Source organism: Thamnophis elegans, chromosome 2 (assembly GCF_009769535.1).
Source record: "Thamnophis elegans isolate rThaEle1 chromosome 2, rThaEle1.pri, whole genome shotgun sequence".
Taxonomy (NCBI): Eukaryota; Metazoa; Chordata; class Lepidosauria; order Squamata; family Colubridae; genus Thamnophis; species Thamnophis elegans.
In genome coordinates this window covers 58,285,444-58,357,532 of record NC_045542.1, presented here as the reverse complement: position 1 = coordinate 58,357,532, position 72,089 = coordinate 58,285,444, and the positions used below count along the sequence as shown (strand labels likewise).

At 40.5% G+C, this 72,089-nt stretch overlaps 1 protein-coding gene across 2 annotated transcripts; it reads right to left on the bottom strand.

Moving 5' to 3' along the window:
* Positions 1–20,826: 20,826 nt before the first annotated feature.
* On the bottom strand, positions 20,827–53,238 carry LOC116504209 (urotensin-2 receptor-like). Of its 2 annotated transcripts, none has more exons than XM_032211093.1 (2): positions 53,137–53,238; positions 20,827–22,988 (listed from the first exon to the last, which is right to left on the bottom strand). In XM_032211093.1, the coding sequence occupies exon 2, from the start codon at positions 22,828–22,830 to the stop codon at positions 21,703–21,705; it is 1,128 nt and encodes a 375-aa protein (XP_032066984.1). In that variant the 5' UTR covers positions 22,831–22,988; positions 53,137–53,238; the 3' UTR covers positions 20,827–21,702. The 2 variants fall into 2 exon arrangements, with proteins under 2 accessions (XP_032066984.1, XP_032066983.1); XM_032211092.1 differs by lacking the exon at positions 53,137–53,238 and adding an exon at positions 25,332–25,530.
* Positions 53,239–72,089: the final 18,851 nt, after the last annotated feature.

Here is a 72,089-nt window from a genome sequence, read left to right as displayed (position 1 = left end):
AAAATATTGACAGCAACTCCGGCACATAGATTTTGGAGGACATTGCTCTTGATTGACAACCAGTTGGTGTAGTGGTTAAAGGCACGAGACTAAAAATCAGGAGACCCCTGAGTTCTGTCTGTGCCATAGGCACGAAGCCAGTGAATAAATGACAATAGGCCAGTACAACAGTCAGTGTTGCAGTTCAGTTGCCAAGATTTTTTTAAAATTCCCATTAATGTATTCTTTATAAAATTGCAGCAAGAAACACAGTTCTAAGAAAATATCAGCTAAACATTCCTGCTATGAAAAAAATAATAATCACCATGACTTGGCTTTATTATGTATCTCCAGAATTCATATCTGTATATAAACTATACTGTCATTTGACATTAATTAATGGGAAGAAGCGCTATAAAAGATGGAGGGCGGGGAAGCATTTCTACCCTACCATTAATCTTTCTCTGATATGCTTTAGAAAACCCCTTTTGCCCCTTCAAAGTAACTTCAGAGGCAGAGCGAGAACAGGAAACTAGTTCTGTGCAGCCTCCTATTTATTTTATTTCTGTTTTGACTCGGGCTGCTGACCTTTAATTTCACAACTGAATAGGCTGGTGAAGTTTGAGCAGACTTATCTTCAGCACATTACAAGAGAACTTTAACTGTAATCTACAAACTACTGTTCTCCAAAGCTCTATGAACCAGACCGATGTGGACCACTTATCAATAAAGGAATAATACCCCGATTAAAGTCACCATAAGGAAGGGATTTGATTTTTGGTACACGTTCTAAAAGATTATAAATGTTTCAGTTTTTAGGATGAAAAGGGCAAGAGAAAGCCAGTTGATGGTAAGGAAAAAACCACCACATCTACACTTGCTTTATCCAATCTTCAACAGAAGAAAATATATGTAGCTCAAGGTTGGCCTGTGGAGTCCTTGGTACTCTCCAAGAATGGTTGTTCATTTGGAGATATTTCAGTAATCACTATGAACCTTCTGACATGTAAACAACACTTGGAAGCAGGTCAACCTGATTTTTTTCTGTGTTGGAAAAATAACTCTTTATGTTAGTTTTCAAGCCAGGAAAGAAGATCCCAGGGACACTTGTGAAGAATCAGGTTTTTCCTTATTAAAAGAGCTGAACTGCAGCAAATAAGAAGAGTTTGGGTGGTGGCCATGCAGAACTACTGCCAAATTCACCCCTTTGTATTTTACTTTGTATCTCTTTATCATGTTTAGGAATGCATTTGTCTTCTTTCTAGCTGACTACTTTGCTTCTTTATCTTCGGTAAAGGTAAAGGTTCACGTTGCACATATGTGCTAGTCGTTCTGGACTCTAGGGGGCAGTGTTCATCTCTGTTTCAAAGTCAAAGAGCCAGCACTGTCCACCGACAGTGGTCATGTGGCCAGCATGACTAAATGCCGAAGGCGCACAGAATGCTGTTACCTTCCCACCAAAGATGGTTCCTATTTTTCTACTTGCATTTTCACATGCTTTCGAATGGCTAGGTTGGCAGAAGCCGGGACAAGTAACGGGAGCTCACTCTATTTTGCAGCGCTAGGGATTCGAACCGCCGAACTGCCAACCTTTCTGATCGACAAGCTCAGTGTCTTAGACACTGAGCCACTGTGTCCCTTTCTTTATCTTATATCTGCTCAAAGCTCTTCCTCATCCAAATGGTGTTTCTACTCCTTCCATTCTGAAATGGTGTCGGTTTTTAAAAAGTATTCTAACATCTGAAAAGAAACTGCATGATTGCATGTATTTTACACTGCTTGTTGTTGTGGCAGGCACATGCCATTTTAAGCAGGAGAACAACTATAATCTTGAAGAATAGAAGACACGTTAAATATTGGGCTCCGAACTAGATAAGACCAAAGTTGCATGATTAAGGGAGAACCTTGGAGTTATCGGAGCTTACAACTTCAGATTTAAACTGTCTGTGGGCTTATTTACGGTAAGCTCACTCTAATGTACAAAGTCTCAGTAAGCTAATGATAAGAGTGGCAGTGCTTCAGAACAAAAAGTATAGTATATTCACCTATTTTAAAATAAAAACCAGATGAACTTCTGTTTATTGAAGTTTCTAGGTCTATTAAAGTGGGGGGAATTAGGCTATCATAATTCAGCTTCTGCAGATTTCTGCCTGATTGTAATAGATTTATGTCATCATAACTTCCTTATAAATTATAAACAGAAAATTGTTTAGTAAAAAGCCCCATCCTTTTTACATGCATCACAATGAGGCTTCAATCACATGAGATGGGTCTGCAATCAAATGGTTGTGGGTACCATCTTGGCCTTTATGATTCCCCTGAAGACATTCTTGGGAGTAAACTATTTGCAATCAATATCCCAATTCAAAGATAAATGGCTTGAACAAATGGATTTGATGCTGTTTCAGATGAGGCCCATATTAAAGTTTGCTGTTTTAATGTAAAGAGAGATTTATATAGCACATAATTACAAACACTATGTTCAGTAATATAGAGCAGCATGTTGCATAAGTCGTGTATAATGGTTGAGTTTATAACTATGGTTTGGCCTTTATTACATTGTGTTTTGGGTTAATAGCAGAGGTGGTATTAAGCAGTTTGGAGAACCGGTAGAGGAAATATTGAATAGTTCAGAGAACCGGTAAATACCACCTAGCTGGCCTTGCCCCCATTTATTATCTTCTTCCCGAGTCCCAGCTGATTGGGAAGAAATGAGGATTTTGCAGTAACCTTCCCCTGCAGTGGGGAGGAAATGGAGATTTTACAGTATCCTTCCCCTGCCACACCCACCAAGCAAAGCCATGCTCACAGAACTGGTAGTAATTTTTTTTTTAGTATATTTTATTTTCATTTTCATTTTCATACGCTCACATGTATACACCATACAATATTAAACAATAATTGCATCAATTCCTCTTGTCGACAATGCCCCAGAAAATAAAAGCCCAATATACCTCTTCCATTCTCCATACACCTCTTTCTTCCACCAGCCTCCAACTTTCTATCTTCCCTCCATCATAACCCCTCTACCCTACTTCCCCTCGCCCTCTACCACTCCTCTCTCCAGATCCACTCCCCCCCTTCATTTTCGCCTTCCCCCCCACCCTCTCTCCCATCCCTCTCTACCCATCTTTCTTCTTTCCTATTCCTCCTCCCCTCGGTGTATTTCCACTATATGTTAATGTATTTGGCTTATCCTATTTTTAAAGAAAAATTAGAGAAAAACAGTATACATGTGAAGTCACATTGCATTGAGATCTAACACATCGTGTCTAGCCTAATATATATCCCTCCCTCCCTCCACCCGACCCCCCGACCCCCCTCCTCCTTCCCCCCCCAACTTCCCAGAACCCGTACACGGTATAGATTTTTAACAAACACAGTTTAAAATCTATTGAGAAAAAAGAAATAAAGAAATTAATAACATCTCTACATTGATCTTAGCTTCTTCTTGCTAAGCTAACTTTAAACAATTTAAATCATTCCTGATCTTAAGCATAGGCTAATTGGAATTTCTTGGTCCCGTATTTATTTTGTATATAGTCAATCCATTTTTTCCAGTCTCGTTTATATCTCTCATTTGAGTGATCTTTAAGATATGCCGATATTTTAGCCATCTCGGCTAAATTTGTAACTTTCAATGTCCATTCTTGAGTTGTAGGCAGGTCTTCCTTCTTCCAGTATTGCGCCACCAACAGTCTTGCTGCCGTTATTAAGTGCAGGATCAAGTTAGTCTCTACCGCTGTAAAGTCAGTACTTATACCTAGCAAAAATAACTGAGGGGTAAACTTTATCCTTCTTTTAAAGATATTTTGCATAATCCACCATATTTTTATCCAGAATGCCTTAACCTTTTGGCAAGTCCACCATATATGGAAATAGGTAGCATCGAGAGAACCACATCTCCAACATTTGGGTTGTAAATTCGGATACATAGAAGCCAGCTTTTTAGGATCTAAATGCCATCTATAGAACATCTTGTAAAAATTTTCTCTCAGGTTTTGAGCTTGTGTAAATTTCACATTTCTTACCCAAATTTTTTCTCATGTAACCAACATTATTGGTTCTTCAATATTTTGAGCCCACTTTACCGTACAATCTTTAACTAACTCTGTTTCCGAATCTATCTGTATTAATACATTATATATCCTCTTTATATGCATTAAACTTTGATCTCTTATTTGTTTAAATAAGTTGTCCTCAATTTGGACAAAACCAATTTTTTGATCTATTTTCCACCTGGCCTGTAATTGCCCATACTGGAACCATGTTTGAACTGCCTTCTCCTCTTTTAATATCTCTAAGGATTTTAGTTGTAGAACCCCCCTTTCCAAAGTGAGAAGTTGTCTGTAGGTGGTTCTATCCTGTTTTTGTGCTATATTTATATTTTCAATTGCATGTCTAGGAATTGCCCACATAGGTATCTTATCATTTAATTTACGTTGATATTTTTTCCAAACCCGCAGTAAAGCATTTCTTAAAATATGACTTTTAAAGTTTTTGTCCAGTTTTTTGTTAAGCATGCCAACCATATACCAGATCATAACCTTCAAGGTTCAGTATCCTATCATTAGTTAAATTGATCCAATCACTAATTACGGACAACACCACTGCATCATAATATAGTTTTAAATTAGTTTCAAGCCTCCCCTCTCGCGTCTATCTTGCATTATTTTCAGCTTTACTCTCGGCTTCTTTCCTGCCCATACAAATTTATTGATACCCTTCTGCCATTCTAAAAGATTCACATCTTTTTTAAGTATAGGTAACATTTGGAAAAGAAATAAAATTTTTGGTAAGATATTCATTTTCATTGCTGCGATTCTTCCCAGCAAAGATAATCTCTATCTGTATACTATGCCAGAGTGGTTCATAATTATACTTGTATAATTTCCCATTTGAGATTGCAATATTAACTCCAAGATATTTAACCTTTTTGACTACCTCACATCCTAACATTCCTCCTAACTCCTCCTTTTGTTTAGTATTCATATTTATGGCTAATATTTTCGTTTTCCCTAAGTTTATTTTAAAACCAGACACTTGACCATATTGATTAATCGTATTCATTAAAACCATACTGGATTCCTGCGGTTGTTCCAATATTATAACCGCAAAAGCCTGCACTCTGTATTCTTGCTGCCTAACCTTAATTCCTTTTAGGCCCTCCAAGCCCCGTATTTTATTCAATAATACCTCCAAAGTTATAATAAACAATAGTGGGGACAAAGGACAGCCCTGTCTTGTACCCTTTTCAATTTGAAAGGATTCTGTTAAACTTCCATTGACTATAATTTGAGCTGTTTGCTGTTGATATATTGCTTTGATTGCTTGTAAAAAACTGTCTCCTATCTGCATTTTTTGCAATATCTTCAGCAAAAATTGCCAATTAACTCGATCAAAGGCTTTCTCAGCATCCAGAAATATGAACGCAGCAGGGATTTGATTGTTCTTTCCCAAGTATTCTAATGCATTAATAATTAATCTAACATTACTTTTCATCTGTCTCCCTTGTATAAAACCTGTTTGATCAGCATGTATCAATTTTTGGATAACCAGCATTAACCTATTTGCTAGTATTTTAGTAAAAATTTTGTAATCTACATTAAGTAATGAAATAGGTCTGTAGTTTTTTGGTTGAGTAGTATCTTGATCTTCTTTGAGTATCAAAGATATAAAGGCTGTCTTCCATGAAGGAGGTACCTTACCTTCCATTTGAATCTTATTAAATAATTCTCTAAGAGGTTCTACCATTTCCAACTGTAAGTTTTTATAGTAAGCCGCTGTCAAGCCATCTGTGCCTGGTGCCTTCCCTGACTTTAACTGTTTAATTACCTGTAAAATTTCCCCCAAGGTTATTGGTTGATTCAATTTTTGCCTGTGTTCTTCTTTAACTAAGGGTATTTTTTCTTTTCCGGCAGTAAAAGTTTTTGAATCCCATCACTGATTAATATATTCCACTGATTATTTTGTTTTTGTTTTTGATCCTACATAGAATCAAGTTGCAGCTAACAAGTTGGGAAGCTATATTAAGCAAGCAAACAAAACAAATGTATCTCCGTTGTGCACACAGCTTAGCTTTCATAAACATTTCCCCCTTTCTCTTCTTTACTCCATGATGCCAATTCTTGGTTTGTATAACTAGGATTTGTGGGTTTCTTGGTCCGATGTACTTCAACTGTATGATGGGAGCAAAGATGCAGCCATCCTATATATGAAAAAATATACTTTTTGATCTTCTGTTATCACTTGGGAGATAAAGTTTCATGTTATTAAGTGAAATCTGTGATCTTTCTGTGCTTTAACAAAGCCAATAGCTTTTTCCAATTAAAAATGGGGAAAGCATAAAGATCTACCTAAATCAGTCCTAAGAGCACTGATGAAGTTTAGGGCTTGTCTAATCTAAAATCATATAAATGTTCAAGTGTATGTATTGAAGAAGGACTGTGAATTCAGGAAGAAAGGTCTTGCTAACACCTGGTCATCTCTGGTGAAGCCCTATTCCTGCATTCATTACCTTCCTTTGAAATAAGGAATAACATTCGTGTAATTCAACTTGAGGCTTGAACTTATTTTTCTTTCATTTAAAGGAGAGTGCTTATAAATATCTTTTCTGCTCCTGAGAGTGGTGCCAAAGATAATTACATGCAGCTCTGAGCATAGCATTCTCAGAGCGGAGTTCACTTATCATCTTTCTCAAATCATTACAACACATGAGATTCTTCAAAGGAATAAAATTCCCAAGAGAAGAAGAAAGCAACAACAACACACTACTCGTCTTGGATACCCTCATCAGCAGGGAAGCTAAGGGCAAACTAGAAATGCAAGTTTATTGAAAAACAACTCATATTAACTAAGTGCTCCATTACCAAAGTAACAGTCCAACCTCCCACAAGAGGAGCTGTGTAAAAAAATTATTCAGACAAGTACAAACACACTACAGCAACCCAAATCAACAGAAAAAGGAACAGATCACCTAAACAACAGCTTCCAACAAAATGCATATCCCACACAACTTTATTAAAAAATTCAACCTACTACAGCCCAACCAACCCAAGCAATACAAAAGATAACACTACTATACATCTTAAAACAACCAGTACCATATCACAACCTCAGGGAGTAACTGCAGTACACAAATTAACTTACCGTATATACTCGAGTATAGGCCGACCCGAATATAAGCCGAGGCACCTAATTTTACCACAAAAAACTGGAAAAGTTATTGACTCGAGTATAAGCCTAGGGTGGGAAATGCAGCAGCTACCGGTAAATTTCAAAAATAAAAATAGATACCAATAATGTTTTTGAATATTTATTTCAAAGAAAAACAGTAAACTAGCGGTGTATTCAATGAAATACTTCACTCACCTCATGATGCTGATGTCCCGCTGTGATGATGATGTCCCGTGCAGCCGCGGGAGCGATGTCCCGCCTCCTATGACACACGGCACAGTGATTCCTATCATTGGATCACTGTACCAGAGGAGGTGGGACATCGCTATGTGGCTGCTTGCCATAACAAGGAGGAGGTGGGACATCGTTGCAGAGCGGCAGGAGGGGGAGGAAGGGGAATCGTAAGACAGCCCTGCATTACATTAGAACGTGAGGAGGGGGGATGGTGCGGTGCGCGCTGTGCGGCAAACTGACACAGAGGGAGGGGAAACTCACAGGGGCACTGGGCCATTCACGAGTGTCACCCAGCGGCATGGCCCCGCCCCTTTTTCTCCTCCATTTCAGGCAAATTTTTCACTGACTCGAGTATAAGCCGAGGCGGCTTTTTTCAGCCCAAAAAGTGGGCTGAAAAACTAGGCTTATACTCGAGTATATACAGTATGTATTGATTTGACCTTGACTGCATTGTGGTTTTGGTCAATTTATTTATTGGTTATTTTGATCCTACATAAAGCAAATGCCCATTGCCTAAGGAAAAGAGTAGAAGCATTTTTAAGTCCACATCAAAATATTCAGAAGTAGACTGATGAGTATGAGTAGGAGGTAGAACAAAATTGTTGTAAAGTCTATGCAAGTGTTTCACCCTGTTATTGAAGAATGAATTTACTTATACTGATGACATTTTATTATTCTCCAGTGAATGAGATAATGAAAGATGCTAGCAGCTCAGTGAAATATTTTGTAAAAATACAGTCCATATTAATTAATTATGGTAAAATGAGTTCTTTTAGACACAAAGGAGATATTTAAAATACTGAGCAAGAAAAAAGCATATGAATGTTTGTAGGCCTTATTTTCTACCCTCGGGAATTGAAATAATCATCTGAATACTACTAAATCATAGATTAACAACCTAATCATTACAGGTTCTGAAGATCTTACATAGCAAAAAGATCATGTGTCCTCATTTAAAAAGGCTTGCAACAATCTAATTTTGGATTGGATTTTTTTGAACTTTTCATACCTCCCCGTGCTGCAGATTCTCAAGAGTACATTACTAAAGATTTTCTCTTTGATGATTGTTGGGTTTTTTTTTCTAGAGGAATATAAAAGCTCTAAAATTCAGAAAATAGTCTACTTCTCTCAGACAAAATCAGAAACTTCAGCTTAGACTGAAATATAATCACACTTCACATTAGCCACTGAGAAAATAACTATACCTGCACAATATAGTCTTAATTCATTCTGGACTGGATATTGTGGAATCCTTGGTACTTTCTGTGTTTGTTTGTTTACTTGTGGACATTTTCATTACCCAACTAGGTAACATAATCAGAGCTTTGAGTAAACCACCATACTCTCTAAGTGTATGGGCTCAACAGTTCAACTTGGAGCTACAAATATTTTATTTTATTAGAAATGGATATTGTTGGGTTTGGGTTTGCCATTTTTGAAACAAAACTGATTTAGTATGAGCTAATTTGAAGTTTTCTTTAGGAGAAAAATTCTATAATGGGAAAACATTGAATGTCCTCCTCCTCTTCCATGGCAAGGATAATAGACCTTTTAGAGGACATTATATCTGCCTCATTTCAACTAGATGCCTCCAACAGTTTCACTAGAATAGATTTTGAAATATTGAACATGAAATTCTTGAGGCAAGGAGAGCAGAAAGGAGGAAATGAAAGAAAGAAACAAGGTTTGAAAGAAAAAACAAGAAAGTCAAGTTGACTCCTGAAAAACCACCTTTGGGACAACTATGGCCTGGATGACTGAGAATCGCTACAGACGTTTAGCTATGCAATTTGAGATGAGCACTCTTCAAATGGTGTGGGAGTCTGAACAGATTTATATATATGTATGTTCTGACCCCCACCTTGTTCGTTCGGAAACAACAGCCAGACAGAACTTGAAAGGAAATATTTTTATCAGTCCTGGCTCAGGCTGGCTGCGAGCCCAAAATAAACATAGATAAATTCTCTGGCAAAATGTTAAACTGCAAATGCAAAAACAAACTCTTACAGCAAACCACTTCTCCAAGTTGGTTTCTTTGAATCATGAACACAAACGGGGAACCTTGACTAGAACAGGAACAGAAAGGAATAGAACGAACGTAACAAATGTTTACTTCTGCAACTAGGGCGTGGCACCATCAGTCTTTTATCCGCAGGAGGAGATCCTTAACGAGCCACAGTTGCTTGTTATCCTCTCCTGTGAGCATCCTGAAACCACTCACAGGAGGTTTCTGTGACAGAGTCTGATAGCAGCTCCAAAGGCTCCTACCGAGCCACAACACTATCCCTCACCGCAGGGCCCTTCCCCCGGGTCTGACGGTCCGGATGTGGTCAGGATGGGTTGTCCATAAGATAGGTCCGCAATCATCTCCTGTGTTTCCTCCTTTGTTCCTTACGTTGAGCAACCCTCAACATGTGTGCCTCCTTATATAATTCCTAAATACCTTCAGGAACATTCCCCTTGATCCAATGCTCCCCCGGTATCCGGTGGCCACCATGTCTCTTCCCACCCTGCCTGGCCACAACACCATGTCCTGGGTCCTCCACCTCCTCCAAGGCTGACCCACCAGCCCCCATACCATCGGATTCTGGCGGCAGCTCTAGCAGCTCCTGCCTGGCCACAACACCCTGTCCAGGGTCTTCCACCTCCTCCAAGGCCAACTCATAAGACCCCTCACTGTCAGAGTCTGGTGGCAGCTCCAACGACTCCTGCTGGCCCACAACCCTATCCCCCACCGCAGGGCCCGTCCCCTGGTTCCGATGCTTGGGATGCAGCCCAGAAGGGTGGGTGACAGCCTCCATGGAACACAGTCCAAGACACTGGTGCCCCACCGGGATCCTAGAAACGAAGTCCTGTGCTGCAGGGACCGGGGTCGGCAAGGGCTGTAATCTTGGAGAAGCCCTCCTCGCAGACCTGGCCCATTGGCACTGGACACACGACTCCATGCACTTCCGCACGTCATTTCTTAAGCGGGGCCACCAAAACGTACAGGATACCAAGCGCAATGTCCAGAAAACCCCCCAATGCTTGCTGCAGAAGCGCCATGAACCTGAGAGAGCACCTGCCAATGGATGTACCCTGCAGGAACATAGAGCCAGCCCCGATACTTCAAAAAATCCCCCTCCAAAGTCCATGGGGAAGCCGGCCCTACTTCCGCCTTTCATCGCTCCACCCATTCATCACCCCGCTGCACATCCCGTATCAGAGACTGTATGCTCACGGGATAATAAACTGCAGCACAGGATGCGACAGGTAGAACAGTCCGAGGTTGAAGCGAGTCCGCAGGGTCAGAGTTCTCCGATTTCCTAGGCAGGGCATCTGCCCTGGGATTCCACACCCCACAAATGCATGCTACATTGTGCGAGTGGGGTATCAGAGCCGCACAAATGTGCCGGTTGTCTGACATGATAGTTCATTGATGAGGGATGGCCGCAGTCCACGCAACCCTTCTATTCTTCTTGGGGCAACTCCCCACCAGGTGTCCAGGATCCCCACAGTAGAAACACAACCCCTCAGTACGTCGTCTGTCCATCTCTGTACATGACACTTGAGGTCTCCATGGGCTCCTCCCATTCCACTGCAGTCTCTTGATGAACCGGCATGCTAGTGATCTCCTGGAATGCACGGCGAGGCCTCTGCCTCTGCAGCCGGGCGTCTATCCAGAGGCACAAGTGGACCAATGCGTCGAACGTCGGTGGCCTGTCCACGCTCACCAGTTCATCTTGCAAGGCATCAGACAACCCGTCTTGGAAAGTGTCCATCAGAGCTGGTTCATTCCACACTGAATCCTGGCTGAATTCACTTACATAGTCTTGCAATGAACCACTCCCCTGCTGCAATGACTTAAGACTTCTGATTGTTGTTTACCCCTTAATAGGATCCTAAACATACTCTTAAAGTATTGACAAAAACCCTGGAAGTCATCCAACAATGGGTTTGGCTGGGTTAACAAGGGGGTAACCCAACAGGCAGCTGTGCCTGAGAGCAAACTAATAATAAATCCCACCTTTGTCTGGTCAGTGGGAAAATCCTCCGCTCTCAAACTCAGGAACAGCTGGCATTGTCCCAGAAACGCTGCAAACATGGCTTGATTTCCAGCAAACTTATCCGGCATAGCCACTGGGCACTTCCTCCTTGGCTGGGGGAGGGGGTGTTACAGATCTCTGCAGCTGAGAAATTTGATCAGCCAATACTGCTATTTGCTGGATCAGCCTGGTAAAGCTGCTCCATAATTTTATGAATGGAGGTTTGTCTGGGCAGAAGTCAAACTGTTCTGACCCTCACCTTTTTCGTTCAGAAACGACAGCCAGACAGAACTTGAAAGGAAATATTTTTATCAGTCCCGGCTCGGGCTGGCTGCAAGTGCAAAATAAACATAGATAAATTCTCTGGCAAAACGTTAAACTGCAAATGCAAAAACAAACTCTTACAGCAAACCACTTCTCCAAGTTGGTTTCTTTGAATCATGAACACAAAGGGGGAACCTTGACTAGAACAGGAACAGAAAGGAATAGAACAAACAGAACGAACGTTGACTTCTGCAACTAGGGCATGGCACCATCAGTCTTTTATCCGCAGGAGGAGATCCTTAACGAGCCACAGCTGCTTGTTATCCTCTCCTGTGAGCATCCTGAAACCACTCACAGGACAGAGTCTGATAGCAGCTCCAAAGGCACCTACCGAGCCACAACATACATACATACATACATACATACATACATACATACATACATACATACAACATGAATAAACGTGACGATACCTCCCGCCTACCAGACATCTGGAAACCAGACCTAGTCAACAAACGAACCCTACCCACCACCCAGGCTGTTACAACACGAAACAACAACAGACACACAGCCAGCACCAATCTATCAATCATGATACAACCACACAACCAATCATTCCACTTACTGAAACAAAGCCAGCACTCCACACCCCCCCACCAAGATTTATAGAAAGATGGCAGCTCCGACCACACTTTAAGCCCAAAACCCAGCCTGAAGATGGCGAGGTCTTGTGTATGTGTGTGCATGCATATATATATATATATATATATATATATATATATATATATATATATATATATATATATATATATATATATATATATATATATATATATATATATATATATATATGTATGTTATATTTATGCTGATAAATAAATAAAGGGAGACTAGTATAGATCTATTTCAAGCTATTTAGCTCTCATCAGCTAGCCACACCCTTACTGGGAATCGAAAGCTTGAAATAGATCTATACTAGTCTCCCTTTATTTATTTATCAGCATAAATATAACAAATATAACAATATATATATATATATATTAGATTTTTTTTTACAACCCCTGGTAAGCCCCAATTATGGGAGGAAGCTAACTGCTTCCATCATCTGTCCTTCGGCTTGTCACAAGAGTCCATCACGACAGAAATCCAATATTTTTACTGTTGCCTTTGTTATATTTGTGTTTTTGTTTTTTTTATTTGTGCTGATAAATAAATAAAGGGAGACTAGTATAGATCTATTTCAAACTATTTAGCTCTCATCAGCTAGCCATACCCTTACTGGGATTTGAACCTGGGCTATATTGCACACTAGGCATACTAGGCAGAGATCTTAGCCATTAGGCCACAGGCTCTTATCCGTTTATCAGCGAAGCCAGGGTGGAAGGTATCTATTAGATTTTTTTTTACAACCCCTGGTAAGCCCCAATTATGGGAGGAAGCTAACTGCTTCCATCATCTGTCCTTCGGCTCGTCACAAGAGTCCATCACGACAGAAATCCAATATTTTTACTGTTGCCTTTGTTATATTTGTGTTTTTTTATTTGTGCTGATAAATGAATAAAGGGAGACTAGTATAGATCTATTTCAAGCTATTTAGCTCTCATCAGCTAGCCATACCCTTACTGGGATTTGAACCTGGGCTATATTGCACACTAGGCATACTAGGCAGAGATCTTAGCCATTAGGCCACAGGCTCTTATCCGTTTATCAGCGAAGCCAGGGTGAAAGGTATCTATTAGATTTTTTTTTATAAAACCCCTGGTAAGCCCCAATTCCATCATCTGTCCTTCGGCTCGTCACAAGAGTCCATCACGACAGAAATCCAATATTTTTACTGTTGCCTTTGTTATATTTGTGTTTTTTTAATTTGTGCTGATAAATAAATAAAGGGAGACTAGTATAGATCTATTTCAAGCTATTTAGCTCTCATCAGCTAGCCATACCCTTACTGGGATTTGAACCTGGGCTATATTGCACACTAGGCATACTGGGCAGAGATCTTAGCCATTAGGCCACAGGCTCTTATCCGTTTATCAGCGAAGCCAGGGTGAAAGGTATCTATTAGATTTTTTTTTACAACCCCTGGTAAGCCCCAATTATGGGAGGAAGCTAACTGCTTCCATCATCTGTCCTTCGGCTCGTCACAAGAGTCCATCACGACAGAAATCCAATATTTTTACTGCTGCCTTTGTTATATTTGTGTTTTTGTTTTTTTTATTTGTGCTGATAAATAAATAAAGGGAGACTAGTATAGATCTATTTCAAGCTATTTAGCTCTCATCAGCTAGCCATACCCTTACTGGGATTTGAACCTGGGCTATATTGCACACTAGGCATACTAGGCAGAGATCTTAGCCATTAGGCCACAGGCTCTTATCCGTTTATCAGCGAAGCCAGGGTGGAAGGTATCTATTAGATTTTTTTTTACAACCCCTGGTAAGCCCCAATTATGGGAGGAAGCTAACTGCTTCCATCATCTGTCCTTCGGCTCGTCACAAGAGTCCATCACGACAGAAATCCAATATTTTTACTGTTGCCTTTGTTATATTTGTGTTTTTTTATTTGTGCTGATAAATAAATAAAGGGAGACTAGTATAGATCTATTTCAAGCTATTTAGCTCTCATCAGCTAGCCATACCCTTACTGGGATTTGAACCTGGGCTATATTGCACACTAGGCATACTAGGCAGAGATCTTAGCCATTAGGCCACAGGCTCTTATCCGTTTATCAGCGAAGCCAGGGTGAAAGGTATCTATTAGATTTTTTTTTTTATAAAACCCCTGGTAAGCCCCAATTATGGGAGGAAGCTAACTGCTTCCATCATCTGTCCTTCGGCTCGTCACAAGAGTCCATCATGACAGAAATCCAATATCACGACAGAAATCCAATAAAAAAAATCTAATAGATACATTTCACCCTGGCTTCGCTGATAAACGGATAAGAGCCTGTGGCCTAATAGCTAAGATCTCTGCCTAGTATGCCTAGTGTGCAATATAGCCCAGGTTCAAATCCCAGTAAGGGTATGGCTAGCTGATGAGAGCTAAATAGCTTGAAATAGATCTATACTAGTCTCCCTTTATTTATTTATCAGCACAAATAAAAAAAAACAAAAACACAAATATAACAAAGGCAACAGTAAAAATATTGGATTTCTGTCGTGATGGACTCTTGTGACGAGCCGAAGGACAGATGATGGAAGCAGTTAGCTTCCTCCCATAATTGGGGCTTACCAGGGGTTGTAAAAAAAAAATCTAATAGATACCTTTCACCCTGGCTTCACTGATAAACGGATAAGAGCCTGTGGCCTAATGGCTAAGATCTCTGCCTAGTATGCCTAGTGTGCAATATAGCCCAGGTTCAAATCCCAGTAAGGGTATGGCTAGCTGATGAGAGCTAAATAGTTTGAAATAGATCTATACTAGTCTCCCTTTATTTATTTATCAGCACAAATAAACACACACACACACACACACACACACACACACATATTTCAAGTGAATATAAGGATCTTGTTTTAGAGATGGGGAAAGACAAAAGACATCTTTTTTTTCTAATTGGCTTTGCATACATAAGAAATAAGTTTTTGATCACCAATACAAAAGAACAGAAGTATTTCAAATAACTTTGAAAAACAGGAACTTCCAAAAGACCAAATATATATTACATGATAGGTAATAAGAGGACACTAAACGGCTGCCTAAGCCATTATTAAGGGCCTCTGATCCAAGCAATGATGTTGCAAGGAAGGAATGTGTAACAGAGTTTTACATCCAACTAATCTAAGAAAAATGCTTTAAAAAAACCACACCTAGGGAACTGAAGAGAAAATGGAAATGAAGGGTAGCTAGCTAAGAGGGTATAGGATTGCACTTGGCTCAAGACCCAGAAAACCCTCAGCACAATCCTTTGGCTCTTAGTGCCACCACTGAATGTCTATTAAGTATAGCTTTGTGATAGAATGAAGCAATTCATGAAATTATAATTTGTGTTAGACCAACAAAGGATTAAAAAGCCTTGAAGCTCTTTGTTTCCTTCAAATAGAATAATTTAATGGAATGAGTTCACTCGGGATGCTTTCATTAAAAAGTGTTGGCTGTTTTTAAAAAAAAATTAAAATATCGTTTCTGCTTCTTGGGAATCTCCCACAACTTTTCTGCTATGTGTTAAAGAGAATTTTATGCAATTGAAATCCATTTCAGTGCAGAAAAGGCACAATACAATCCCTCCATTACTGAAGCTTAGGCAGCGTTGCTCCTGCATTCAGTAGTTGTGAGGAGGTGCAGTGTTTTGAGCAACCAGTAGACCCCTCCTCTCCTTTTGAACATGGCTCTAGCACTGAGGTAATATTCTGGAGAACCGGTAGCGGAAATTTGGAGTAGTTCAGAGAACCGGCAAATACCACCTCTGACTGGCCCTGTCCCCTTCTATTCTCTGCCTCTCAAGTCCCAGCTGATCGGGAGGAAATGGGGATTTTGCAGTAACCTTCCCCTGCCACACCCACCAAGCCATACCCACGGAACCGGTAGTAAAAATTTTTGAATCCCACCACTGCTGGAGCAGTCCCGCAAAACCTCACATATCTGTTGAACACAGTGACAGCCCCACCATAGTGCCAAGTTATGGTAAGGGGATGGCTTGTTTCCCAAGATCCTTAGCCCTTTGGAAGATACTTACTTGGAGATAAGATGAGAACCTATAAAAGGCAGGAAAGTGAGAATCCTTCTGTCCTCTTTCCCCCTTGAAAACCAGTACAGTGCTGGTTGCAGTAGAAGGTAGCTAAACCTAAAGGTTTCATTTTAATGGTTAATGAAGTCTAGCTGCAAGAAAACTTAGCTTCTCTATGTAAACACCTCTGCTGTAATACTATTGAGTGGCATTTCAGTCGCATGTTGCATATATTTAAATAGACAATACTTCACCCTGCCAATCCATTCATGTCTTTGCCCTCACATCTAAACGATTAGAGTCAGAATCTTCCAGCCAACATCCAGGTCAGATCAGCCTGGATATTGCTTTCAATCGAGGAGCTTAAGTGATTATTTGTGGTAATCTTTTAAATGTCAGCCTGTGTCCTTTATGGCAAGCATCTAAAGAAGTTAAATGGTTTAGTTATCAAGAAGGTTTGAAAGGGATCAGACTGAGGAAAGATAATGAACAAAAGACATCAGATACTGGACAGCAAACTCTGCCCTGTCTCTGACTCCTTTTTTATGATTGGTGGGCTGCTGAGTGAGAGAAGTGGATATGGTAGCAGGGTTACACATGATTAAACTGATGACTTTGCTTTCTATACCCTCCTGAAACTTAATTGGACTGCCCCAATTCTGCATCTAACCAAATAAAGGCAATAAATAGCAATAGCACTTAGACTTATATACCGCTCCTCAATGCTTTACAGCCTTCTTTAAGCGGTTTACAATGTCAGTGTATTGGCCCCAGAAGTCCTTATTTTACTGACCTCGGAAGAATAGAAGGCTGAGTCAATCTTAAACCCATCAGGATTGAACTCTAGACTGTGGGAAAAATAAGCCTGCAAAATTGCATTTTGACTACTGTACCACTTGGCTTTGTTTATTTTAATTTACTAAATTCCCTCCCGGAGTAAAGATTCAGAAGTTCAGGATTTGAGAAAGGATATTTCTTCTATATTATTTGCCAGTGAGATGGATCTCCTCACTTCTTTTTCAGCCATTTCCATTTCATTTATGCAGCAGGCAAGGACAGGTAGATGTTTGCATGATTTCCCCCCTAATTGGTACACAAGCCGATTCATTTCTTTTATACATTTTTCTCCTATCACCACATCTGCTAACCTGAAACTCACAGCCAACATTTTCCCTTCAAGCAAATTTATGTAAAGATATATTTATGTAAAGTTTCAATTTCTGATGACTCATTCTATACTAGAAATAGACATCTGTTACATTCTTCTTGCTGGGATCTAAATTAGGTTCTCCAGTTTTGGGATTCCCTGGTGGTCTCTACTCAACTGCTAATTAGAGTTGACTCTGTTTTGTTCCAGAAACCAATCAATCTAGGTTAACTACTGCCTACAATGGATGCTCTTCTGTGGTGGGATTCATTTTTTTTTTTACTATCAGTTCTGTGAGCGTGACTTGGTGGGCATGGCATGGCTTGGTGGGTGTGGCTTGGTGAGCATGGCAAGGAAAGGATACTGCAAAATCTCCATTCCCTCCCCACTCCAGGGTAAGGTTACTACAAAATCTCCATTCCCTCCTGATCAGCTGGGACTCAGGAAGTAGAAAAGAATAGATGGGGGCAGGGCCAATCAGAGGTGGTATTTACTGGTTCTCCGAACTACTCAAAATTTCTACTACTGGTTCTCCAGAACTGGTCAGAACCTGCTGAATACCACCTCTAATGCTCTTGCTTTAGGAGCTGTTCCTTTTAATCTCTTCTCTATTCTTCTCTTTTCTATAATTCCCTGATTTAGAAAAATATCATTTGGAATTAATTCCTTCAACTTACCCTTAGTGAAAACAAAACAAAAAACCCCCTCACATTTCCCCTCCTCCCCACCCAAAAAATTGTGGTTATACTCTTTAAAGTATCAGTTTTTTTTTCTTCTTTTTCTTTTTGCTGAACACCACAATCTTTTGCAAGTATATGTACAGTTGATATACATGTAATAAGTATGCATGAGTGTAAAGTAGGATTCTTTGCCATTGGGAGTAGCTGGATAGTTCTCATAAACTCTAAGAAAATAATGAGTTTCCTCTGTTACAGCACTGTGCAAATCCAGCGGATGGGGTGAAGCATTACAATGTGTGGGAATGTATACAAGGCTCATGTTTAAATGATGAAAGCAGCTGTATCTTTGTGTAGCTTCAGATGGAGGATGGAGTCTCCTCTTTTCTCCTCATGTGTGTACATTCACAGCCACATTAGTTTTCTTTTGAATTTGATTGTGGAAGAGGTAATAGAGGTTTTAACAGGGAGTAGCATCTTTTTATTTTAAATATCTTTATTAAATTTCAAAAACAAACATTTAAATACAAAACTAACATAAAGGGAAAAGAGGAGGGGAAGGAAGTATAATTTTTTTCTTCCAAAGAACTCGTGTAGCCCTATTATATTATGGTTGGTAAAGCCATGTATTATACAGGGCTGGATATTCTCTATTTATTAGTAATGGGATAATCATTATCTTCCCCCCTCCACCATCAACTTTTATAATATTGAAAACCAGCAAATGCATTCCTTACTTCATGACCAGAAAAATCTCAAGGTTTTTCTGGTGCATGGAGAAAAACTTAGTAACCACTTTCCATGTCATATCGGAGATGACTGCTGTTCCTAATGAGGGGAGTATCTATATTTTGTATGAAGTAAAAAAAAAATTAATGGCCACGCTGTGCATTGACATGTACCCTGTTTCCCTGAAAATAAGACCTTCCCAGATAATAAGCCCAATTGGGTTTTTGAGTGCATGCACTAAAATAAGTCCTCCCCCAAAATAAACCCTCCCCCAAAATATTGCAACACAGCAGCAGCCATGAGGTGCCCACGCTCTCTACCTCTTGCACCTCAAAAATAATAAGACCTCCCCGAAAATAAGGCCAAGCACTTATTTCGAGGGTCAAAAGAAAATAAGACCTTGTTTTATTTTCGGGGAAATATGGTAGAGCCTGGAAAGGTAAAAGCATTAAAACCAAACTCACACTAAACAAAAAAGATACAAAGCACACCTTTAGTTACATGGGAGACATTGCAGAAATGTCACAATTTCAAAATGCCACAATTCTCAAGCAGCATTGCTACAGATTTCTTAGGAAATTGGTTTTTTTTTAAAAAAAATCACAGGATAAGAATACATATTAAAGTGCTGTGTTTTTTAAAAGGGGATTCCAGAACCTATAGAGATCCTCTCAAGGGTCCTTGAAATCAAAATTATTTGCAAACTATTGAAGATACTTGCAAACATTTAAAACAATGGCACACTTCTCTTTTTTTTAATTTGTTAAAATATAGGGCTTTTATGATCAATATTTTATTTATATTAATATTTTAATTTAATTCAATTCAATATTGTTATTTTTATGTGATTTAATAAATAAATATTCCATGACTGCATCCATTTCAATTTCTAATATATCGAAAAATAAATTACCCATATAAACTGAAGCTCTTTTGGAGGTCCTCCATAGCTTTTAAAAGTAGTAAGTGGTCCTAAGAGCAAAAAGTAAACAAAAGAAGAGCCCACTATTTATGGATTGATGACAATATTACAGGTTGCTTTGTAAAATGTTGGTACAGAGAAATTCTGGATCCCCTTCTAAAAGAAATGAATGGGGTTTGCACAGACACTTGTTTCTGAAACTTTCTGTCCAGCCATGAAGCATGGCTCTTAAAGAACAACCTGCTTTAATTCTTGTTTTTGTTAATCAACAAATACTACATAACAGGTGCAGTGGTGGGTTGCAGGCGGTACACCCTGGTACAGGCATACCAGAGACTGCCCAGAGCACCAGGTACCGTTCCAGCCACCCGCCCGCCCGAGCGCCTTCCCTGTCCTTTAAGCCTTTGGCACTTCTGCACACACGCATGGCGCGTACGGAACCTGCGTGACACTCCACCAAGCAGCTAGAGCATCACGGAGGTTTGCCGAAGCTTCACAGACAGGTACAATGCATGTGCGCGCTGCACGCGTCCATGTGGGCAACGCCGGGCACGTCCAACCGTACCAGTTGGAACAGGATCCGGAACCCACCACTGAACAGGTGTTATAACTGCACAGATGCTAAATTATATTCTCTTTTATTTGTTTTCATTGAACAATCTTTATTTCTTCTGTATGTCTTATGTTCAGGTAATCCTCAACTTACAACAATTCATTTAGTGACAGTGGCACTGAAAAAAGTGACTTATGACCATTTTTTACCTTATGGCCATTGCAGCATCCCCATGGTGACATGATCAAAACTAAGATGCTCGACAAGTGACTCATATTTATAATGGTTGCAGTGTCCCAGGGTCATGTGATAATCTTTTGTGACCTTTTCATAGCAAAATCAATAGGGCAGCCAGATTCAATTAGGAACTGTGTCACTACTTTAACAACTGCAGTGATTCACTTAACAACTGTGGCAAGGAAGGTCATAAAATGGGGCAAAATTCACTTAAAAATATCTTGCTTAGCAACAGAAATCTTGGGCTCAATTGTGGTTGTAAGTTAAGAACTAAATACCTGTATTTAAAATATTGCCAAATAATATTTGACACTAGAGCTGTGCATGCTTAAAAAAACAACCAACGAGCTTGGGATAAAGTGTTTTGGACTGTTCTACTATTTATCAAAATAACCCCTGAGAGGGAGGATGAAACTTCTTTGTGGAAAAAAAAAACTAAAGAGGGACCACTTTAAGATTCTTATTAATATTAACGAGTCAGCCCCATAAAGCAGTCATGGCACTTTTTCCTCAGGTCCAAATTATGTATGTGAAATTATTTTTGAAGCACAGAGAGCCCCACTTGAGGTGATCAGTGAAGAATGTGCTGGAGTAAAAGGCAAACAGATTTGTATGTGTAAGTGCGCATAAAGCAGTTTTATCCACAAGACACACAACTATCAGTCCTGAGAAATCTGCCAGACAACACGTACCCAGGTTTTTAGTCCCTATATCTGAGTTTAGCTGATACAAATTCAGTAGAAAGTCAAATATTTCCCTCAAATTCAATTTCCACAAAAGTGCCACCAGCTTAGCCATAAAACAAATTAGCACACTTTTTATTCATAGCCTTATCTCTGAAATAATTCTGCTTGAGTGAATAGTGTTCACAATAGGAATAATAAAATTTCAAGAAGCAAAAATTTACAGTGACATATCATGGGTTGTATGAAATACATCAGTTTTTTTCCTGATTTAGTACGATGACAAATATCATCAAAACTCTAAACCCAGCATGTACCTCTTCTACAATCCGTCCCTTTCAAATGTAATGCTTTCTTTCTTTCTTCTTCTGACTTTGATGACAGTTGATTTTGGAAGTGTGCTTCTTTCATCATGGGCTATTACTTCCCCCTGGAATGGGTGGAAGCATAAAAGTCTCTGTACAATGCTGGCTGGTTGTTGACAAAGATCTCCCGGAAATCCTTTGAAATCGGTTCCTTCTCTGGAAGTAGTTGCGGCTGCTGTGAAAAGAACGCTGCCTGTTCCTCAAATATTCTTTGTAGTTCTTGGTCAGCAAGGTGTAGAGGAAAGGGTTGATACAACTGTTGCTGTAGGTCAGGCAGGTGGTCAGGTAGTTGACATTCCTAATGGCTTTAGGAGACATGGGAAGAGGCTCATAGTACTGGAAGAGCAGCTGCCAGATCCAGAACGGCAAGAAGCAGGCCCAGAAGACCAGCACAATAGTGAAGATTAAGTAGAGGACTTTTTGGTTGGGCAGCCGCTTGGTCTCTTTCAAAGAAGTGGTCTGGGACACCCAGTAGGTTCTTGCTAGTCTAACGTAGAGATACCCGATGATGACACCAGGGCCAACTATGCTGGTGCAGAAGAGGATGGTGATGTAGATTTTGTAAGACAATTTGCTCCAGGTGGGGAGGCAGATATTCTTTTCTCCTTGCACCAGCTGGATCATGATCAGCATTGGCAGGGTGAGAAGCAGAGATGCTACCCAGATAATGAGGGCAATTGCTTTCCGATAACTCTTTGACCTCTTCACAGTGTCCAAAGGCTTCAGCACTGCAAAGTATCTCTCTGTGCTCATCACCATCAAGGTGAAAATGCTAGCGTGCATGGTGAGGAAATCCAAGCTGAAAAGGATCCGGCAACCTGTATCGCCAAAGTACCATTCCTGAATGAAATAAGTCCCCACTATGAAAGGGATAGTCAGAAGGTAGAGCAGGTCTGCTAGGGCCAAGTTAATGATGTAGATGTACATGGAGGCAGAGGACCTCATGTAGTGGCACATCACAACCAAGGTGTAGACATTGCCGGTCACTCCAATTATGCACATAAGAGACAGGATGGTCCCGATGGTGCAGGTGGCTACCATGTCCTCCAAAGAGCTGGCAGAGAAGGCCTCACCCCATGTGTTGTTGGAAGAAATATTAGGGTTGCTTCTGAGCGGGCTGCCAGTTTCTGTGTCTGTGGCCACTGTAATGGTGGAGGAGATAGTGCCATCCATTCTCGTAAAAGTTCTAGCTTTACATGCCTTGAGCAATCAGCAGCAGGCAATATTTGGCTCTTTGAAGAGAAGAGGGAACGGAAGGAAGTACTGCTTAGCTGAGATTAATTTCTGTTGAAATGTCAGAAACATCTGTGATCTTCAGCCTTGTATTTATTCTAAAGAAAGGGCAGAAAAAACACAGTAAGGCAGAATAATATAATGCTGTAGCTTTTTTGTTTCTTAGGCTTTCCTTGTTTCCCAGGCTTATTAGTAGTTGACAGGTTTTTGGGGGGGCGGGATGTTTGGCTGCTATCACATTTGTTGCTTTTCAACTGATTGTTAGTCCAGCTCTGACTATCCAGCTATCTATAATAGGAAAAAAGGACAGCCTTGCTATGTAGTTGTTCTAAAGCAGGGCTGTCATACTCCTGGCCCGTAGGCTGGATGCGTCACAAGCTGGCCATGCCCATGCCCAGTTTAATGAAGGGGAAAAAAGTCCCGATACATCATGTGACACTACCATGATAGTGTGAATTTGACACCCCTGTTCTAAAGTATTTGGCCACTAGAATCACTGCTCCACATCTATGTAGCTGCAATGAACAAGCCTAATAATTACAGCCACCATTATATTTTAGTAAAAGAAATCTAAATGGCCTTTTGTAAACATTAATCCAGTTCATTAGTGAATTAAACATGAATACAATTTCTTTGTGACTAAGGATATAACTATATATGGCACTATTCAAGTTTTCCCTGGCTTCATTTTTGGCATGACACATCATTCAGATCTGACCACACACCTTCCTCCTGCTTTGTTTTGCTTTCTCTTTTGAATCTTACAAAAGAGTTTTGCCCATAACTTCAAAATCTCCTATGCCCTTATTCCTACCTTCTTACCTCTTACATTTTTCTAAACATTTCCTGCTCCTCATATTTTCCTTTACTGCTTAATATATGATATGTCAACTCTCCTTCAGGATTCTGCCTCACGACCACTGCTTTTATGTCCTTTTAAGCTCCTTTTCAAAACCCACCTTTTCAGGGAACTTCTAAAATAGTTCTATATTCTAGTATGCAGCTTTATCAAGACATATATAATAGACAGATTTTTCCTCTGATTATCCATTCCTCAGTTTCTCTCTTCCCTCCATTTCCTTGGATCTATTTTAGAGTGTAAACTCATTGGGGAACCTGGCTTATCATATCTGCTGCTTATAAAATGCTATGTACATTGAGAGCACTTTATAAATATCAGTAATTCATAATATCTGCATGGCATGAAATATGGCATGTCTGGGGCGACCTATTGTTATTTTTAAAGCAATTCAAAATCATAGTAACTGTGTTTAAAATCCACATTCCACTCAACACTGTTGCAGTAGCAATAGGGTACAATTGCAGTTTGCTCTCCATCAGCCCTTAGAAATTATCTTCCACAAATTTGTTTAGCCTCTCAAACCTACTGACCTACAGGCTATCATCAAATTTTATGACAGTAAATTCCATGCAATTATGATAATCCACCTGGAGTTCATTTGAATAATTTGTTACCTTGAGACCTGAAAGCTTCAGCTCCATGAAATTGATTGGCTGTTAATCTCTCTCAGCCTAGCTTACCTCACAGCATTCATTTATTTGCTGTATGGATTCCATGCAAAAATGTGCAAGGACTTGAGTGAATGCCCAATAAAATCCACCTTACAAATGCTGCCTTATAGGATCTCTCTCTCTCCCTCCCTCCATCCCTCCCTCCCTCCCTCCCTCTCTCTCTCTCTCTCTCACACACACACACATACACACACACACACAGGGGGGGGGAGAGGAGGGTAATGGTATTCTTAATCAGACAACTGAGTAACATAAATAAATAAATGGTGATGGTGATGTGGGTAATACTGTAAGATCTATTCCCAAAGCAATATTAACTTCATAGGAGAGATTTATGGAGGAAATAATTAATTCCTTTTTCAGGCCCGATAATTCTCACCCTGCCAGTACGTTCTGCTCTATTTGCTTTTCAAACAACAGCAGCAATCTCATCTTTACCCTCCTGTATGTTAAATATATTTAAGTTTATGACTCTTTTGACCTCAAGCTCCTGTTCAGTATTATAGCACTGGTTTTCTGCTAAAACGTTTCTACATCTACTATGTCACTTTGGTTGGTTTGGAAGAAGATTAAAAAGACCCAAGCGACAATTTCCCTTCCCCCACTCCAAAAGAGCAGAGCAACTTGCTGTGCTGAACTGATTTTACAACTGAATCAGTTTGTCAAATCAAATTTTCAGCGTGCCCAGGGAGGTCTAGAGAAACACCTCAGCAGACACTGGATATAGCTGAGCTTTATATTTTGCATTAACCCAAGCACATCACACATTTTTTCAAGCTACTTAGACAGAAATTTATCTTTCATTTCAGTCAGTCAGTCAGGTAAACCATCCACATTTCAGGGGGTTACTCAAAATAAGGGGAGAGAAAACAGCAAACAAAGTAAACATATAAAATCTAGATTCAAACCTGACTTCAGTGAAATCCAGTTGATGAGGTTTCTTCTTGGCCAATAAAATAAAATAAAGGGTGGGGGAGAAAAAATCGGCAGACTTGGCCGGAATATGACTAAAGGGTCTTTGCAGACAAAAAAAAGCAGCCTGGGACCCAAAAGCTTAAGGCATTTGGAATGGGTGTGCGGAAAAGAGACGGGGAGAGCCAAGTATGTTTGAAATCTGTGCCCTCCCAATCTCCACATTCACTTGTGCTTGCTATTTATGCTGCTCGATGACGCTCAGCATTGTGGAACTGCCTTTGCACAGCACTAGGTAGGGTTACTTTGAAGAGAAGCAACATTTCAAAAATCGGAGACAGCCCCTCCGCTGCTGAGTCCTTGCTGGCCCAAGAGAGGGAGAGTCACAGAAATGATCTGGGCTGCTTCTTCCTCTCTAGAAGAAGCTGGGGAGCCATACTCCGGCTCCTTTCCCTAAATGGTGCCTGGGAATCTCTTTACTCACAGCAGACCCTTTGGGAACAAAAACAGTGTCAGCAAAGCATTTTTTTTCTAGAGGTGGTGGTGGGGGGAGTAATTTACCATTAAAGGTTTTTGTACTGAATTCAAATCTTCAAAACAGCTGAGTTTTGTATGGATCAGAAGACTAACATCCATAATATCTTATGGATATTATAAAGGAGCTATCATATTGATGATGAGAAACAATTCTCTGTGAAAAATAGTTCTCTGACTTGTTCTGATCGCTTTGTACTCTTTTTTAAAAATAAAACTTATGACAGTTTTCTTTTTTAAAACATTTTTTTTATTAAACACACATTAAAACATTGGACACAGTGTAACCATCCTGGCAATGTCTTTGCCATACGTACTGGAATATAAAGTTAAATATTATACCCACCATGCTTATTTACAATTGGTCTATTCAGTATTTATAAATATAAGGATATTGTATTTCCATCCATGTTGCTTTGTTCTTGTCTTATACATTTTCACTGTTATGATTTCATACATAATTCTAATCTCCATTCTATAAATCTTAGTCATTACTTACTTTGGGTCTTTCCTTTTTTGTTCCAACCATCAATAGAATTTATCCCAGATCTTATAATATTCTGATTCATCTTTGTTCTTCAATTCCCATGTCAATTTATCCAAATCAGAAACTTATGACAGTTTTCTTTTGGGGAGAGGGAGAGAAAGAGGCAAAAAGAGACAAAGAGAAAGAGCAATTCTTTGTTTCTGACAAAAAAACCCTCTTTTAGGTAGGGGCCCAAGCACATTCTTTTCCTTCCCCTCTTCTGTAGTGTACTCATTGTGGACAGCATGATGGCTTTGTGACTCCAGTAAATAGAGACAAGAGAAAATAATCAGCTTTCCTGGTGGTCTATTCATGATGGAGCCTTGGCTTTCTCCTTTCTGAGAGTCTTTGGACAGAGACACTCTTATTCCCTGAGAAAATGATGAAAGTGTCATTGTTTTGATGGTTCTAGCAAACATTTCATGTAGCATGGCATCCTTGGTGTGAATTACTCTCCCCTTGGTAGAAGCAAATCTGCAGGCTTTTAGCAAGATCTGGGAATGAAGCATCCTCCACAGTGTCCAAAGTTCTGCAGTTCAGAATGCGGTGATATGATCCAGAAAAACAAGCTGCTCAGAGTCTGCTCTTCTGAATATGATTGTGGGCTTTTCCACACTACTGCCTTAAGCTGGTTCACTCCCAAGCGTATACTGGTTAGAAACTAAGCCAGCTTAAGATACCCTCTTCTGCCTTTCAATTCTTCATCTGATTTGGCCATGTTGATCTTCTGAACTTCCATCCAGATGGTGTTTACCTTGGCTCCATTTTTTTCTTTCTTTTCCATGGACAACTCTTTGAGATCATGTGGTTTTTATGGATAGAAATAAATCTTTCCATTTCCCACCATCGAGTCAGAGCTGAAGAAGCTTCTTGGATGAGAAGTGAAATGTCTTCAAAAGAAAAAAACAAGAAAATCCAGTTGCTTCTTGAAAAAGCACCTAGGGTATATCTATGGACAGATGTTTGTATGAGCCTTCTCCATTTTCTTCTGTCTGTTGTATGTAACACCACTCCTTATAATGCACTTACTGATGGATGGATAAAAATAACAACATAGCCCTCCCCCCTTTTCCATTGATATGGGCTTCCCGTGACGTAGGTTGATAGGAGAAATGTGTCAATTGATTTGTATTTTAACAGAATAACAGAATTGGAACGGACCGAGGAGGTCTTTTAGTCTAACTCTCTGCTCAAGCAGAAGATCCTATACTATTTCAGATTAGTGGCTATTCTATCTTTAAAAAAACCTCCTGTGATGTTCACACACAACTCACAACTTCTGGAGGCAAGCAATTCCACTGATTAACTGAATGATTAATTCTAACTGTCAGGAAATTTATCCTTAGTTCTACATTGATTCTTGTCCTGCCTTTGGGTACATTAAAGAAATGGTTGACCCCCCTCTTGTTGGTGGCAGCCTATCAAATGTTGGAAGACTTCCATCATGTCACCACTAGTCCTTCTTTAAAGAGTTCAGTTCTTGGCAGAACTCTGGTCTATTTCACCTGATTAAAAGAGGAGAAAATGTGGGTGGTATCTGTGCCCACCTTGTACACTCCTCAGCGAAAATGATTTAAAAAACAAAACAGCGGTAGAAGGCAGTAGCCAACATTCCTACCACACTGTACGGTATCCAATTTGCCTACATGAAACAGATCACAGCAGGATACCTGCCGTGTGTGCTGCCAGAAGTAAAAAAAAAAAAAATGCTGCTTTTGACACGTAGCAGAAAAAGATGGTCAGAGGTTGCCTTCCAAGTGGGTGGAGGGTCGGTAGAGAACACAATGTGCATTCCTGCCATCAAGAAAAGGTCTGTGGCCCTTACTCCCACCAGGACAACGTCATTGTGCAGATCAACCTTGTGATTGGCAGCTTCTATCCAGAGATTACAGTTCCATCTCTTTTGCAAAATGTGCCAGATGTGGCTGCTTTGGGACAGCTAATCTCATACCGCGGGAGAATATTTTCTAATACTGGGGCTTAGAGTTTAAGTCCTAGAATAGGGACCTCAAATGATTTAGCCTTTCTTCTGTTGATTGTATGGCTGTGCAAAAGGAAAATCAGTAACTAAAACTTTAGAGGAAGTACCTTAAGGTAAATAAATCAGTCATTTGTTGATGTGATAGTTGTGGTGAGGAAAGATACCTTTTAAAAATCGTATATCTGAAGAAAGGAGAAGCAGGAGTCAAAATTGTGGAGCAATGCTTTTAATGCAATTCAATAAATCATTACTTCTTTTTCGTTTATTTGTTGCAAATTTATTGGGATTTTCATTATGGTTGTGTTTGTTTTTCTTTTTCAGATGGGGAACGAAAGAAGGCCAAGAATTAAGAAAGCAGAGACTTGTTTATTTTTGACAAACAAATCAAGTCTGAGGGTTTTTGAAGGGAGCAGAGACTGCAAATTATATTTGTTTTGGGGTTTTTTTTTAGGGGGGGATGAGTGAAGATAAAACAAGTAATGACACAAGGGATTAGAGGCAGCATTATAATGGAAATAAATTGACAGCTTTTGGGCTGAAAAAAATTCAAATGTTGAAAGATGATAGAAAGAGATACTGAAAACTCCAACCCCTTGCTGATCTCTAGATATCATCGGGAGTTTTCATCTCAGATTTCTTAGCTCTAAATCTTATATTTTGTTATCAAGATGTGAGAATAGTTTTAATAAAATTTAATTTGGGTTTCAGAGAAGGAGGAACCAAGGCACAGATGAAAATTAGTTCAGGAAGATAAATTATAAGATATCTGGACATGAGCAAACTGTTCTTCTGAATTTAATAGCATCAAAGTCTATAGGATTTCAGTTATGTCCTATGTAAAGGAACAGTCCAGAACACCAAATTTACCAGAATGAAACATATTGTCAACTGACCCATTACTTTCCTATAATTATTGTTGAGGCGGAATAAAGCAGCTGCCTCAGGTTTGGATCTGAGGAAAAGGTAGCTATTTTATATATTGACATGTGGAATTTACTCCTGTGATGTAGGGAGGGGCAGGGGTTCACAGGAGTTGCCAGATGCTTTAGCTAGCCTTCAACGATCTGTTTTTTATTGGGGGGGGGAACAAAATACTTTCTGTGTGAGCAGACAAATTGAATCACTCCTTGTACAAATGAAAAGCCACTACAGGTAGTCCCCGATTTATGACCTCAGTTGAGCCCAAAATTCTGTTGCTAAGTGAGACAGTTGTTAAGTGAATTTTGTCCCATTTTACAACCTTTCTTTGCTGTTAATTGAATTATTGCAGTTGTTAGGTTAGCAACATGATTGATATGTATATCTAGCTCCTCAATTGACTTTGCTTGTCAGAAGGTCTCAAAAAGTGATCACATGGACCCTGGGACACCTGCAATGGTCATAAATATGCCAATTTTGATAATATGACCTTGGGGATGCTACAATGGTCATGTGTGAGAAATGGTCATGTCCATTATTTAGTGATGTGTTGTGGCTCAGCAGCGGTCTTCTGTGGGTCTTTTTGGGATGCGGGATTGATTGTGCAGCTGGGGCTCGTTGGGGGCGTATTCTAGGGATGGAGGGGCGGGTGGTGCCATGCCCTGGTTGCAGGAGTCGGCGTTCCTTGGTTCGTTCAACATTGATTGATCATCAGTCGTGGTTTATGTAAGATACACTTGGATAAGTGCTTTGTTTTTCTGTAACCCTGATTCGTAGAGACTTTGGAAGAAGTGCTTTGCTTTCGTTTTGTTCAACTTGTGTTGCCGTAAGAAAGATTTGTTTTTCATTCCGTTATCTTCAGGCAGAGACTGTAATTAGGTTTATTTTGGGCTCGCAGCCAGTCTGAGCTGAGAACTGATAAGAGAGTTCCTTTTAAGTTGTTTGCCTGTCGTCTGTTTAACGAGCGGAGAAGGGGGGACAGAACAGTGATGTAACTTCAAACGGTCACTAAATGAACTGTCATAAGTTGAAGTATGTACCCTGTTTCCCCGAGAATAAGATCTCCCCAGATAATAAGTCCAATCAGGCTTTTGAACGCATGTGCTAAAATAAGCCCTCCTCAAAAATATTGCAACACAGCAGCAGCCATGAGATGACCATACTCGCCGCCTCCTGCACTTCAAAAACAATAAGACCTCCCCGAAATAAAGGCCAAACATTTATTTCGGGGATCAAAAGAAAATAAGACCTGGTCTTATTTTCGGAGAAACACAGTAGTTTTGCAGAATATTTTTATAATATTCTGATTTTGGCATTTAAGCATCAAATGCGACGCAAGAGGCAACTCTTAATTTACAAAGCCTTAGCAGGTCGCTGTGGTATCTGGCTGACTTTGAGAGTAGAAGCTATGTAGGGTGAGACCCAGGTAGGACTTTGATGGGAGCCCTTCTATCTACTTTGGTAATTTGGCCAGAAAAAGTAGCTTGACATATTGATGAAATACCCTGGGTTGAATTCAGTTTAGATAATTTCACTTTACTAATGCTGTCTAATGTTATTTTTTTCCCCGTTTGCCTTATGTTCCAAAGACCTGGATTTTCTTGTGCCATCTATTGAGCAACAGGCCCTAATACCAAACTTTACTTCTAAAGAGAAATACATTGTCTGCCTATTGATAAATTTATAGCCAACCTTCTCTGCAGGTCCCAGAGATTCCTGGTCCTACTTATAGAAAATATACTTTTATTTACAGCCACTATAGACATCCACCTCCTAGGCCCCCTCCCTGTCTCCTCCCACTGTGCTCTACTACAGCCTTTTGAATTTCTGGGATAATAGCAATTGAATAGCTCAATGGGAAATAGATGGTCTTGACTCTTGGCAGGCAGGGGGTCATGGCTTGGCAAGGGATAAAATGTTTTCATTTCACATTGAATGAATCCACTCTCTTCAGAGCAAATGATGATTTGTCGATGTGGAGACAATTTGGCTCATTGACTTCTATTTCTTACATCATTTCTGTAAGGATTTAATCTAAAAGAGGAAAATCGATGTGCTAAAACCCACCAGGCCATTTTAGCAAATGTGGAACATGCTTTTTAGTATGGTTTTGCAAATATATTTTGTAGTGAGTCTCTCTAGCCATGAGGCAACGGTATTGGATTCTTTTCTCTTTTCTTTCCTGGCATCTTCTTCCAATTTCCTCATTTCAGAACAATTTTTTTCCTTTTTACCTCAGAATACCTACAGAGGTGGTATTCATCAGGTTCTGACCAGTTCTGGAGAACTGGTAGTGGAAATTTTGAGTAGTTCAGAGAACCAGTAAATACCACCTCTGCTGGCCCTGCCTCCATCCATTCTCTGCCTCCTGAGTCTCAGCTGATCAGGAGGGAATGGGGATTTTGCAGTAACCTTCTCCTGGAATGGATAGGGAATAGGGATTTTACAGTATCCTTCCCCCAAGCCACACCACCAAGCCATGCCATGCCCACCAAGCCACACTCATAGAACCAGTAGTAAAAAAATTTGAATCACACCACTGGATCCCTAGTACCTCTATTGCTCCCCAGAAACCCAGCATCAAAGGAAGTTGCTAAGATGAAGAAATGTCAAGTGGGAAGAAGAAACAACTGTCCCAAAACTGAGATGTTATTTTGCTGAAAGAGATCTGCCACTGAAAATTCCTTTGTTTAGGATGTATCTTACCCTACAAGGTTAACCATGACTAGACCTTATTCCTAGAGATGCTAAAAAGCCTGTTTCTTATAAATGTTAGGATAGGAATTTTCTGAAATCTGCTCTCATGAAGCCAATTCTGCTGATCATTATGACTAAAAGCTTAAAAAGTTGCTAGAAGACCTTGAGATCGGCAAGGTTCCATCCCTTTCATTGATCCAGTTCTTGTAGGGTATAACTCATCAGGAGAGATGACTTTTTCAAATCTAGACATGTCATCTGATTGAAACAGATCTAGTATTTATAGCAGTGACTAATGCTGAGGGAAGTTGTAGATCAATAGCCTCTGGTGGGGGTACCAATTCCCCATCTCATTTGGAAAGATCTCAAAATGTGACTACAGGCTCGAAATCCTTTGCTGAGCTTTTGCATCAGTAGACAGCAGGAAAAGACACAACAATATACTAAACATCCAATGAAAGCATATATCTGACCTCACACACCAAGAACACACCAAGCTATAATGTCTGTTTATGTTTACAACATACAAAACACTGTTTAGTGTAATATGTAATTTTTTGGCAACTGAGTACCATATGAATATGGTTAAATAAATAAATAAACCACATGCACACACATACACACACAAACATACATGAGGCCAGCTTGATGCTGTTGTTAAGGTACCAATCTAGAAACTGGGAGATTGGGAGTTCTAGTCCTGTTTTAGGCATAAAGCCATTTGGGTGGCCTTTGGCAAGTCAGCCTCTCACAGATCTAGGGAACAGGTTAAGGGCAGGTAAACCTTACCTGAAATCTTCTGAAATCTTGCCAAGAAAACCACAGGAATTTGTTCAGGCATTTGCCAAAACTTAAAAACAAACACACGCCTTCAAAACAGCCTCTCCTTGCTGAAAACTCCATTTCTTCTTTCCTTCCATTTCTTCCTTCTTTTCACTTCTAATCATCCTATTTTAGCTTTCTCCAGTATTCTTGCAAAACCTTCACCAACCAAATCCAAATTCATTTTGCAAATGAATCTCAGGAGAGATAAAACAGCAATTATAGTTGTTTAAATTGTATAAATTGGCTCTTCAAGCTACCATTCATTTGATTTGTTACACTAGAGTTTCTTTGTTTTCCACTATGCGAACTAAGTACATTTCCATCCAAACCAAAAGGGTCTGGAAATTACCTTACTAAAATATTTAACCAAGCATTTATTTCAGCTACAGTCCTTGCTTTTTTATTTGGAGCTTTTAAGGAATAGAAGGAATATGGCCATGAATCAACAGTGGATGAAATGAAAGATTTAGCAGACAAAGGTCCATAAAGCAACTCAAAATCCCAGAATCACAAGCGGGTCTTATACTATGGAAACGAAACAACTTCCTGTCCTTTCAGAGGACCATGGAGATGATCTTGAGGAAGATAGATGGCGGCTATTATGAAGACTTGAGCTTGGCGACTATTATGAACACATGAGCTTGGGCTTGATTCTCTCCTAATTAACCTAGAACTTATGAGAAATTTCCTAACAGTGAGAACAATTACCGTATTTTTAGGAGTATAAGATGCACCGGAGTATAAGATGCAGCAAGGTTTTGAAGAGGAAAATAAAAAACAGTTTTTGCACTCTGCAAACCTCCCCAAAATGGCCTGTTTTTTGCAAAAATGGGCCCGTTTCCCCCCGAAAAAAGGCATGAATAGACTTTAGGGAGTTTTTTGCTCATTTCTGCCCTCCCCAGCCCCCAGGAGCTCTCTAAAAGCTTCCTAGAGGCTATGCATGGCCAGTTTGGTGAAGGGGGCGGGGTTTCAGGAGGCAAAAATTGCTGTATTCAGTGTATAAGATGCACCCAGATTTTCAGCCTCTTTTTTGAGGGAAAAAGGTGTGTTTTATACTCTGAAAAATATAGTAAACAGTGGAACAGCTTGCCTTCAGAAGTTGTAGGTGCTCCATCACTGAAAGTTTTTAAAAAGAGACTGGACAGCACACTTGTCTAAAATAGTATAGAGTCTTCTATTTGAGCAAGTTGGACTAGAAGACCTCCAAGATTCCTTCCAAATCTGTTATTCTAAAAAACATAATCTTAGTCTGAGGAAAGAGGAAGGCTGAGAAAGAAGATTGAAGGCCAATATTTGTATCCCAGGATACTGTTGCATGATCCAATCTGGACCAGAGGTTTATTCTTCCGAGCTTTAGGACTGGTGCTGGAGCCCAACTTCAGGAAATGTCGCTCTACCAAAATATGTGCTTTGGTCTATTCTATCAGTCATATTTATGTGGTGCCTTCCTATTGGTTGATGGCCGGTGATTGGCTACTGTTTCCTTGTACTGTCAAGCCTTTGGCTCCTAAGTACCTGATAAATTAGTGGTAAATCAGCACTCCTGTTTATTGACGAGGGGCCTGTTTCTGAGGCTTCAATCATTTCCCTGGCTATCTTTATACCTGCATGGCCAACAATCTTAGTAGCCGCAGATACAATTAATCATATTAATATCAATTAATCATATTAATATCAATTAATCATATTAATATCAATTAATGATATAATATATCAATTAATCATATAATATATCAATTAATCATATAATATATCAATTAATCATATTAATATCAATTAATTATATTAATATTAATTAATTATATTAATATCAATTAATTATATTAATATCAATTAATTATATTAATTGTGCATTGTACATTATAATTGTATAATTTATACTTGAATTGGCTAAGTAACACACTTAGGAAGAGGTAACTAATTTTTGGATGGTTTTGGACTGCCACATCACCAGTAAATCTGAAATAGTACAGATAGTCCTTAACCTACAACCACAATTGCGCCCAAAATTTATGTTGTTAAGTGAGACATTTGTTATGTGAGTTTTGCCCCATTTTATAACATTTCTTCCCACAGTTGTTAAATGAATCACTACAGTTGATACATTAGTAACCTGGTTGTTAAGTGAATCTGGCTTCCTCAATGACTTTACTGGTCAGAAGGTCATAAAAGGTGATCACATGACCCCGGGACACAGGAAAGGTCATAAATATGAACCAGTTGCCAAGCATCTGAATTTTGATCATGTGACCATGGGGATGTTGCAATGATCATAAGTGTGAAAAACAGGCGAAAGTCACATTTTTCAGTGCTGTTGTAACTTTGAACGGTCACTAAATGAACTTTTGAAAGTTGAGGATAAAATATCCCAACCCATGGTAAAAGACCAAGTGAAGAAGAATCTTCTCTTGCAGTACCAAGACAAACAGCTATACAAATGTTCTGATATAGAAATCTAAACAAAAATGATAATTCAAAAACTTTCACCACTTCTAAAGATGCAAGTGTTCTAATAAAAAGCTGTATTCTACATGGGAATGCCCTTGCTGGTCTGGAATGCAGCATGCATGTAGTTCTGGGTACATTTGCTTGTGTAACACCGTTATTTCCAGAATTGCACTGGCTTTCACTTTTTAATGGGTAGAATTCAAGAGTTATCACTCTTTTTTTTTTTTTTTAATTAAATGTTTTATTCATTTTCATTTTCAATTTTGTACATTCACTTATATACTGGATATTTGCAATAATAATAATATAATAGTAAGAAAAGAAAAACCCCAACCTAAACACAACTCATAAACCCAACCTATCGCTTTCATGCACCCCTTCTTCTCCCCCTCCAACTTTCCTTTCTCCCTCCAACGATCACCCCTCCTACTTCCCTTTCCCCTCCTATCTTCCTTTCTCGCCTTCCTCACCCTCCTTCCCCTCTCATCCTCCTTACATTCCCCTCTTCCTCCCTCCTTACTTCTCCCTCTTCCTTTCCTCTACTTCTCACTATGGTGCATTTCTCTATTCCTTAATCTATTCTGTTACGCTAAAAAGCAAAAAGAAAGGAAAAAAGCAAAAAGAAAAAAAAAGAGAAAAATAAAAAGAAAATATAAGGATCAACAGTATACAAGTGTATTCTTCTTATTCTATATATTGAAACTATATCTCCACCCGCCCACCCACCCCCAATGAACCCCCCTCCCTAACCCCCTCCGACTTCCCAGGTCCCACACCCGGCACAGTTCAGTACCATTCACCTTCAAAATATCTTATTAACAATAATAATGAAAATAAAATAAAAAGAACACTCCGAAAAAGAAAAAAAACAAAACGAAAAAGTAAATAAAAAAAAAATTTAAAAATCTTTTACATTATGCTCAGCCTCCCATCATTCTTAAAATTTAAACAGTGTGAATCATTCCATTTATATTTTGTCCTCGTCCCTTACTTCTTTGATATTTACCCCCATCTTCCTGTAGACTCTCCAGATAGCCTTTCTTAAACTTATATTCAAATATTAGTTTATACAAAAATCAATTTATCTTCAAATACAGAGCAGTCTAATCATACTTTCGCTACTCATCTTCCTACCCTTCGTTTCACGTCTCCATTCCTCCCAAGCCCAAATTGCATAAGATTAGGATCTCGCTCTTCACTTTAAAATCCTGAGCTTTTTATGTTATACTTCAAGCATGTAAATCCGTAAAATGTGTGCCCAAAATCCATACCAGTTCATTCAATCCCAGGAGCCCTTCATCAATATCCCGCTCCACCTTCCTTTCTGCCCCACTCCTCCCAACTCCATTCATCCCAAACCGCAATTCAAATAAGTCTTAGTCCCCGCTTTCCTCACAGAAAACACTTCATGCGCAGTTTGGGTTGAGATTCAAATAAGTCTTGTAAAAGTCCCGTATAATATCTGTCTAGAATAAGCAATGCTTCTTTCCATTCCTCATCAGTACACAGCTTTACCATTTCATACCAAACAGAAATCCTAAAGTTTTAATCAGTCCAAAAGCTTAGAAAGTATTTTAAAGACATCGCTGGATCTATATTCTTTACTCTTCTGCCCTTTTGGAAAGAGAAGGCTACCCTCTCCCTTATAACCACGTGTCCCGCTGCTTTGAAAATATGACTGAATCCTCAGTTTCCGCTCTTCTGCCTCTCCAGTAGGGGGAGAACAACTCCCTCCTTCTTGTAACCAAGTGACTTGCTGCTTGTCTTTCCTTCACCTTGTCCTTCCGCGTTTCTGAGTGAGTCAAGAAGCCCCGCCTTCAGAGTTTTATAATAAAAGTCCCGAGCTTCCGAAACAGAATTAATACGAAATCTTTGATTTTCAAATGTAACTGTGATTCCAACTGGAGCTTCCCATTTGTACAGTATTTGACGATTTCTAAGTTCTTGGGTTAAAAAAGTATAGCCTCTCCTTGCTTGCAGCATCTGGAGCGGGATTTCTTTAAAGACAAACAAATCATGGCCTTCGATTCGGAGCCTGTTATTGTAAAACTTTTGAGTGATCGCATTTCTGGATTCTCTTGTGAAAAAGTATATAATTATGTCTCTTGGAAGCTGTCGTTGCTCTGCTACATGCGAATTCTGGCGATAGATTTTTCGAATATTCCAATCAAAATTGAGTCCCGGACCTCCCACCGCTTGGCTGAAAGCTTCTACAAACGTCTGTTTCAAGTTCTCTCCTTTCTTTTCGGGAAGTCCTCTGACTCTTATTGCAGACGCCTTTCTGTTATAATTTATCATTGTAAGTTGTGTTTGGGTATCTCTAATCTCTTGTTGTAATGCCTGGATATTAGAAGTCAAATTAAAATTAGCCCCCTCCAAAGTTTCCAGTTTAGTCTCCATTTCTTCGATATAATCTGTCAAAGTAGACGTAACTTCAAACATATCCGCCTTTATTTGGGCAATTTTAGTCTGTATTTTATCGCATAAATCCAGCACAAATTCTTTAATTTCTTGTTTAAAGTCATTAATTATTTGAAAGAAAAGCTCCTGTGTCAAGGAATCTCCAGTAGGTGGCGTAGGAGACAAAGGCAGCGATTTACTAACAAGTTCTTTAAGCACATGCGGGGGGGATTTTTTTGCCTGCTTAGACCTGGGAGGCATTATAGATAAAAGCTGAGAATAAACAGATAAACAGTGTCTTCAGCTGGTCAGTTCTCAATAAATTATTTGTAGATTTTGCTTGTTAATGAGTAGCAGTCTCCGGGGAGATAAAGCCGGTTAATTACGTCATCAGTCACCAACACAGTAAAAACGCCATTTTGTATCCCAATTGCACAGAGAAGTTTCAAAGGAAAAACAAGGCTGGTGTTTAGATAGTTATAAAAAAAAAACATCACAGGAGTGAGACCCGCTCGTGTTAGCTTAAGTTGCTTTAAACAATTTATCATTGTCCTGAGTGGGGGGGTCGCCTGTCTAGGGCTGCAAAAAGGCAGCTGCGAGGAACTGGCTGGAGATAAGAGCTCAGTTACGCTGGATCTCTTCTCCGTTCGCAGCCCCCCCCAAAAAAGAAAGGGGGCTGTGAACTACGAATAAATCCTAGCACCTGAGCTTCTGCCTGCCCCTTTCTGCCAGAAAGGGGTGATATCTATTGATCTTAATTAGATATACAGACCAGAACTCTGAGAGGGGCTCCGTTGAGCTCCTTCGGCGACAGGCTCCTCCCACAGGAAGTCCAAGAGTTATCACTCTTAAAAGACCTACATAGTTATTTGTGGAACCATCTTTCCTGAGGGTATCTACCTGTCTCACTAGATTTGGGCACACTCCATGTTCCTTCCCTCAAATGTTATCATCAGTGGGGAACTTGGAGGCGTACTTTTTCTGAGGCCACCACAGTCTTTGGAATATCTCTAATTTGAGATTTTAGGGTTTCCTACCCTTTTAGTTTTTGAGAAATCCCTGAAGATCTGGCTCTTCCATCAAGCATTGGGTTAGGATGGGGTGGAGTTAGGAGGTCAACAGCATGGGTGATTTTGTATATTTCCACCAATTTTCTTGTCTATTGCCCTTTGAAAGCCACAATTTAGTCTGACCTTAAGAAGTTCCAGTTTGCCTTATTAGCTCTTTAGGTCTTTCCTTTTATCCTTCAATTACCGTAATGTTCTGAAACAAGAAATTGACCTTCTGGTCTCTGACCAGCAGCTTCATTTGAGCGCTAAGACTGATAAGTACCCTGAAAGAAAGAGGCAGGAGGTGCCTGAGGTAGGTCAACAGCAACCTTTATTATAGAACAGTTCAACAAGCAAGCTAGACAGGGACCTCCCCGCTGCTTGACTGCTATTTATACGGAGCTGTCAAGCAGGGAGGCCAATAGCAGCGCGTCTGACAGCCCGCACTCAGCCATGCCACGCCGGAGCCAATCAGGCGCAGCCTGGCTGTTGCTGGCTGTCATTTGTAAGTTTTAGATACGAGGAGGCGCTGAGGTAAATAACTGAACCTTTTATTAACAGCAGTAACATGAACAGCAAGTTCAGAACACGCGTGCTGGACAGCGCCGCCTGACAGCTATTTATACGAATAGTTGTCAGGCGGCCGTCCAATGGGGATACCGCAATTCTCCCGCCGGCCGGCAGCCGTGCCAGAGCCAATCAGCTTCCTGCAAGGCGTGACTTGGCTGCTGGCTGCGTCAAAAGGACGCAACACCCCTTCCCCCCGGATAGCGCATGCGTAGTCGTTCAGGTACTTTGGCCGACTACGCAGGCGCTGAGACTGCCTCAGTTCAGGTGTGGTCGCAGAAGACGTCGGAGGTGGAGAAGGAGCCCTGTTGGAGTGGCAGAGCAGAATCGGAGGACCAGCCCCTTGCCTCGTGCTGGAATTTAAAGGTAAGTTCACGGCGGCCGTGGTAGTCGGTGGCGGGTCGCCTGGCTGGTTGCGTTGTGGTGGTTGCAGCTGGAGGCCAGTGTTGGGTGGAGCAGCCGGAGCAGCGTGGGCCTGTGGTCCGGCCGGCTGGGCGGTTGCGCGGCGCCGTAACTGGTCTATATGGCACCGCCAAACTCGTCCGTCACCAATTTGGACCCTGTAGGAACAGGGCCCCGTTAGTGCTTGTATCACAGCTGGTACCCACTTCGGTTCACCCAAATAGTTCTGGGCATATACTTCCTCCCCCACTAAGAAGGTCCGTGGGCCGTCCAGTTGGGGCATAGACAGGGGAGCGAAGTGGGGATGTAGCCAGTCCAGGGAGGTGTGGAGCCGCCAGCCCATTAGGATTTCAGCGGAAGACTTGCCGGTGGTGGAGCATGGGGTGGAGTGTTGTGCTTGTAGGTAGGTACAGAGCTGGGTCGACCATGGTAGGTGACTGAGACGGGCCAGGCTTTCCTTGGCAGAGCGAACAGCGTGCTCAGCCATTCCATTGGTTGCGGGGTGGTAAGGGGGACACCGGGGCATGGCAAACCCCCAGGCTGGCCAGGTAGAGGCAGAATTCAGTGGAGGCAAATTGGGGGCCGTTGTCGGTCACCAAGATGTCCGGTAACTCGTGGGTCGAGAAAAGGCACTCGAGAGCGTGGATGGTGGCGGCAGATGTTATAGAGCGCATAGGTATGACCTCCACCCACTTGGAGAGGGTGTCCACTATAAGAAGGAAGATGTGCCCATCAACCAGACCAAAGAAGTCCGCATGGAGGCGGCTCCAGGGAGCGGAGGGTGTTTCCAACTCCCGGGAAGGAGAGGCAGGTGGGGTGGGTCGTACAGCTTGGCAGGGTGGGCACCGCTGCACCCAGCTGGCAATGTCAGCGTCCATGGAGGGCCACCAGACATAACCACGGTCCAGGGCCTTCATGCGGACTATGCCTGGGTGACCCTCGTGGAGGCGACGCAGGACAAGCTGGTGCAGGGTAGATGGGATGACCACCCGGGAGCCCCAAAGGAGGCATTGCTGGAGGATGGAAAGTTCGGTGTGGTGGCGAAGGAAAGGCAGGAACTCGGGACCCCAAGAATCTGCCGTCCAGCCCTGGCGAACGGCATCCAAAACGCAATGAAGGAGGGGATCGGAGGAGGTGGCCTGGGCGATATCGGAAGCGGAGAGTAGCAGCTCCAGGTCGTCTACAAGGAAGACGGCAGAGGCCACGGACGGGGCCGGGTCGGAAACCTGGGCGGGCAGCAGACAGCGGCTCAAGGCGTCTGCGTGGCCCATATGCTTACCCGGCTGGTAGTGCAGCCAGTAGGAATAAGCGGAGAGGAATTCGGACCAGCGGGACATGCGGAGTGACAGGATTGGGGGGGTGGCGTGATCCCCCGCTAAGATGCTGAGGAGGGGCTTATGGTCCATGAGGAGGGTGAACGGGCGGCCGTAGAGGTAGTGATGAAACCTCTTCACCCCAGCTATGGCCGCCAGAGTCTCCTTGTCCAGGTGGCTGTAATTCCTTTCAGCCCTGGACAAGGTACGCGAATAGATGGGTGCTTCTGAGCTGTTAGGGAATGAGTGGCTCAGGACAGCACCCACGCCATAAGGGGAGGCATCACAGGCTAAAAGGAGGGGCAAGTGCTTGTCGTACTGTGCGAGCACAGGGGCAGCTGTCAAGAGGCGTTTGACAGCTGCGAGTGCATGCGTCTTGCGGCGGAATACAACAAGCTGGTCCAGATCCAGGGTGCGGAGGAATACAACAAGCGGTGAAGGGGCTTCACCACCGATGCCTTATGTGGTATAAAGGCAGCATAGAAGTTAAGCAGCCCAAAAAAGGCTTGAAGCTCCGCCTTGTTGGAGGGAATGGGGGTGTTGGTGATGGCCTCCACTTTGGCGGGAGAGGGGTGGATGCCATGGGCATCCACGCGGAAGCCCAGGAAGTCAATGGAGGGAACCCCCAGTTGACACTTGGAGCGCTTCAGGTGTAGACCTGAGGCGCGGAAACGGGAGAGGACAGTCCGGAGGGTGGAGATGAGTCCTGATTAGTCTGGAGCGGCAATCAGGACATCATCAAAGTATGGCGTCACACCAGGGATGCCATGGAGCAGGCACTCCATGAGTCCCTGGAAAAGACCGGGGGCCACGCTGATGCCAAATTGGAGGTGTTTACAGCAAAATGCCCCCCGGTGCGTGACTATGGTCTGGGTGGTGGCAGTGGCATCGTCCACTGGCAGCTGCTGATACGCTTGGGCCAGGTCCAATTTGGCAAAAATCTTGCCCTGGCCCAAGGAATGCAGCACATGCTGGACGATGGGCACTGGGTAGGGGTGAGCCTGAAGTGCCTTGTTGACTGTGTTTTTGTAGTCAGCGCAGACCCTCAGGGAGACGTCTGACTTCAGGGGCAGGACAATAGGTGTCTCCCAGGGGCATGATCCACTGGCTCTAGAATGCCCTGGGAGATGAGCTTATCCAGCTCAGTGTCGACTTTAGCCCGCAGTGCCAAAGGCACCCTGCGAGCTTTTAGTCGAATGGGTGCCACCAGGGGATCCAAGCTCAGGGAGATGGGAGTGCCTTTATAACGGCCCAAGGTATCGCTGAAAACATCAACAAATTCTGAAATTAGCAGATCCAGATCAGAGGCCAGCCTGAGGGAATTAATGCCGGTGATGGACAGGCCAAAGGCACAGAACCAGTCCAGCCCCAGGAGAGAGGTCAAGGAATTCCTGACCACGATGAGGGGCAAGGGACCCTGGAACCGCCCATACTGGACCGGCAAGGTGAGGCACCCGAGGACAGGAATGGGAGTCCCCTGATAGTCCCTGAGATGGCAAGGGACAGAAGAAAGTCGATCCCGCTTGAAGCGGGGGAAGAGTTTTTTAAGCGTGTCCCAGGAGATGATGGATCTCGAGGAGCCGGTGTCGAGCTCCATGATGCAGGGGCAGCTGGCTAGTAAGACATGCAGATGCATCTTACCCTGGCCCCCTGAAGCGGTTGACACGGAGTCAAGCAGCCATTTGGTCATGAGCCCCTCGGGCTCCGAGATGGCGTAGCACCGGGAAGACGAAGCCACGGATGCAGGCTGGTGCCCGGCAGGAGCTCTGGCAGGCCGCAGCATTGAAGCAGGAGAGCGGCACACAGCGGCGATGTGGCCCTTCTTGCCACACTGGTGGCAGAGTGCGGCCCGGAACCAGCAAGAGGATCATGGATGGCGGCCGCAGCAACTGAGCCAGGCTCTGGCGTCTTTGAAGGAGAGGGACTGGAGTCGATCCACTGATAGGTCGAAGTCGGACCGCGGTTCATCCGGGCCCATCTGGCAATGAATGGAAGCAGGAGGAAGAGAAGCTGTGACCGAAGGAGGGAAATGGCGAAGATCCGGCGTGGACTGGCCGGCCATTTCATAAGCTCAGGCCTCATCAACGGCTATCTTCATTGACAGTTCCGAGTGGGAAAGGATGCGACGGTGGAGGTTCAAGTCTTGGAGGCCGTAGATAAATTGCTCCAAGAGCGCGTCGTCCAAATCAAGGAACTCGCAGTCGATGGTGGCTGTGCAAAGAGCTGCCACGTACTGGGCGATGGACTGGCCCTCCCACTGGATACAGCGACGGAAATGTTGACACCTGACATAGCGGGAGGGAGTCAGTTCATAGTGAACCTTGAGGCATGACAGGAGAACATCGAAGGGAACCAAATGTGACGGCGAAGGAGCTGAGAGGGCACGAGTGGTGGCAAACATTTCGGCCCCGCAATAATGGAGGAAAACCCCTCTCTTTCGTCCCTTAGGAATATCGGTGAGCCCGTGAGCCTGGAGGAAGATTTCGAATCTTTCCAGAAAGGCATCCCAACTCTCGGCCTCAGGACGGAAAGGCAAGAAAGAAGAAGCAGCAGCAAGGGCCAGGACGTGCACTGGGTTGACGTCGCTCATCCTCGTCGCCAGGTTTTAGATACGAGGAGGCGCTGAGGTAAATAACTGAAGCTTTTATTAACAGCAGTAACACGAACAGCAAGTTCAGAACACCCGCACTGGACAGCGCTGCCTGACAGCTACTCATACGAATAGCTGTCAGGCGGCTGTCCAATGGGGATACCGCAATTCTCCTGCTGGCCGGCAGCCGCGCCAGAGCCAATCAGCTTCCTGCAAGGCGTGACTTGGCTGCCAGCTGCGTCAAGAGGACGCAACAGTAAGTGCGAGGACTAAACAAAGACTTTTCTTCTCTTTGCTCCCAGGAATACATGGATTCCATCTGCACCAAGACAAACAGCCTGGCATCATTCACGTGAGCATAGACCCACTAAAAGGGAGATTTCAGAGAAGCATATTTATGAACAGTTGAGACCCTCCAAATATTGTTGAATTTCAACTTCCATCATCGCCCACTATTGACCCTGCTGGTGAGGGTTAATGGAAGCAGGAGTCCAACAACTTTGCAAGGCAACATCCTTGGTGAGGAGCCAAATAGCAACTGCCTGAAAGTGAAAAAAAAATCCAAAACTGCCTCTGGAGATAGCTGATTCTTCTTCACTGGAGTTTGTGACTCAGAGTTGAACTGAAGGGTCAGGAATATTGTTGAACAAAAGGTCATTCAAATCAAAACATTACAAAAGAATCTTCCTAGGAGACTTACTCTAGCAGATGAAAATCAGAAAGACTATAGTTTGAAGATGTTGGCTAAAAGTATCACAAATTAGGGAGTATAGAGTCAGCTTGGTATCCACTGGTTTGTGCCCTCTTTCATAATATGAAGAGGGCAAAACACTGGGGCTGGGAGCCTGGGGCAAAAAACAACAACACTTGTTGCCTACAGCAAATGACTTCAGTTAAAATTGGCAACTTCTATTTTTTTAATAATTGCTTTCACTTTTATTCAAAAATATTCTGGGCTTTTAGCCCTGTTTTGGTGTTCATAGAGAATATACGGCAGAACATATATTCTACTGGGTCCAGTTAAGCAGATTTCTAGATAACAGATAAAGTGACCAGCTTAGATATAGCCAATCTTGTCAAGATGCACTTCAGGCTTCTTAAAGAAATGGGACATTTATCCACCAGTAACTGCCAATGGTAAATCTTCCTATTTGTGGTCATGAGACCATAGCAGTCAACATTTCTCCTTACAAATTGGAGCAAACATTTGCCAGTTATACCTGGGCCAGACCCAGAGAGTACCATTATCTTTATTCTTCAATTTGTTTATGGATTTTCTTGCCAAACTTTCAACAATGAGCCTTCATTGGAGCGGGCGGGAGGGCGGGAGGGAGGGAGGGCGGGAGGGAGGGAGGGAGAGAGAGAGAGAGAGAGAGAGAGAGAGAGAGAGAGAGAGAGAGATATGTTCCTGTTCATGAACCTTGATGGTATTTCCAGATACTTTAGTGATTACAATAGAATAGATAGAATATTGGCCAAGTGCGATTGGACACACAAGGAATTTGTCCTTGATGCGTATGTTCTGAGTGTACATAAAGAAAAATAAAATAGAATACATTCATCAAGAATCATAAGATACAACACTTAGTGATAGCCATAGGTTACTAATAAGTAATTATGTAAGAAATGTAACAGATATGTAGTATATACTTGTTTACGTATCTTGATTCTCAAATAGGGAAAATTTCATTCAGAAGTTAGTCATCAATAAACTATATCACAAAATGGATTTAAAGTGCAGTATATACCTTTTGTTTTGGTGGATATTTTTCTATATGTGTAAACATTATTATTGCATGGTGCATGCTTAGCACCATGATGACACCAACAATAATTAAACAATAGATGTGATCTGTGTTTAACAATAGTTTCAGATAGTTGGATCTCATGAAACAATCATGTCTTTTACTTTAATGCCATCTGGTGGATCCTGATTATCTGATTATTATATGCCTGGTGGGATTGTATCTTCTGGAATCTAGTTAGTTATAACCTTCACTCAGGCTGTATCGAGAACCAATGGTAACACTAAACTGTTATGTGGAATCTCACAATCTTTTTCTGTGTGCTGTTTAACACCTTATTTAATATTTTAATTCATTTATTGCAATAAATGGGGCACCCTCAATGTGAAACTGGAGCCAAATTAAACCATTAGATGATCCAATTTGACTCCATGCTGCTAGCAGACACATCTTTGTTAATGCCATTAGTTGTGATTCTAAAGGATAAAGTTTACAGGATTTTACTGAGAGAAGTTGTCATTAAGGAAACTGATCTTAGTTTTCGGACAACAGGTCTATATAAATAGTTTTGAGCAGCTTTCTAGCAGGGAAATAAAATCTAGATTTAAATTAGAGATAACTCTACACACACGATTCAAACTGAGAGATCTTTGGTGCTCTCTGAGCTTGTTCATTTTCTTGCAGACGTTTCATTACCCAAACTAGATAACATCATCAGTGCTAATAAGGGGTGGGGTTTGCTCTATGTTTATATTCTAATGGCTTGTTCTATAGATGTTGGTGGGAGTGGTCTTAGAGTTTCTTTGGTCAGGCTGTTTACTGTTGACTTGTTTATGGATAGGGGTGCTGTTTCCTTGATTGTTGGTCTGATGTTGATCTTGGGTGCTGCTTGCTGCTTTTGTTCCCTTTTTGGCTTGTAAATTGTCTCTTTTTTGCATAACTTATAGATATTGTTTATACCTATATGTCTATTGATGGCTAGCTTGTCAGAGTGCCAGGTTTCTTAGAAATTCTCTAGCATTGTTGGACTTGGCTTGTTCTAGGATGATCACAGTTTCCCAATTGAAACTTTGGTTCAATCTATATGTTGTAAAATTAAAGAGTTTTCATCATGTCTTCTGACTGCTAGTTGGTGTTCATGAATGCATTCTACCAGTCTTCTGTCTGCTTGTCCTATGTAGCGGTTGCAGTCGTTACATTGTATGTTATAGATGACTCCTCATTTTTCTTTTAGGGCTGATAGGTCTTTTGATGTTTTGAAGGGCTTTATAATTAGCTTGTGTGCTATGTCGATTCCATGCGGTTATTGTAATCTGTTGGTGGTTTCTGAGATGCTCTTGGTTTATGTCAGTGTATTCTTTTTAGGATTTGCATTGGTTGCGCTATATCGGGTTGAGTGGTCAGGCACTTTTTGGTAAAGTTGTGTAGATATCCATTTTGTTGGGATATGTTGTATAGATGCTCTGTTTTCATTTTCTGCTGTTCAGGATTGCAGCATTTATCTAAATAAAGATGTATTCATCTAAATAAAGTTCTCACACAGCTTCTGTTGTGGGGAGTTAGGTTGTCCCTTTGGTAGTGGAGCACTTGGTTGGCATGGGGTAGTTTTTGTGGACACTTGTATTTCTAGTTTGCTATTACGATCTCTGCTAATCAGGATGTCCAGGAAAGATAGTAAGTTGGTTTTTTCTTCTCTGGTAAACTGGATTCCTCTGCATATGTTATTGGTGGTTCTGTGTTGACAACCACTCAATAGATAATGCGACAGTGCATTTAGATTGGAGGAACTAAATGGAGGAACATGGTTAGACTTAGGAGCTCATGAGCTTAGAGACCAGAAAGGGAAGGGGAGGATTCTGAAAGAGAGAAAAATAAGTACTGTTGATGGACAGAAAACAGATGGAAATGAGAGACAACAGAGCCTCCCTTTACTGTTAATCAATTCCTCCATATCACTGTGTTCTCCCTTTCCTGTTTTCTCAGCATCTTAAATCTCAGCCTGCCTTTTATGACATCTGTGGTAGTGGTAGCCCGAGCACTCTGCAGCGAAAACAGGCTCCTGAGCTCCATTTTCAACTGTGATGGCCTCCTGCAACCCTCTGCTAGCAAAACTGAAGCTCTGTTTTTGCTGGCAGAAGCACTGCAGGCTGGTCCTTCACTGTTTCCAGGGTGGCCCTGCAGGCCAGATCTAAGCACCCCATGGGCTAGATCCGAACCCTGGGCCTTGAATTTGACACCTGGACTACAACTACTTCATTAGATTTCCTTCCTTCCTTCCTTCCTTCCTTCCTTCCTTCCTTCCTTCCTTCCTTCCTTCCTTCCTTCCTTCCTTCCTTCCTTCCTTTCCTGGAATACAGCTATAACTAACAGATTGGAGCTGACCTTTTATAAATATCTTATAGACATGATTTACATTTTTAAACCACCTATCAGCAATAGTTGTTTGGGTTGCAATTACAATCTTCTCAGTCAAAAGCAGAAATAGCTTGAGCAATTTTTACAGATTTTGGGATTGCAATTCAGCATAGCAATCTTCAAGGTGGCAATGCACTCCTTCTGTTGAAGTGATTATGCCATCAGTAGTTGTGGAACTGAAACATTTCACACAATTTTCAGGGTTTCAACGGTGGAAAAGAAGTGAAAGCAAACTAAATCTCCAATCATACCTTTAAAAAATAGTTTTAAAAGAATCCTTCGGGTTGATTTTCTATCTCCATTTAATTGATTTCAAAAAAGGTTGGGCTGATGAAATTCAGCAGTTTTTCTACTAAATTTCTGCAGCATAGTTCAGGATCTGGGAAACTTCAGTATTAGCTTGCAAAGTAAAATAGTTCAAGAAACTTATGTTATACAAGCCAGTACAACTTTTATTGTACTCATTATTATAACAGAATAATGTAAATCTGAATGTGCTTCCCCTTGCCTCTTATTTTCATGTGACCTGGAGGCAGGGGTGGGTTTCAAAATTTGTTCGAACCTACTCGGTGGGCGTGGCCTCCTTTGTGGGCGTGGCTTGCCACCCATGTGACTGGATGGGAGTGGCTTGCTAATGCCGCCACCACCGCTACTGCCGCCCCGCTACCGCTGCCCCGCGACCCCCCCCCCCCCCCCCCCCCTTTGGCCGCGTAGTGCACGCGAGCCCGTGGCTTTTGCAAGGGAAGGCCTGGAGGCCTTTCCTCGTGAAAGCTAGGTCGCCGCCCCCCACTTCAGCCGCTACCGCCACTACCGCCGCCGCTGCTAACGCCCCCGCCTTTGGCCGCGTAGTACATGCGAACCCGCGGCTTTTGCAAGGGAAGGCCTGGAGGCCTTCCCTCGTGAAAGCTAGGCTGCCGCCCCCCACTTCAGCAGCTAACGCCGCTAACGCCGCTAACGCCGCTAACGCCGCTAACGCCGCTAACGCCGCTAACGCCGCTAACGCCGCTAATGCTCCCCCCACTTGAGAGACCGCCTACTGCCAATTACCTCCACTAGACCGATACGATCGCATCGATTAGGCCTCCTCCGAATTCCATCATCCAGCCAGTGCAGACTGGCAACTATCCGGAGGAGAGCCTTCTCGGTGGCTGCTCCGACCCTCTGGAGCGAACTCCCCGTGGAGATCCGGACCCTCACCACCCTCCAGTCCTTCCGCGCCGCTTTAAAGATCTGGCTGTCCCGGCTGCCTGGGGTTAAGATTCTAACCCCACCCGAATTGTGTGACTGTTGTGTTTTCTTTTTAATATGTTGTATTGTCTTCATGTTGGAAAATTGTTTGTCCTTCCCCCCCCCTTTTTGCACTGTGAGCCACCCTGAGTCCCCCCAGGGAAAAGGGCAGCAAACAAATAAAGGGAAACAAACAAAACAAACAAACCCAGCTTCGGCCCCAGCTTCGCGAACGCTAGGCCACCCCCTTCAGCTGCTACCGCCGCCACCGCCACGAAAGCTGCTGCTACCGCCGCCCCCCCACCCAGCTTCAGGCGCTGGAGGCCTTCCCTCACGAAAGCTGGGCTGCCGCCACCCACCCAAAGCCTCCCGAGTCCCGCTGCTGGGGCTTTGTTGCTTACCTGAGGGGGAAGCAGCAAGCGAAGGCTGAAGGGAATTTTAAAATGGAGGTCAAGCATGAAAAAAGCTTCGCTTCGCCTCCAGCCCGCTCACTGATTGACTGGACTCCAGCCAATCAGTGAGCGGCAGGCTGGGCTTAGTGCGGACGGGCGGGGGAGCGAGGGAGCGAGCTGCGGATGGGCGGGGGAATGAGCAAGTGAGCTGCACCGCGCCGGCAAAAGGGTGCTTTGCACCGACACGGGCCAGGATCGGTACCGGCGTTCCCGGAAGTTAATTACTTCCGGGTTCACTGACGAACCGGTTCGTGTGAACCGGTGCGAACCGAGAGGAACCCACGCCTGCCTGGAGGAGAGGATTGCCTTATGTTGCTTTCTTACATTACTCACTTGGCCTATGTTCAGGCCTCTCTTTCTGACCATTGCCCTGGTAGTGGCTTTTCCTCCTATCCTTTAAGGACACTCCCTCTTTTCCTTACATTCCAAGTGGCTGATTGCTGCTATAATAACACTGTGACTCCCAGGATCTTTTATGGAAAATGATGGTGGTGACCTACCTTTGAATGTGAGTGACCTACCTCTAATGTGAGTTGTCAAGATTTGTTTCTCCAAGGGGAAAAGGATTAGATGAATGGAATTGGAGCTTTCCCATGCTCAAATTACAAAGCAGGACACCCTTTGATTTATAGGAAATAATCACCAAGCTATATCTTTTATATATGTGTATGTATACACACACACACACACACACACACACACACACACACAACCATATGTGTGTGTGTTGTGGCTCGGCTGGAGAGCTGTTATCAGACTCTGACAGCGAGGGGCCCTATGAGTCATACTTGGAAGAGGAGGAGGGCTCTGGACAGGGGTCTGACGCTGAGCAGAGCTCAAAGAGACTAGTTAGTCCCCAGGTAATGACTGAGCCTTGGGTCAGTGGGGAGGAGACAAGAGAGGCTGACAAAGAACCCTCCTGTGAGTTGTTTCGGGATGCACGTAGGAGAAGAGCTGACCAACGTAAGGAACAATTGAGGACTCATAGGAGGTGATAACAAGCAGCTGTTGCTCGTTAGAGTCTTCTCATACGGATAAAAAGACTGATGGTGCCACGCCCTGGTTGTAGAAGTCAACGTTCTCTGTTTGTGTGTAACCATTGAGAGAAGCCTTTAGCTAAGTGTTTGGATTCACGTAACTCTGTTTGGTATTTAGTTTGAGTGAAGACTTTTTGTATTTTTCAAAATAACCAGTGCATAAGTATTTCTTACATTATTATTAACATGCTCTGATGCTAAACAGTTAGATGTTCTACTCCCCCTCCCAAACTGAAAACGTGGTCATGGGTGTAGCCAGTACATGACCTGCTGGCTGAGAGTTTGGAGAGGAGCCTGAGGGACAGAAGTGGGATAGGATAGGGGAGGTTTCTGTGGGGCAAGCCTGAGGGAGAGAACGAGGATAGGATAGGGGAGGATTCTGTGGGAGGAGCCTGAGGGAGAGAAGGGGGATAGGAGAAGAGAAGCTTCTGTGGGACAAGACTGAGAGAGAGGAGGATAGGATAGGGGGGATTCTGTGGGGCAAGCTGAGGGAGAGAAGGGGAGAGGAGAGGTCAGTGGTAACTACTCATTAATTTTCAAGTGTCAATTTATCAAGTCAGATCACATAGTTTCATAGCAGAGCATGGTTATTCAGCTAATCTCTCATATATACCTAAGGCTTCAAGGTACGCTTGGGGGGGAAAGTTGTTTATACTGTTACCATCTTTAATAGACCAGTAAGATTTTTTGAAGCAGAGCTTATTTGATGACAAATATATTGTCCATTCCAACTATGTTCATAGAGTAGAAGGGGTCAGCTAAGCCATTGAATCCAACCCCATTTTCATTGTGGATGAATGTCCAAAGGCACTAGAGTTATTTCTCTTTTGTAAAGATATTCAGAACAAACAATAGAAATGGAGAAAAAAATTGTTGTGTATCTCTAAATCAACAGCTACCTTGCTAAATCTGACCTTTTCCAGATGTATAGTGCTTGCTTTAACTATGAAATTGCTCACAGAATTCTTTATGTCCTGAACTGACATTTAATAGGGGTTTTTTAAAAAAAGAAATGAACTCAGAGTAGACAATAGTAATGATATCTCTGTAATACCTGAGTAGTTTATATAATACCAGAATCTGTAGATGAGAATTTAACCTTGATTGGAGCTAGAATGAGATAAAAGAAATTGTCAAATGAAAAATGGAACCTTATTGTATTACTGTTTCTTGTTGGGTTATTTATTAATTTTTATGCTTTTATCCTCTATTCTAATGTAAAGGTCTAGGAGGTGCCTTTGGAGTCTGAACAGAACAGATATAAAATGAATAAACAAGCAAATCCTAGCTAGAATCAATTCATGTTTTATTGATAAATTTTATATTCAGCTGAATCTCATAAAATAATTCAAAATTGATCAGTACAATAATAAATTGTCTCTTTTCCTCATTTTTCAAATAACTTCATTAATGATAAAAGTTACTTGTATGATGACAAACAACGGTATAGTTGCTATATATATTATATTTTGAGTTTTAAGAAAATATATTCTTCAGAATAGCAAATGTACATTTAAAGCTTTGAAATACAGAATCTTCTGGAAATTTTGGAAATGTTTGATTAGCTTTTGCCATTTGTATTTATATATTTGATTAAATACTAATTTATATCTCACTTTGTATGCAATGTATGGCTATGAAAGTTGGACCATAAGGAAGATTGTGCGCCAAAGAATTGAGGCCTTTGAACTATGGTTCTGGAGAAGACTCCTGCAAGTCCCTTGGATTGCAAGGCGATCAAACCGGTCAGTCCTAGAGGAGATCAACCCTGACTGCTTTTTAGAAGGCCACATCCTGAAGATGAAACTCAAATACTTTAGCCACCTAATGAGAAGGAAGGACTCGCTGGAGAATGCTGGGAAAGACTGAGGGCAAAAGAAGAAGGGGCCGACAAAGAATGAGGTGGCTGGATGGAGTCATTGAAGCAGTAGGTGTTAGCTTAAATGGACTCTGGAGGATTGTAGATGTAAAAAACTTTACATTTCTTTTTGTCTTATCCATTTTTCCTAGCCATTGCCACTTAAAATGTCTTAATAAATGAAATAGCAAAAGCACTTAGACTTATGTACAACTTCATAATGCTTTACAGCCCTGTGTAAGCAGTTTGCAGAATCATCATATTGCCCCAGCAGTCAAGGTCCTCATTTTACTGACTTCAGAAGGATGTAAGGCTGATTCAAATTTGAATCGTTGTGAGAATTGAACTGCTGAACTGCAGCTGGCAGTCATCAGAATAGCCTGCAATACTGCTTTCTAACCACTGCACTACCATGGCTCTTCAAGTAATTAAAACTTTATTTTATTTAAATTTACTGTGTTGGACACTGTTTTTAAAGTTTACTACACAGGACAAGACATAGGCCTTCCCTCTAGATTGTCACTTCCCTACTTTCCATCTTAAACAATTCAGTTTAGGAAAAATAGTGCTAACAGTTTGTCTAATTGATAAGACACCAGGATAGAAAGCAGGAGGCTGAGTTCAAGTCCTGTCTTAACCATGAAAGTCAACTGGGTGCCTTTGAGCCAGTTGCTCTCTCTCAGCCTAATCCACCTCACAGGGTTGTTGTTGTGGGGAAAATAAGAGCATATGTGTTGGATAGGTTTGCCACCTTGAGTTATTACAAAAAATAATAAAGATGGGATACAAATTAATAAATTAAAAGTATACATTGTACCTTTATTTCTCATATGGAACATCCTGAAGGAGGCAATGAGGAGCTATGAATCATATAGGCAGATACTTAATCCACTGGACAGAAATCCCCCACCAGCAAACGTTCTCATATATCCTCCTATAAGGTGGTAGAACGATAAGAAAGCAGCCTTAAATATAAGTCCCCAAACTCATTTACTTCTCTATGTGTGTGCTACTTAATTTTTTAATGAATGTCTGTTAATACTTAGGTTAGACTATTTATGCTATCAGGGGAAATGAAAACTCGTGCAAACTTTCCCTGTCAGATTAGGTTTAGAGTCAGAAGCCAATCAGCATCATTGTATAGAAAAATCAGTTTCTAGGAGCATAGGATGCATGACAAGTAGTTATTCTTTTTCCCCCTGCAACAATGCAGGAACCTGTCCTTTTATAGATAGGTAAATGTTTCATTTGAATGCCATGACTGACATTTGAATGTCATGAATGAGAGAGCAAAGCATAGCACAATTTAAAATCAGCATTTTAATTGAACATGCCTAAAATGTCATGTTCCCTATCATATTATGTCACATTTCCTACTGTATTATTCAGGTACCTGATTAGTGCCAGGGTGACTTTCCAGACCACTGTGACTCACTAAAGCTTTCTATTAACGGAATGATAGCTCTCCTCAGACCCTGAACATCATCGTCATGGTCTATTCAGAGAGAAAAAGCATATGTCAGACGATCCAGATTAACCATAGTATGGATAGCTAAAATTGCATGCCCCAACAAGGTCCATCCAAACCAATTCTCAGGAATAATTATGGCACAGACTATCTCTCGTTTGTTGAGACCATGTTTCAAAATCTGCTCTACTACTTGCATGTATAATGAAAGCTACATTAACAGAGTGTGTAGCAGAGGTGGTATTCAGCAGGTGCTGACCAGTTCTGGAGAAGCAGTAGTGGAAATTTTGAGTAATTTGGAGAACCGGTAAATACCACCTCTGACTGGCCCCGTCTCCATCTATTCTCTGCCACCCGAGTCCCAGCTGATCAGGAGGGAATGGGGATTTTGCAGTAACCTTCCCCTGGAGTGTGGAAAGAATGGAGATTTTATATTTTCCCCTGCCATACCCACCAAGCCATGCCCACCAAGTCATGCCATGCCTACCAGCCATGCCCACAGAACTGGTAGTAAAAAAAATTGAATCCTACCACTGCTGTGTAGTATATATCTTGCGGATGCCTTTCAGAAGATATGTATCATTGGTGCTTGAATGTGACTCCTCTGTGCAGCCTCATAGAGTTGTCTTGTAAAGCCTCTAGGCAACAGTGTGTGCAGAACAAAAATTCTGCAACAACCTTCTTCCTCTCTAAGAGTTTGCAAATCTCCTAAAGGAGGTTAAAAAAGAAAAAGACATTAATAGAGAATTCTTACTATAGCTTCTTACTATAGCAGATCACTAGTCCTAATATATGACTTCCGGAATGTGCAATTTAGCTCCCCCATAGTTGAGGAGCAAAATAAATGATACTTGAAGCTTTTTAACTTTTGAAATATATGAGGGTATTACTCTCAGATTACTTACTTTCCTTCAGAAATACTTTCTTTTTAAAACAAGATAAAAGCATTTTTTGAGTTTTCTTTTAGATAAAGGAAGTATTTCCAGAATTAGATATACAAATGTTTTGGTCCTAAAGAAGACAATTAAGAAAATACATGTACTTAGCTGTAAGAGCAAATAATTACTTTTGCTTTGAATATCAACTAGTCTATTAGCATCTTGTTTTCTTGCTTTTTTCCTATTACTTTCTTTGTCATACAATGAATGAAAATGTAAAAAAATAAAAAGGACTTTACACAAAAAAAAACCCTTTTTTAGAATTACAGATTATTTAGCATATGTAGTCCTTTTACATTCTGTTTTCTGTCCTTCCTAGGAAAAGGAATAAGCTGGCAATTTCCACTAGGAAGGAAGGTTTACCAGGAATGAAGTTTTGCTGAAAGAGTGGGACCTACAGGTTATAGTTAGGGTTGGGAAATTGCTTTGAAAAAGTCATTTAAAATCCTGAGATGGATATTACAGAGGCCACAAAAGAGTAGACAGAACAATATAAACATACAACACGACCAGCGTTTGCATCTTGTTAACCTAGGGTCACTAATGCCAGTTGAAACCAGTCCAAGAGAAATTGTCCTTCTCAATAAATGCATGGGCATGACTGTTTGATGCCCTTCTACAAGCATATTTGTCTGAATCAATTTATAAGTGCTAGAAGTCATATTCCCAAAAGGGGAGAGCCAGGACAAAAACTCTTAAGCAAATGGATTTCCACTGATTAAAATTAATGATTTGTAAAATAAAGGACCCCATTTATACAATTAAAATCCCTCTCTCCTACTCTTTTTTCATTCCTAGCAGAAAAAGCACAGTAAGAAGTAAAGTAGGGCAAAATAAAGTAAAGAATAGATGTCATAAGGGTAGAGATAATTGTACAAGAAAGAGAAGGGACTAGAGTAAAATGAAAGAGAAATTTAAAAAAGAGAGAGGCTTGATTAAATATAACCATACAGGTAGAAACTCAGCAGAGAAGCAGTGTTTCCAAAGGGATACCTAATCTTCGAAATGATGGCACCCTTAAACTTTAGCAATAATGCCTGCAGACATATTCATCTTTATAGCCCATTATTTTGTTTTCAATAGTTTTTTTTTTAACCTTCTCGGGGAATGTAGGAATACATGTCCATTGCTCGAAACATGTGACTGTGGATGTGTGAGGAACTCAGTTTCTGTGTAGTAAGACAGCTGTGATGATTTATTTTCATTCAAAATTGAGATATGTACTCAGTGGCATTCCCATGTAACATTACCTAATTTCAAACAAACTGATAGGTTGTTAAGAACGTTTTAATGGAAAAGTCAGCTCCCAAATATTTTCTTTAACTGAATGACAATTCATATGTAATGATTGATGGTAAGCAACTTTTTGGATATTCAGCTTTACACTTGGATTTATATTTTAACTTCTATTTCTCTATAGAACACAATCAATTTCAAAAAGCATTATCAGTGTAGGCAATGATTTTGTGACCTCCCCTCTGATATTTTGATAACAGTTTGGTTTTCCTTTTACTCATAATTACAGACTAGGTTCACCATTTTTTTTTATTAAAGAGTTTTAATAGATTTTACAAATGTTTCCCCTTCCCCTTCCCTCCCTCCGCCCCAACCCTGCCCCCCCTCCAACCCTCCCTCCCCCCAACCTCCCAGAGCAAAGTACGGGGTATAAACATTTAACAATCATACACTAACATAAGCTAACCAACTATAGCATCCTACCTCCTCTTGTACTTTAACTCCCCTTTTATTAAGCTTACTTTAGATAAATTGTAACATTCCTTGTTCATTCATTCATAAGCTAGTTGAAATTTCTTAGTCCGATATTTATTTTGAATGTGGTCAAGCCATCTTCTCCATTCCAGCTTGTATTTCTCATCTGAATGGTCCTTCAATTATGCTGAGATTTCGGCCATCTCTGCTAAGTTTACTACTTTTAACGTCCATTCTTGAATAGTAGGCAATTCTTCCTTCTTCCAGTACTGTGCCACCAACAATCTTGCTGCCGTTGTTAAGTTCAGAATCAAATTAGTCTCTATAACTGTACAGTCTGTAATTATACCTAGCAAGAACAGCTGGGGTATGAACTTTATCCTCTTTTTAAGAATATTTTGAATAATCCACCATATACTAGGTTCACCATTAAAGATTTCAGGACAATGCTGGAATACAAGTAAAACTTTGATCTTTACTCTTAGATTGTTCCACAGTACTTTTTGATAGGTGTAATGGGGTGTACATATACATTTACCAATAGATATATTGGTCCCCTGTATTTCCCATGAGGGAAATCTCACAACCATCTGCACTCTACTGCACCCTCCTCACTAGTCTTACAGAAAGTCATTCTAGTGATACTGCCACTATCCACTTTTCACACGAATAAATAAAGAAATAAATCCTTTTCAGTCCTGGTTTACTTGGGAGGAGATAAGGGAGTATACCTATATTCAAGTGGCAGATGTACACTGCTTCCCATAATGAATGGGAATGAGTCATGAAGAACGCAAGTCTTTGTTATTCTTATCAAGATGAAAGAAATTAAAGGAGCTTGGGAGATAAAATGAAGAGAGAGAGAGAGAGAGAGAGAGAGAGAGAAAGAAAGGAAAGGAAAGGAGGAGGAGGAGTTTCAGCCACTGTTCCCTTGGCCAGAATATCACACACAGAGAAAAGGAAATGCCACATCTCAAATCAAAGCCCACAAAGTAAAGAGATCTACATCTAGCTTGCTGTAGATAGCTCTGTTCACCAATCCAGATCTCTATATATTATGGTTTCTTTTATTTCCCAATTTTCAGCCAGCCTTAGAGGAAAAAATAGTCTGCATCCTCCAGTAAAAGAAAGACAAAAAGCACAATGAAACCCAACTCTTCTTTTGAAAAGCCCACCTCTGGGGCAAAAAAATGATCCTGATTGGCTCTTTAGTTTTTCCCAGATTTGATCATCTGTGCCCGGAGTCCCAGGTAAGAATTTCATTAACAGTTTCAGTATCTGTACCCCTGAAATGAAATCTTCTCCTTTTATTACAAGATAATTAAACAGCATTACTATGCTGGGTATGAATCAGTTGCAAAACGTTTTCAATAAAGTGTTGGAATATCCAATATGAACTAATTAATGGCCAATGGTCTAAAAATATTAGATTCTTATATTCGCTTACCTTCCCTACTGGTTCACAAATGTGAGCATGCTCATGCATTATGCCGGGGCAGGTGGGCAGAGCCTCCCTCTCTGCTACTAGAGAGAACCATCTGAATATCACCCCTGCTTTGATGGAACTAATTCAGCAAAACATTTAGAATATAGATTTATCAAACATTGTAAAGAAATGGAGAAAAATGATATCCTGGATTTATTGTGGATGACATGAATTACTCTTTGAACACATTAAATGATGATGTGTTCACTATGAATATCAATAATGGAGATGAGATCAATATTTTTTTTCTACATAGTCATGGTTTAAACAAAAAAAACCCCTCTATATTTTCAACTTGGATTTGTCATTCTGTTTTTTTTTTCTTTTCTTAATAAGCAAAGAAACTTTCTCTGGAGGACATCTTGGGTTCACAAACAGGTAAACAGTTGCCACTAATGAAGATTTATTAGAGTTTGGTGCAGTAGGTCGAGAAGCACTAATTTGAAATGTGCCATCAATATTATTTAGGGGTTATGTTTTGCTCTGCCTTTGGCAGCCAAGTATCTTGTGCCCATGAAAACTCAGCAAATGGGAAAAGCAGTGTAATAAACAGCTGACATCTTCTGCAAGTGTTTTGGGATGCATGTTCAACATATTTAGCTAAATAACAGCTGACCTAGATTGATCTGGAAAAGCTAAGCAAATCAGGCTGATTCCTATTTAGAAAGGAGCCTATCAGAAAATCCCAGTGCTAGACAATGTGGAAAGTTTTAAAGCATCTCTGAAAAATCAGTGGCCAACCAATTTCCACATTTTTATTATTTATTTATTAAACAAATTTATATAGCCATTCAACTCACATGCAGATGACTCTGAGATGTTTACAATACTAAAAAATCACAACACAAAACCCCATAACCCTGCAGCCCTCCTTAGAGCAGCAAAAACATAATCAAACCAACCACTTGATCAGCTCCATCTCCATTCATGGTCTCCATACCTGCTGACAAAAAAGAAAGGAAGGAAAAGGGAAGAAGCGAGGGAGAAGGATTTTTCAAATCTCCTGCTAGCTTCCCATGAAGAAACTCAGTGGGGAAATCAAGAAGAAGCCTTTCCTGCTCCCATTGCTTTTTTGCCCGCCTGTGGTCAGTCTGTTTCTGTTTATGTAAGGAAATATCTCTGAGCAGTGACCCAATGGGTCACAGGTTATCTAGTTTCTGCTAAAAGTGAAACAAAGGAAAACATTCAGAAAATTAACACAAGGCACAAAATAATTAACTAATGTATATGTTGCTTATTTTGCCTTTTTCCAGTTTTGGGCAGTTATGGAATTGTGTACTTACTAACATTGTCTGTGCAATCAGTTAGATATCTTGCTTATAATAGTTATAGAAATACAAATGATTCTATCTACAGGGATAAAGCTACAGATTCTCTGTGTTAGAAGCATCTTTTTTCTAAAAAAATATATGAGTTTATTAAATTTCAAAAGCATGAAGAAAAAGAAGAAAAAAGAATCAGTCAATATGCAAGATGAAGTGTGAAGAAAAGAAGAAAGGGGTAAGTAAAAAAGCAAGAAAAAGAATGACTTCCATTGGTATTAATTATACTTCTACCAAAGGCTTCCGGTAGTACAAGTATAAATAAAAAATACTGTATATCCAAGTCTTACTCTAAAATCAACAATAATTGCATTTCTTCTGAAATCTCACATGTCAGAGGCATCTTTCTATCCCAGACTCCACAGCCAATGTCCTTGTTTTTATATTCCAAGCCAGAGTAACTCAGCCATCCACACATCCAAACCGGTTCTATCTATCTTGTTTTTTGCTTTTGTGCATGCACAGAGCAATTTTTTACCTACTGTGCATGAGCATGCATGTGAAGCATGCATGTGTGCAAAGTGCATCCCTGAGCAAACCAGCAGTAAAAGAATCCATCCCTGTTCCAGTCCCTCATTTGTATGAGCAATCAGAATCATTTCAGTCCTAAACTAAATGCAGTTCAGCAAGAGGAGTTGATAAGCCATAACTGTAATACTGAAGACATGGTTTTCCAGACGATTACTTCTGCTGACAAGGAAGCAAGAGGCTCCCTTATCAGTGTATTGTGATCATAATGGTTCCTGTGTCAGTCATGGGAACAGGATCAAGATGCATAAAATCATCTATATCATGAAGACAGTAGTCAGGGGTTTTTCCCCTCCTCTCTCAAAACTCTTGAGCTAGCAGAGTTGTCTGTTGCTGACTCAATGTCTGCTCATTTAGGAAGTTATTAAACATATAGGTTGAAGGACTGAAACTTTTTGCATACAGTACTGTGATGGGGTGCACTGGTCTGGATTCCCAGGAGGGAGGCAGATTCTACCTAAAGATATGGGACAATAAAGAAATCTGTTTGAAAGAGACACAACATGTTTTTCCTGGTTTTTTTTGGTCTAATCCATACAGCTGTATATGTCCAAATATCTATACCTTGATCCTTGTAAAAGAGTAACATTGTTCCTTAAGGTTGACATAGAAAGTTTGTTACCTCACTGAATTAAAACTGGATTCTATATGGATTGAATATGGATAATCCTGCAGTTTATTCATTAGATCTTAATTCCTGGAAGTAAATAAACTTCATCCATTATGTGCTTTCCTTCCTTCCTTCCTTCCTTCCTTCCTTCCTTCCTTCCTTCCTCCCTCCCTCCCTCCCTCCCTCCCTCCCTCCTTCCACCCACCCACTCACTCACCCACCCACCCACCCACCCACCCACCCCTGCTGCTGTGCCAGTATCTGTGATGAAAACTGAGATATTACTCCATGTAATGAGATTCTTATACAGGAATTTCCTTTCCGCCTCCTGCAGATTTTATTAAAGCCATTCTTTCAAAAATCTGCCTCAAATTCTCAAACCTCTCTTTTTTTAAAAAACAAACAAACAATTTTTATTTGTTTTTGAACAAGGACAAACATAAAAATAAAAAACCCATCTTCCATTACAAATTGTAGAAAGTGTGTAAGTTGGTTACAGTATTTCCATGTATCTCTTCCATAGTCACCACCTGCTTTTCATATCAAATCACATATTTTAAATTCACCTATATTCATGTATATCACAATTATTATATCTCAACCTTAATTTAATTATAATTGTTTTTATGTCTTTTTATATATAGTATTCAAAATCTAGAATAGGATTATATGATAACATTCCATTAAATCATCCTAAAATCATCCAATCATAATACATCTTTATAACATATTCTAGATAAAGCTTTTAAACCTCCTCTCATAATCTCCATATATTGTTTATATGAAATTTCATATTATCAAACTAATATATCTATATGTATTGTTATCATTATTAATCATTATTTAACTATAGCTATTGTCGCTTCATTTTATACATACTACTAGTAAACTAAATTTAGCTTAATTTTTATTATACATTTTCATTGCATCAACCTGTATCCCTCCAGCAATAGTACGGTCTTATATCTCTTGCCATTTGTAACATTAATGTTCTAGTTACTTTCTTAATAAATCTTGTACAAACCTCCCTTGGCAACATGCTGTTCCTTTTGTATCTCACAAAAGCTTGAAACCCAACATCTGCTCTTGCCATCAGCTTATCTTTGGTTATCGCTAGTGCTTCTATCAAGATTTCTCTCCTTATCTCTGTCAATTTTTCTCTCTTTTCTTCTTCTGTGCTTTGAAGTCTGGGGTAGAGTTCCAATCCATCCATCTCCCCTTTCCATAGTCTGCTCTTCCCATTACCAACCACACTCACTTTGTTGTCAGTATCCACAGTTTTCTTATCTCTTTGCTCATTTTTTCTTCCATCTTTTGAACTCTGTTCTCCATTTTCTTCATTTGGTAAACATCCTCAGTTTCTCCATCAGATTTTTCTGCTTTGTATTCCATATTCTCCAATCTCTCTTCAATTCTCTCTGTCACAACTAATAGATTTTGAATTTCAAACATAATTATTTGCAATGTTACAGTTTCTTTTTCCTACTGGGCCATTCTTTCAATTTTGCAGATACTGCCACTAAAAGGTTCAAGGCTATTTTAATAAACTTTAAACAGGTTCATTTATTATCTTTCAAGTCAAAATGATGTCTTCCCTCCAATAGCTAGTGATAGAACTTCCAAAAGGCACCTATATAAACAACTTGTGCTCTTCCTACTATCACTGTCAGTAAACAAGCTGAAAGAACCTTGAATCTCAAGTGATCAAAGAGAAAGAAGAAAAAACAATGTATCCAGCCTCCAGCCTCTAAGTGGCAGTGTAACTGCTTTTCCTCCTGTTGTTACAACCCTCTTTGTAATCCTTATTTTCTTCTTTATATTCCAAGGTTAAGAAAGAAAAAACCCCTTTAAATGGAGATCAAAAACAATCCAATCAACCAAATCAAGCATTATAAATAAAGGAGAATTTTAATCCATAGGTATAAGCAAAAGTGAAAAAAGAAGAAGAAATAATAATTAATCCATTCAGTTTAAAAAGTAGGGAGCCCCTGCAAAGGTTCTATCCATGAAAAAAAAGAAATTAGAAACTGGATAACACACTAAGTTCAATGCAGATCAATCTCGCCACCTACAGTTTTTTGTCTTCAATAATAACTTAACTTAATTTTTTTTCTTGGGTAGTCTGTTCCTCTAATAATAAAATTTCCTCACCAATTCGACACACTTTCTCTTTCCACTTTCTTCCCATTCCGGAGCTGTCCCAACTTCAGCAGCTTCATTAGCTGCATTTCTGTTGCTGGAAAAAAAGGCTATTCCTGGATCTTTCAGGAACTTTGTGGTGTTCCTGAGATCAGCAGGAGGTACCCTTCTCAATCACCATCTCTGCAGGACAGTTTAGGTCCGAATGGACCGTCCAGCAGCAGGAATTCAACTGAGATCTCAGAACACCAAGATCGCACATCATGCCTTCGTGCCGTCAACTCTCTTTACTCCTCTCTTTTCGATATATACAAAAAACCAAGTTTTATGCATTTCATTATATCAGTTTATATTGCACATTAAGTCAAGATATTAATATAATATATATTAATACATGGATATTTGCAGACAACTGGTGTATAAGAAAGAATGGGCTATAACACCATATCTTAATCATGACTCAACATGTGATTTAAATATTTCTGAAGCACAGGAAAATCATATTGATAACAAAGGTACATATTGTAACAGCCATACTTTTTCCAGTTTTATGTCTGTGAAAGCTGGACCAGCAGAAAGGCCGATAAAGAAAAAAATATGCCTTTGAACTGTGATTTTGGACAAAAATGATAATACCTTGAAACTTGGGAAAATGCCCAAGAAGAGCTAATCATCCAATATGAGAGAAAGTAAAATCAGGCTATAAACCAGAAAGAATAAAAATAAAGCTAAAGTTTAAATATTTTAGATGCCCAATGCAAAGGCAGAAGTCATGAAAAAAGCCCCTCCTGTTTGGAAAAATCAAAGGGAACGTGAAGAAGACAAAGGTGCTAGCTGCTGTCATTGATGGCACAAGTACGAGTTATTCAAAGAAGCTGTTATTGACAGATGGTTGCAAAAAGTCAAAAGTGACTGAACAACTGAACAGCAGCAGCAATAAACATTTCAGAAGATAATGTACTCCTTTTGGATTCTTAAAAAAAAACACCTTAGTTGGGCAAATGTTTCTTATTTTAAGCCTGAGCTTTTCTACCTCATGTCACTCCTAAAAATGTTGTGTTATGTTTGATATGACATGAGACAGATGGCATGGAATTGGAACGAACACTGCATTGATTATAAAAGTGTGAATGAAAGCTGTGCCTTTGTCTTGTGACTGTTTCTGAAAAATTCACAGATATCAGGTTGAAATGACATCTAAGTAAGGTCAAAGCAGAACCATATGCTAGAAACTTAGAACTTAACCTTGTTATGTGTAAATAAAATTTAATTCCATCCAATAGAGTTTTCATCTATAAAGCCAATTCTTATAACTAAAATTGGAACAAAAAAGGATTCTGCATGGCTAACAAACAATATGCAGAATTCTATATCTATTTCTATATCTATATCTATCTGCAGATAATAAATAGATAGATAGATAGATAGATAGATAGATAGATAGATAGATAGATAGATAGATCTCCAAAGTTCCATTCCTGAATGAAATAAGTCCCCAATGAAAGGGATAGTCAGAAGGTAGAGCAGGTCTGCTAGGGCCAAGTTGATGATGTAGATGTACATGGAGGCAGAGGACCTCATATAGTGGCACATCACAACCAAGGTGTAGACCTTGCCTGCCACTCCAATTATGCACATAAGAGACAGGATGGTCTCAATGGTGCAGGTGGCTACCATGTCCTCCAAAGAGCCAGCAGAGAAGGCCTCACCCCATGTGTTGTTGGAAGAAATATTAGGGTTGCTTCTGAGTGGGCTGCCAGTTTCTGTCTCTGTGGCCACTCTAATGGTGAAAGAGATAGTGCCATTGATTCTCTAGGCCAATTTGGTGTACGATGACATCTCAATCCATGGAAACAACCGGACAATGTACCTTTGTATAAATCAAGTTTCCTGATGAGCTGCAAAAGTTGACCCACTTTCCCTTACAACCTGGAATATAGCAGGTTGGTCTGTTCCATCAAAAGACCAACTCTTTTTTGACTATATATCACAATTTGACATCCTCTTCTTGCAGGAAACCTGGGCCTCCACAGAGATTCAGTTAGATGGCTATTGGGTTAACTCAATCCCGGCTGTCCCAAGCAATGTGTGGGGGAGAGCTAAAGGGGGTATTGTGACATTAGTTAATACATCCTTGTAATGTAAATGTGTACCACTGCCACCTTTCCAGCCATGGGTTGTAACTACATTACTCTTATTTAAACAGGTGGAGATTTTGCTTTTTAATATCTATATTCCTCCACTTAATAGGAATAATGTGATTAACAAGATTTGGGACATCATAGAAGATTTTATTTTTGGCTGTTCAGCCAATTTCCCCAAAGCTGCAATAATTATAGGGGGGGGGGGGGACTTAAACGCTAGAATGGGACCAAATGATCAAGCATTATTTAGTCATTTTAAGATTCATTATGATGAAAATGTAACAGGAGAATCTTTGCATTCCAGACAATTTAAAGACTCTAAAGCTAATCGGGCAGGTTTGTGTGTAAGACAAATGATTGTACATTTGGATCTTTGTATCCTTAATGGGTCCCCATGGGGTGACTTTCCAGCAGAATATACATATCGGGGAGCAGGAAGAAAATCCACAGTTGATTACTGGATAATATCATTTGACCTCCTGAAGTTCTTATAGAAGATAGAGGTAGACTCGCGACTGGAAAGTGATCATAATACAATACTCCTTACTCTCACATCCAAAATCTCTAAGGGCAGGCACAGCCTACCTACTCAGGTTAGAGACTCAAAATACCTAGGTAAAAATTAAATGGAACGAGAAAAACGCTAAGGAAGTTACCAAATGGATGTTAGCCCCTGAAACCATAGAGCTACGTACATCTCTACTAAGAAATAAGTGTGGAGAATCTTACCTAGAGGGGTTTGAATCCTTAATTTTAAATTTGAATTCGGTTCTCAGTAACAGATCACTAGCTCACTCCAAAAGGCTGGTTTCAAAGAACAAAAAATGGTTCGATAGAGATTGCATGCAACTAAAAAGGATATATGGAATACAAGAAAAGTAAAAGTGCCCCCTTTGAGGATCACACTTACTACTTAAAGCAGCTGAAAGCACAATGTAAGAACCTTCTAAAAGAAAAGAAAAGTGCGGCTCTGAAGGAGTCTTGGCAAGGACTAATTATGGCAGTCAGGACAAAAAATATGTCTCTTTTTTGGTACATCACCAGGGGATTGGGAAAACTTCCCCTACCCCCAACAAATCAGGTTCCGATTCATGCCTGGGAAGAATATTTTAGGGAGCTTTATACAGATCCTAACTATGTAACCAAGGAGAACCAAGCTAGTTTGGACCAAACTCCTTACTGGCCCCCTGTTACACCAGAAAAGATATCTCGGTTGATTGGAGCCCTAAAGGCTAATCAGGCACCCGGGGCTGATAATATCCTGCCAGAAATAATTAAAAGGAATGCCAGTTGGTGGGCTCCACTTTTAGCATCACTGTTTACATTTATAGACAAAACAGGCCATATGCCTAGAGATTGGGGAGTAGCAATTATTATACCAATTTATAAAAAAGGTAATAGAAATGACCCAGGCAACTATAGACCCATTAGTCTTCTAAGCGTTATTAGTAAACTGTATGCCAAACACCTAAATTATAAACTTCAAGATTGGCTAATTTCAGGGGGAATAATCAAAGACCAACAAGCCAGTTTTAGAGAAGGAAGATCTACGGTGGATCGTACCTTGGTACTCCACCATTTAGTACAAAAATACACATATTAAAAAAAAATCCTCTCTTTTTGTGGCCTTCCTTGATTTTAAGCAGGCCTTTGATTCAATATCCAGGATCACCCTCTGGGAGAAATTAAAATGCACCTCTATTGTTAAACATCTCCTGTTCCTCATACAAAAATTGTATGCCAATTCCACCTTGAAAGTGAGATGTAATCCCCAAGGGAGTTTAACTGGCTCAGTAAGGGTACAAAAAGGGGTATGGCAGGGTTGCATCCTGTCCCCCTCCTTCTTTAACTTCTATATTAATCCTCTGATTGATCTCTTACAGAACCCTGATTTCCATCCTCCTAACCTAACACAATGCAAAGTGCCAATTCTCTTATATGCTGATGATGCCGCTATCATTTCACAAACCCCTGTAGGACTGAAGAGAGCAATTAGGGCAACACTCGGCTATTGCAGGCAAAACAAGCTGGTCCTTAATTTTGATAAATCAAAAAATTTAGTTTTTGCTAAAAGACCAAGCCAATACTCCTGGAAAATAGAAGGACATAATTTGGAACAAGTTAGAACATTTAGATACCTTGGGGTACTTTTCCACTCGCAAGGGACATGGAAGGCACACCTGGATCACACATTGCAAGTAGCCAATAGGTCCTCAAATGCAATTAAACATTTATTTTATACAGGTGGAGGTCAGTTAGTACCTGCTGCCTTAAAACTTTTTGAGGCCAAAACATTGGCACAAATTCTATATGGGGCACAAACAGGAATTCTTGTAAAGAGAAACTTGTTAGAAACCATACAAACCAAATTCCTGCGAGCCATCTTAGCTGCACCCAATGGAACTCCGAATGCCCAATTAAGAATTGAGACAGGCATGCTTCAAATTCAGGTAAGAGCCTGGAAGATGATGATCATTCATTGGCTTAAAATGCATTTCTTTCCAGAGGGACTGTCCCCACTAGTGTTGACTGACAATTTCCTCTCCTCCTGGAAACAGGCAATTGATCACAAGCTGGGCTCTTACTGGCTCTCACCGGTATTCTTAATGTTTCTAGGCTTAGATCAAGCAAAATGAAGGGCATGGAGTTCCAAGAAAAACTAAATAGGTTGCCTCTCCACAGTAGGGACAGAATCAAACAGGGTGTGTGGGAATTGGCAAGATATCTAAATGACCTGACCTCCCCAAAACAAAGAATAGCTTTCTTCATAGCCAGATTTAACATTCTTCCTTCAGCACTCCTCCAGGGCAGGTATAAGAGAACAACTATTGCAGAATGGGTTTGTATATGAGGTAAAGGAGAAGTGGAAGATAATTCACATGTTATATTACATTGCGAGCTATACAGAGCTTGTAGGTCTGCACATATTCTCCCCTTATTAGAGAGATTGCCAGGGAGGGCAGACAATTTTTATCTAGGTTTCTCCTCCAGGACACTAACCCAGTTACCACGTATGCAATGGCAAAGTTCTGTGCTGCTGCAATGTCCATAAGAAAATAATTGGCCACAGAAGTATAGTTGTCATCTTGTACCAATTATCTGGACATATCTCTAACAATCTTTGGACCATTGTATTTACTCCTATACTTAACAGTGTTGCACCCAGGTAAACCAGGGAGTGACCCGAACAATCTGAGAACATGTATGTTATTTTGCATTTTTAACGTCAATACCTTTTAACTACATCTTAATGTCAGTATTACACTATGTTAAAAAATACTGACATTAAGATATAATTAAAAGGTATATTGACCGTAATAAAAATTTACTTACTTACTGCCATCGATTCTCGTAAAAGTTCTAGTTTGCATGCCTTGAGCAATCAGCAGTAAGCAATATTTGACCCTTTGAAGAGAAGAGGGAAGGAAGTACTGCTTAGCTGAGATTAATTTCTGCTAAAATGTCAAAAATACCTGTGATCTTCAACTTTGTATTTATTCTAGAGAAAGCACACGGGGGGGGGGGGGGGAAACACTTCAAGGCAGAATAATATATTGCCATAGCTTTTTTGTTTCTCAACTTTCCTTGTTTCTCAGGCTTGTTAGTGGTTGACAGTTGTTGTTATTTTTATAGGCTTCAACATTTCAACATTTTCATTTCAACTTCAATATTTTCAACTGCTTCAACATTTGTTCTTTTCAAGTCCAGATCTGGCCACCCAGCTATCTGTAATAAGAAAGAAAGGACAGCTTTGCTTTGTAGTTACTCTAAAACATTTGGCCAGGAGAATCGCTGCTCCACATCTATGTAGCTGGAATGAAAAAGTCCAATAATTACAGCCACTATTACATCTTAGTAAAAGAAACCTAAATGGCTTTTTCTAAACCTTAACTCATTAACCGTGAATTCAATATCTTTGTAACTAAAGATATAACTATATGTGGCATTACTTAAGTTTTCCCTGCTCTCACTTTTGACATGACTCTGCTAGAATTAATTATATCATTCAGAACTGATCATAGAGCTTCCTCCTTATAACCCTTCTTTTGCATTCTCTTTTGGATATCACAGAAGGGTTTTGTCCTTCTCTTCAAAATCTCCAATGAGACGGCAGAATGGAAGGAAGCACTGCTTAGATGAAATTAATTTCTATAGAAATACAGTATCAGAACCCTACGATCTTCAGCCTTGTATTTATTCTAGAGAAAGGACACCAGAAATGTAAATGCTTTGGCTGCTAGCTGTGTGCGGCTTATAGCTTTAGGTGAACTATTACACATACTATATATTATACCACCAACAATCAGTGAGCATGAGGATCATCACTAAAATATCAGAAATATCTTTCTCTTGAGCAAAAGTCTTTCTTTTACCTAAAAATCTGTGTTTTTATTTTAAAATGTATATTAGTATATTAAAAAATATGATGCGGGACTGACCCCTGTGTTGTTGTTTTATGGATCTGGTAGCAAATGTAAAGTTCTACATGCTTATAATCACAGAAGGAACTGCATTGTGCACTGATTGACAGACATGTTCCCTGTGGTAATTTCTGTAAGAGCAGCCATATTTTTCAGGTCTGAATATTACTACACAATGCTCTACCTTTTTACATCATATTAATATTATGTCCAGGCTTGCACTTTTTAATCATATGGATCTCACTGCTCTAATTGTCATAACAAATGCTTGCAAATATATACTTTATTGCCTTATTTTTTAACATTTATTTGATTGTGTCTCCTTAAGAGAAGCCTGTTTTGTTGTGAGTTGGGGATTAATCAAGATGATCTTCTGGGATCAACTATAAATAATTTGGATCAGAAGAGAGGAGATGTGATATAAACAATTGGTTTTTTTTCTTTTAACTATAATAACGAGAAGGAAATGTTAATGTATAATTTTGGTGATTATTAACTAGAAATGTCAACATCTTTTAGATTGTCTTAGACTTTAAATGGTTATTTTGTTAATACTTATTAATAAATTGCTGTTTTGAGATGGTTATAAAGGTAAATCTCTCTTGGGCCTGTTGAGAGGAGAGGTGAGAAAAATAGCAAATATTTTTTAGCTAACTACAATAACAATAAAGAAATGTTAATGGATAATATTTAATGATACATACATAATAGTTGTACTGGTAAAAGTAAAATGGACAGAAGTATTAATCTGTGAGTTTGGGGGGGGGGAGAAGAGGGAATGTTAGATATTTTTTTTAATTGACTTTCTTTTAGAATATGGTATAAAAATGTAAAGTTTAGGCAGATTCGTTGAGACTGGAAAAAAAATGCCAGTAGGTGGTTGTGTCCTTAAAACCCTAATTAAATGAAAATTGTGGTATAGTGATAGTAAAACATACTAAATTCTATAATGTACAACCTAAACTGAATGAAATATATGTAACGATTGTGGAAGAAATGCACCAAATGTACCTGTAATCCAGGGGTGGGTTTCTCGCCCCGTTCCAACCTGTTCGGTTGGAACGGGGCCGGCGGCGTCCTCGTGCACGCGCGCAGTGCACGCATGCATACTAGTGTCTGTGCGATGCTCCAGCTGCTCCTGGAGGATCGTGCAGGCACTGTATGCGTCCTGCGCATGCGTGAAAGTGCAGAACTCGTCAAAACCGGGTAAGAAATGCAGGCGGGAGGGTGGACCCTTCGGCGTTCCCGGAAGTTACTTACTTCTGAGTTCGCCGACCAACCGGTTCGCGGGGACCGCCGCGAACCGCCTGAAACCCCCAATGGATACGCTTTCTACAAGATGTAATGAAAGATGATTTTTTTCTTTTGTGTTTTTCCTTAATAAAAACAATAAAAACTTAAAAAAAAACCCTTCCCTTCTTGATTCAAGAATATTTTCTGGGAGAGGAGTGATGAGTCCATAACTTGCCAAGCAGATTTCACCAGAGCACATAATTTGACCTGGGGTCGTTTATGGATAGATTTACTTGTTTGTCTAATCAATTTTAATGAAAGCAAGTATCCCAACTCTTCTTCCCCAAAGCATGTGATTATAATGCAAGCTAAAATTGTCTGAGGGAGACATTCTGTAGTGGTACAATTTGCCCTTCTTAATAAAAATACAGTCAGTTACTGTATATATTAAGAAAGGCAAGTGGTACCAAATATCTGTGACCCTTATTTTCTCCGTCAAAGAAAATTCCTTGCAACCCTAGAAATCTCACTGGTCAGTATTGAATTTTAATAAAAATGCTTTCCCCATTTCCACTAAAGACTGTACTCTAATCCCTGATTATATATTTGTTTCTTCAATATTTCCAAAGAACATATGTTAACAAATGTATAAAAGGTGAAATGTCTACTCTAGAAATAATAGATCTTGCCATAAGTATTGGTTATCTCAATTCCTTATATTAGAGAACAATGCAATAGGGCAGGGACCTTTGTTTGACTCTGGCAAATATTTAAATCAATCGATTGATTGATTGATTGAGGGATTGATTGACTGATTGATTGACTGGTTCATTATCAACCTTCTTCAAGCTGCTGGCCACACTGCTTAGGAGAAGATGGAACTGCATTACAAAGCATTGAAGAGGGATGGAGTTCTCTATGGACAGGGATGGGTAAGTGTGATGTTTTTCCTTTTAAATTCTCAATTTTGCAGACCCAAATTCTTTACCTCCTCCTGCCCCCCAATAATTTTCACTCATCGACAAAAACATTCTTTGATATACTTGAAGACAGTTACTTCAAGCTATTTATAATAAAATACCAGTTCACTCCAGTTATTTTTGAGGCTATAATGCAACTGTAATTTAAAACGTTCAGTGTGATGCCTATTTTCTCAAACTAAATCTGACTGAGAAGAGTGGGGTTTACACAAGTATACATAAATTGTAGCTTAAATACATATATGCATTTTTTCTATTAACCTATCAGCTCTAAGAATTTAAACTTCACTGTAAGATTAAACTCAGAATCTTTTGGAATGGGAAGCTATAATAAATGTAACAAATCATCATTATCTTTTTAGGTTTGTCAGTAAGAGTGACACAATTCACCTCCATAAAAGTGGCATTACATATTTTTCTGAGCTCTGTGCAAAGTCAGATAAACAAGATAAACAAAGAGTAAAATGGATAGCTTGCTACAATGAAAACAGAAACTTGCATCTCTTTGCAGGGATAATCATATAGTGTTTTGCTTAACTGATTATGCATTTGAATAATAGTATAACACTACACCAATAAGCTATTCTTCTTATCCAGATGCCATAACTTTATTTCAATCAACTTGCCAAATCACTCGTATCTCAAGAAGTTGTGATGGTGCATTCTGGATCTCCAGGGAGAAACCATTCCGGGGAGGGGGAGGTGTTTCACTACATTCCTAAGAAACCTAAGTAGTTGTTCTTCCCTGGATTTCACATATAGTTTTCTATACAAATAGGCAACATACTTAA

What these genes read in the sequence shown, in the direction of transcription:
- LOC116504209 (XM_032211093.1), bottom strand. Translation starts at nt 22,830, where the DNA reads ATGGATGGCACTATCTCCTCCACCATTACAGTGGCCACAGACACAGAA.